The sequence below is a fragment of the Ranitomeya imitator genome, chromosome 3 (genome assembly GCF_032444005.1).
Source record: "Ranitomeya imitator isolate aRanImi1 chromosome 3, aRanImi1.pri, whole genome shotgun sequence".
In the NCBI taxonomy this organism is placed as follows: Eukaryota; Metazoa; Chordata; class Amphibia; order Anura; family Dendrobatidae; genus Ranitomeya; species Ranitomeya imitator.
In genome coordinates this window covers 352,150,905-352,222,993 of record NC_091284.1, presented here as the reverse complement: position 1 = coordinate 352,222,993, position 72,089 = coordinate 352,150,905, and the positions used below count along the sequence as shown (strand labels likewise).

Sequence of the window (72,089 nt, the reverse complement as noted above, 5' to 3'; positions counted from 1 at the left end):
ATTCCTTCACATAACTGCGCATAGCGGCGTGTTCGGGCACGGATAAATTAAATAATCGACCTTTAGGGAATTTACTACCAGGAATCAAATTGATAGCACAATCACAATCCCTATGCGGAGGTAGAGCATCGGACTTGGGCTCTTCAAATACATCCTGATAATCAGACAAGAACTCTGGGACCTCAGAAGGGGTGGATGACGAAATCGACAAAAATGGAACATCACCATGTACCCCCTGACAACCCCAGCTGGATACCGACATGGAATTCCAATCCAATACTGGATTATGGGTTTGTAGCCATGGCAACCCCAACACGACCACATCATGCAGATTATGCAACACCAGAAAGCGAATAACTTCCTGATGTGCAGGAGCCATGCACATGGTCAGCTGGGCCCAGAATTGAGGTTTATTCTTGGCCAAAGGTGTAGCATCAATTCCTCTCAATGGAATAGGACACCGCAAAGGCTCCAAGAAAAACCCACAACGTTTAGCATAATCCAAATCCATCAGATTCAGGGCAGCGCCCGAATCCACAAACGCCATGACAGAAAACGACGACAAAGAGCATATCAAGGTAATGGACAGAAGGAATTTGGACTGTACAGTACCAATGACGGCAGACCTAGCGGACCGCCTAGTGCGCTTAGGACAATCAGAAATAGCATGAGTGGAATCACCACAGTAGAAACACAGACCATTCAGACGTCTGTATTCCTGCCGTTCAACTCTAGTCATAGTCCTATCGCACTGCATAGGCTCAGGTTTAACCTCAGGCAGTACCGCCAAATGGTGCACAGATTTACGCTCGCGCAAGCGTCGACCGATCTGAATGGCCAAAGACAAAGACTCATTCAAACCAGCAGGCATAGGAAATCCCACCATGACATCCTTAAGAGCCTCAGAGAGACTCTTTCTGAACAAAGCTGCCAGCGCAGATTCATTCCACTGAGTGAGTACTGACCATTTCCTAAATTTCTGACAATATACTTCTATATCATCCTGACCCTGGCACAAAGCCAGCAAATTTTTCTCAGCCTGATCCACTGAATTAGGCTCATCGTACAGCAATCCGAGCGCCAGGAAAAACGCATCGACACTACTCAATGCAGGGTCTCCTGGCGCAAGAGAAAATGCCCAGTCTTGAGGGTCGCCGCGCAAAAAAGAAATAATAATCAAAACCTGTTGAATAGGATTACCAGAAGAATGAGGTATCAAGGCCAGAAATAACTTACAATTATTTTTGAAACTTAGAAACTTAGTTCTATCTCCAAAAAAAAAATCAGGAATAGGAATTCTTGGTTCTAACATAGATTTCTGATCAATAGTATCTTGAATTTTTTGTACATTTATAACGAGATTATCCATTGAAGAGCACAGACCCTGAATATCCATGTCCACACCTGTGTCCAGAATCACCCAAATGTCTAGGGGAAAAAAAAAAAGTGAACACAGAGCAGAAAAAAAAAAAAAAAAAAAAATGATGTCAGAACTTTTTCTTTCCCTCTATTGAGAATCATTAGTTGGGCTCCTTGTACTGTTATGTTTGCTAATGACAGGTGTTATGAAGGCAATCCAGAAACACAGTGTGCTTAGCGATCAGAGCGCACACAGTGATCTGACAAATACCCAAAAATACAAGAACGAGCTCTGAGACGTGGAAACTCTGTAGACTGCACACCTGATCCTATCCTAAACACAACTAAAAGCGGCTGTGGATTGCGCCTAACAACTACCTAGGCAACTCGGCACAGCCTAAGAAACTAGCTAGCCTGAAGATAGAAAAATAGGCCTGACTTGCCCCAGAGAAATTCCCCAAAGGAAAAGGCAGCCCCCCACATATAATGACTGTGAGTAAGATGAAAAGACAAAACGTAGGGATGAAATAGATTCAGCAAAGTGGGGCCCGATATTCTAGGACAGAGCGAGGACAGTAAAGCGAACTTTGCAGTCTACAAAAAACCCTAAAGCAAAACCACGCAAAGGGGGCAAAAAAAACCCACCGTGCCGAACTAACGGCACGGCGGTACACCCTTTGCGTCTCAGAGCTTCCAGCAAAACAAAAGACAAGCTGGACAGAAAAAAAGCAACAAAAAAGCAAAAAGCACTTAGCTATACAGAGCAGCAGGTCACAGGAACAATCAGGAGAAGCTCAGATCCAACACTGAAACATTGACAAGGAGCAAGGATAGCAGCATCAGGCGGAGTTAAGTAATGAAGCAGTTAACGAGCTCACCAGAACACCTGAGGGAGGAAGCTCAGAAGCTGCAGTACCACTTGTGACCACAGGAGTGAATTCAGCCACAGAATTCACAACAGACCGCCCCCGGAGCAGGTGAGTATGTGACAGCAGGCGCTCCCCCTGCCCCGCCGAGAATGACTCGAGTATAAGCCGAGAGGGTCACTTTCAGCCCAAAAAGTGGACTGAAAAATCTCGGCTTATACTCGAGTATATACGGTATGGACACCACTCTAGAAGGGTGTGTATAAGGGCATATAGGTGCTGATGGTACTATACAGTATATGGGGAAAACCCTGGTGAAAGGTTCCCTTTAAGAAACCTATAGAACTAGGTTAAAATTAACATTTTTTTGGATGGTGAAAAACTTGTTATTTAAATATTGATGATGGCTGAACTGCAGGTGGTCTGTGTCGCTTCATAAATTTAAGGCCGGGGTCACACTAGCGTAGAATACGGACGAGTGCTATGTGAGAAAACATCGCATAGCACTCGGACCAGTGTTAATCTATGGGGCAGATCACATCTGTGATTATTTTTTCATGCCGAATCAGCATACGAGAACAATCGCAGCATATATACCTGACAGGGCCCATACATTCTGATATCATCACTAAAATATACCTGACAGGGGCCCGTACATTCTGATATCACTACTGTAATATATACCTCACAGAGGCCCATACATTCTGATATCATCACTAATATACAGTATATACACCTGACAGAGGCCCGTGCATTCTGATACCATCAATAACATATATACCTGATAGGAGCCCATACATTCTGATATCATCACTACTGTAATATATACCTCACAGAGGCCCATACATTCTGATATCATCACTAATATATACCTGACAGGAGCCCGTACATTCTGTAACTACAATAATATATACCTGACAGGAGCCCATACAGTCTGTATCTACAATAATATATACCTGACAGGAGCCCATACAGTCTATATCTACAATAATATATACCTGACAGGAGCCCGTACAGTCTGTATCTACAATAATATATACCTGACAGGAGGCCGTACAGTCTATATCTACAATAATATATACCTGACAGGAGCCCATACAGTCTATATATACAATAATATATACCTGACAGGAGCCCGTCATGTCTGTATCTACAATAATATATACCTGACCGGCCCATACATTCTATATATACAATAATATATACCTGACAGGAGCCCATACAGTCTATATCTACAATAATATATACCTGACATGAGGCCATACCGTCTATATCTACAATATATAAAACCAAAAACACATGGGCTACTGTTACGGCCGCCGCTACTTACCCTCGTCGCGCCGCTTCTGGCCGCCGGCGCGCTGTTCCTGCTTGCTTCGGCCGCTCCTCGTTCGGGTCCCGGCGTGTCGTTCCTCCTGCCTCTTCTGCGGCGCCGACTCCTTCCGCCGCTGTTCGTCCCCGCTGCACTGCTTCCGGGGGATGGCGCGCTCATCTTCGGCAGGCTCTGCCTCCTTCACATCCTGCTGAGGTTCGGCATCTGCGCCGGCGCGCAGGGTCCTATGGAGGGCGCCTGCGCTCCAGTCTGGCCTCTCCTGCTTCCGGAGTCCGGTAGTTTCAACCAATCCCGGTAAGACCCTCAGTATTTCAGGCCACCTCCCCTGCTAGGAGGTGCCTGAGTGTCATTAGCTTTTTGCCTTTGCCTCTGGCCCCTTCTGGTCTTGTGCCCGTGCTAGTCCGGTATCTCTCGCCTGCCTTTCGCCTGTGTTCCTTTACTTTTCCCGTCATCTCTCCTGTTTCTCTTTTCAGTTTCGCCTCCGTCTCCTGCTTCTCCGCAGTACAGCTTGTCTTCCAGTCTCCGTGTCTTCCATTGTGCTCCAGTCTCCCTGCCTCCGTGTATCCCGCTCCTGTGTTCCGTTTTTTGTTTTTCTTTCCTGTTTTTTCCCTGAGCTGTCCCTTTTGGTATCTGCTACCGTGGTTGGGTCTTCTTCGGGCCTGCCCCAGCCAGTCCCTGAATAGGGGTTAACACCTGGTCAGCTCGCCCGGAGGTAGTACCTTGCCACGGCCCAGAGGGTCCACTCTCTCTTTCTGCTCAGATAGCATAACAGAACACTCAGGCCATGGACCCCGCAGGTGCCGCGTTTTCTGCCCAAAAGGAATTGGGACATTTGCGCGACAATCAACAGCGCATCATGTCTTTCTTGAAAAATATGGAGTCCCGTTTGACCTCATTACAGGCTGCCGATCCAGTCAGTGCTTCTCATCTAGCGAGCCTTCAGCAAGAGCTCTCCCAGCAGCGTGATACGCAGGCACGCATGCTGACTTATATGGCCTCCATTGACGACCGCTTATTCAACCTGCAGTCTGCCCCTACGCCCCCCATTCAGGTGGTGTCACAGGACTCAAGTTCTTCCTCCATACCTCACCCACCACCTCGTCTCGGCAAACCTCCCAGGTATAGCGGTGATCCCAAACTCTGTAGGGGGTTCTTAAACCAGTGCTGTCTCCACTTCAAACTTCTTCCCCAGCAATACCCGACTGATCGGGCCAAAGTGGCTTTTATCTTGTCCCATTTAGAGGGAGAGGCCTTAGCTTGGATCAATCCCCTCTGGGAGCGGGACGACCCCATAGTCTCTCAGTTAGCTTTTTTCCTGGAGACCTTTCGCAAAGTTTTTGATGAGCCTGGGCGATTAGCTTCCACTACGGAGTCTCTTTTTAGTCTTCAGCAGGGTTCCCTAACGGTAGGCCAATATGCTATTCGCTTCCGTACTTTAGCCTCTGAGCTGGGGTGGAACAACGAGGCATTAGTTGGGGCTTTCTGGCGTGGTCTGTCCAGTCGGATAAAAGATGAATTGGCTGGACGAGATACTCCTACCTCGTTGGACGACCTCATAGCTCTCTCTACGCGCATAGATCTACGCTTCCAAGAGCGAACCCGTGAGACCGCCAAGGAGAGGAGGCCTGTTCGCTCCCTACCACCAGTCCGTAGGCCGGGGAGTCCGCGCCCTGTGACGCCCTCTGCTGCATCTGTACCTGAGCCCATGCAAGTAGATCGTGTCAAGATGGCAGAGCAATGTCGTCGGGAGAGACGTTCCCAAGGGCTCTGCTTTTATTGTGGTAGCGCTTCTCACTTGTTGCGATCCTGCCCCGATCGTCCGGAAAACTCCTCCGCCTAGGACAGGTAAGAGAGGCCTCCCTAGGTGTTTCTAATTCCTCTCTACCCCTGTTTTTGTCTGTCTTACTTGTTCTTAACCTTAAACGTTTTTCCGAGGTCGCGTATGTGGATTCGGGTGCGGCGGGCAACTTTATCAGCCTTGAGGCAGTTCGGAGACTTCGCATTCCAGTTATCTCTCTGGACACTCCTCGTCTGATCGCTTCCGTGGATGGGAGACCCTTGCAAGACGCCATTACCCTAATTACGGAGGAGGTCGAACTACAGATCGGGGCTCTACATCGGGAGAAGATCACCTTTTACGTCTTGCCTCACCTTGCCCATGCTTTGTTACTTGGGTTGCCGTGGCTCCGTACTCATGAATCAACTCTGGACTGGCGTTCGGGGGATGTTCTCCGTTGGGGATCTACTTGTCAAAAGCAATGCCTACTGTCCGTTAGTCCTGTAATTCCTCCTCAGGCAGTTTCCATTCCCTCCAGATTACCCTCTCCATACTGGACATTTGCGGATGTTTTTGATAAAAAGGAGGCTGAGACTCTTCCGCCACATCGTTCCTATGATTGCCCGATCGAACTTCTTCCCGGTTCCGTCCCGCCTAGAGGGAGAATTTACCCACTTTCCTCAACGGAGACCAGAGCGATGTCTGAATACATTCAAGAGAACTTGACTAAAGGATTCATTCGTAAATCTTCTTCTCCTGCAGGTGCGGGATTTTTCTTTGTCAAGAAGAAGGACGGTTCGCTTCGACCCTGCATCGACTATAGAGGTTTAAACAACATCACGGTCAAGAACAAGTACCCTCTACCTCTCATTCCTGAGCTCTTTGATCGACTTAGAGGGGCGCGAATTTTTACTAAGTTAGATCTCCGGGGAGCGTACAACCTAGTTCGTATTCGTGCCGGCGATGAATGGAAGACCGCTTTTAACACCCGAGACGGCCATTATGAATACCTGGTCATGCCGTTCGGCCTCTGCAACGCTCCAGCAGTCTTCCAGGAGTTCGTTAACGATATTTTCCGTGACCTTCTCTACTCCTGTGTTGTGGTGTATTTGGACGACATCCTGGTTTTTTCAGTGGATTTGCCTTCCCACAGAAGAAGTGTTCGTTTGGTTCTGCAACGTTTGAGAGAGAATCGTCTTTATGCGAAGTATGAGAAGTGTCTCTTTGAACAAACCTCGTTGCCCTTTCTTGGTTACATTATCTCAGATTCCGGTCTCAAGATGGACCCTGAGAAAGTGAATGCTATTCTCAATTGGCCACGTCCCTATGGAATAAAGGCTATCCAACGGTTCCTGGGATTCGCTAATTACTATAGGCAGTTCATTGTTGTGAATTCTGTGGCTGAATTCACTCCTGTGGTCACAAGTGGTACTGCAGCTTCTGAGTTTCCTCCCTCAGGTGTTTTGGTGAGCTCGTTGGCTGCTTTGTTATTTAACTCCACCTGATTCTGTCTTCCTTGCTCCTTGTCAATGTTCCAGTGTTGGATCTGAGCTTCTGGATCTTTCCTGTGGCCTGCTGCTCTGCTTAGATAAGTGCTTCTTTGCTTTTGTTGCTGCTTTTTCTGTCCAGCTTGTCTATTCGTTTTTCTGGAAGCTCTGAGACGCAAAGGGTGTACCGCCGTGCCGTTAGTTCGGCACGGTGGGTCTTTTTGCCCCCTTTGCGTGGTTTTTTGCTTTAGGGTTTTTTGTAGACTGCAAAGTTCTCTTTGCTATCCTCGCTCTATCTAGAATACCGGGCCTCACTTTGCTGAATCTATTTCATTCCTACGTTTGTCTTTTCATCTTGCTAACAGTCATTATATGTGGGGGGCTGCCTTTTCCTTTGGGGTATTTCTCTGAGGCAAGTCAGGCTTGTTTTTCTATCTTCAGGCTAGTCAGCTCCTCAGGCTGTGCCGAGTTGCATAGGTAGTGTCAGGCACAATCCACAGCTGCCTTTAGTTGTGTTTAGGATAGGTTCAGGTATTGCGGTCTACAGAGATTCCACGTCTCAGAGCTCGTTCTATTGTTTTTGGGTTATTGTCAGATCACTGTATGTGCTCTGATTGCTGGCACACTGTGTCACTGGATTGCCTTCATAACAGTACAAGGAGCCTGCCTAATGATTCTCAATAGAGGGAAAAAAGAAGTTCTGACATCATTTTTTTTTCTCAGCTCTGTGTTCAGTCTTTTTTTTCCCCTAGACATTTGGGTGTTTCAGGACACAGGTGTGGACATGGATATTCAGGGTCTGTGCTCTTCAATGGATAATCTCGTTACAAATGTACAAAGGATTCAAGATACTATTGATCAGAAAACTATGTTAGAACCAAGAATTCCTATTCCTGATTTGTTTGTTGGTGATAGAACTAAGTTTCTTAATTTCAAAAATAATTGTAAGCTATTTCTGGCCTTGAAACCTCATTCTTCTGGTAATCCTATTCAACAGGTTTTGATTATTATTTCTTTTTTGCGCGGCGACCCTCAGGACTGGGCATTTTCTCTTGCGCCAGGAGACCCTGCATTGAGTAATGTCAATGCGTTTTTCCTGGCGCTCGGATTGCTTTACGATGAGCCTAATTCAGTGGATCAGGCTGAGAAAAATTTGCTGGCTTTGTGCCAGGGTCAGGATGATATAGAAGTATATTGTCAGAAATTTTGGAAGTGGTCAGTACTCACTCTGTGGAATGAATCTGCGCTGGCAGCTTTGTTCAGAAAGGGTCTCTCTGAGGCTCTTAAGGATGTCATGGTGGGTTTTCCTATGCCTGCTGGTTTGAATGAGTCTATGTCTTTGGCCATTCAGATCGGTCGACGCTTGCGCGAGCGTAAATCTGTGCACCATTTGGCGGTATTGTCTAAGATTAAACCTGAGCCTATGCAGTGCGATAGGACTATGACCAGAGTTGAACGGCAAGAACACAGACGTCTGAATGGTCTGTGTTTCTACTGTGGTGATTCCACTCATGCTATCTCTGATTGTCCTAAGCGCACTAAGCGGTTCGATAGGTCTGCCGTCATTGGTACTGTACAATCCAAATTCCTTCTGTCCATTACCTTGATATGCTCTTTGTCATCGTATTCTGTCATGGCGTTTGTGGATTCAGGCGCTGCCCTGAATCTGATGGATTTGGATTATGCTAAACGTTGTGGGTTTTTCTTGGAGCCTTTGCGGTGTCCTATTCCGTTGAGAGGAATTGATGCTACACCTTTGGCCAAGAATAAACCTCAGTACTGGACCCAGCTGACCATGTGCATGGCTCCTGCACATCAGGAAGTTATTCGCTTTCTGGTGCTACATAATCTGCATGATGTGGTCGTGTTGGGGTTGCCATGGCTGCAAACCCATAATCCAGTATTGGATTGGAACTCTATTGTTATGTTTGCTAATGACAGGTGTTATGAAGGCAATCCAGAAACACAGTGTGCTTAGCGATCAGAGCGCACACAGTGATCTGACAAATACCCAAAAATACAAGAATGAGCTCTGAGACGTGGAAACTCTGTAGACTGCACACCTGATCCTATCCTAAACACAACTAAAAGCGGCTGTGGATTGCACCTAACAACTACCTAGGCAACTCGGCACAGCCTAAGAAACTAGCTAGCCTGAAGATAGAAAAATAGGCCTGACTTGCCCCAGAGAAATTCCCCAAAGGAAAAGGCAGCCCCCCACATATAATGACTGTGAGTAAGATGAAAAGACAAAACGTAGGGATGAAATAGATTCAGCAAAGTGGGGCCCGATATTCTAGGACAGAGCGAGGATAGTAAAGCGAACTTTGCAGTCTACAAAAAACCCTAAAGCAAAACCACGCAAAGGGGGCAAAAAAAAACCACCGTGCCGAACTAACGGCACGGCGGTACACCCTTTGCGTCTCAGAGCTTCCAGCAAAACAAAAGACAAGCTGGACAGAAAAAAAGCAACAAAAAAGCAAAAAGCACTTAGCTATACAGAGCAGCAGGTCACAGGAACAATCAGGAGAAGCTCAGATCCAACACTGAAACATTGACAAGGAGCAAGGATAGCAGCATCAGGCGGAGTTAAGTAATGAAGCAGTTAACGAGCTCACCAGAACACCTGAGGGAGGAAGCTCAGAATCTGCAGTACCACTTGTGACCACAGGAGTGAATTCAGCCACAGAATTCACAACACTCTATGTCGGTATCCAGCTGGGGTTGTCAGGGGGTACATGGTGATGTTCCATTTTTGTCTATTTCGTCATCCACTCCTTCTGAGGTCCCAGAGTTCTTGTCTGATTATCAGGATGTATTTGAAGAGCCCAAGTCCGATGCCCTACCTCCGCATAGGGATTGTGATTGTGCTATCAATTTGATTCCTGGTAGTAAATTCCCTAAAGGTCGATTATTTAATTTATCCGTGCCTGAACACGCCGCTATGCGCAGTTATGTGAAGGAATCCCTGGAGAAGGGACATATTCGCCCATCGTCATCACCACTGGGAGCAGGGTTCTTTTTTGTAGCCAAGAAGGATGGTTCGCTGAGACCGTGTATTGATTACCGCCTTCTTAATAAGATCACTGTTAAATTTCAGTATCCCTTGCCATTGTTATCTGACTTGTTTGCTCGGATTAAGGGGGCTAGTTGGTTCACTAAGATAGATCTTCGTGGTGCGTATAATCTGGTGAGAATCAGGCAAGGAGATGAATGGAAAACTGCATTTAATACGCCCGAGGGTCATTTTGAGTATCTAGTGATGCCGTTCGGACTTGCCAATGCTCCATCTGTGTTTCAGTCTTTTATGCATGACATCTTCCGTGAGTATCTGGATAAATTCCTGATTGTTTACTTGGATGACATTTTGATCTTCTCAGATGATTGGGACTCTCATGTGAAGCAGGTCAGAATGGTTTTCCAGGTCCTGCGTGCTAATTCTTTGTTTGTGAAGGGATCAAAGTGTCTCTTCGGTGTGCAGAAAGTTTCATTTTTGGGGTTCATCTTTTCCCCTTCTACTATCGAGATGGATCCGGTTAAGGTCCAAGCCATCCAGGATTGGACTCAGCCGACATCTCTGAAAAGTCTGCAAAAATTCCTGGGCTTTGCTAATTTTTATCGTCGCTTCATCTGTAATTTTTCTAGCATTGCCAAACCATTGACCGATTTGACCAAGAAGGGTGCTGATTTGGTTAATTGGTCTTCTGCTGCTGTGGAAGCTTTTCAGGAGTTGAAGCATCGTTTTTGTTCTGCCCCTGTGTTGTGTCAACCAGATGTTTCTCTTCCGTTCCAGGTCGAGGTTGATGCTTCTGAGATTGGAGCAGGGGCGGTTTTGTCACAGAGAAGTTCTGGTTGCTCAGTGTTGAAACCATGTGCTTTCTTTTCCAGGAAGTTTTCGGCTGCTGAGCGTAATTATGATGTGGGCAACCGAGAGTTGCTGGCCATGAAGTGGGCATTCGAGGAATGGCGTCATTGGCTTGAAGGAGCTAAGCATCGCGTGGTGGTATTGACTGATCATAAGAACCTTACTTATCTCGAGTCTGCCAAGCGCTTGAATCCTAGACAGGCCCGTTGGTCGTTATTTTTTGCCCGCTTCGATTTTGTGATTTCGTACCTTCCGGGCTCTAAAAATGTGAAGGCGGATGCTCTGTCTAGGAGTTTTGTGCCCGACTCTCCGGGTTCATCTGAGCCGGCGAGTATCCTCAAGGAAGGAGTCATTGTTTCTGCCATCTCCCCTGATTTGCGGCGAGTGTTGCAAAAATTTCAGGCGAATAAACCTGATCGTTGTCCGGCGGAGAAACTGTTCGTCCCTGATAGGTGGACTAGTAAAGTTATCTCTGAACTTCATTGTTCGGTGTTGGCTGGTCATCCTGGAATCTTTGGTACCAGAGAGTTAGTGGCTAGATCCTTCTGGTGGCCATCTCTGTCACGGGATGTACGTACTTTTGTGCAGTCCTGTGGGATTTGTGCTAGGGCTAAGCCCTGCTGTTCACGTGCCAGTGGGTTGCTTTTGCCCTTGCCGGTCCAAAAGAGGCCTTGGACACATATTTCGATGGATTTAATTTCTGACCTTCCCGTTTCTCAAAAGATGTCAGTCATTTGGGTGGTCTGTGATCGCTTTTCTAAAATGGTCCATCTGGTGCCCTTGGTTAAATTGCCTTCCTCCTTTGCCTTTGTTCTTCCAGCATGTGGTTCGTTTGCATGGCTGTTGTGAATTCTGTGGTCACAAGTGGTATTGCAGTCTCTGGGCGTCCTCCCTCAGGTGTTTTGGTGAGCTCGTTGGCTGCCTTGCTATTTAGCTCCACCTGAGTCTGTCTTCCTTGCTCCTTGTCAATGTTCCAGTGTTGGATCTGAGCTACTGCATCTTTCCTTGGGCCTGCTGCTCTGCTAGATAAGTGCTTCTAGTTTGTTTTCTGTTTTTTCTGTCCAGCTTGTTATTATCTTTTGCTGGAAGCTCTGAGAAGCAAAGGGGTGCACCGCCGTGCTGTTAGTTCGGCACGGTGGGTCTTTTTTGCCCCTTTGCGTGGTTTTCGTTTTAGGGTTTTTTGTAGACTGCATAGTTCTCTTTGCTATCCTCGCTCTGTCTAGAATATCGGGCCTCACTTTGCTGAATCTATTTCATTCCTACGTTTGTCTTTTCATCTTGCTAACAGTCATTATATGTGGGGGCTGCCTATTCCTTTGGGGTATTTCTCTGAGGTAAGTCAGGCTTGTATTTCTATCTTCAGGCTAGTCAGCTCCTCAGGCAGTGCCGAGTTGCATAGGTAGTGATAGGCGCAATCCACTGCTGCTTCCAGTTGTGTGAGGACAGTTCAGGTACTGCAGTCTACAGAGATTCCACGTCTCAGAGCTCGTCCTATTGTTTTGGGTTTTTGCCAGATCTCTGTATGTGCGCTGATTACTGCACGCTGTGTTGCCTGATTGCCAGCCATAACAGTACAAGGAGCCCATTCAATGATTTCCAATAGAGGGAAAAAAGAAATCCTGACATCATTTTTTTTTTCTTAGCTCTGTCTTCAGTCTTTTTTTTCCCCTAGACATTAGAGTGCTTCAGGACACAGCTGTGGACATGGATATTCAGGCTCTGTGCTCCTCAATGGATAATCTCGTTGTAAATGTACAAAAGATTCAAGATACTATTGATCAGAAATCGATGCTAGAACCAAGAATTCCGATTCCTGATTTGTTTTTTGGTGACAGAACTAAGTTCCTGAGCTTCAGAAATAATTGTAAGCTATTTTTGGCCTTGAAACCTCATTCTTCTGGTAATCCTATTCAACAGGTTTTGATTATTATTTCTTTTTTGCGCGGCGACCCACAGGACTGGGCGTTTTCTCTTGCACCAGGAGATTCTGCATTGAGTAATATTGATGCATTTTTCCAGGCGCTGGGATTGCTTTACGATGAGCCTAATTCAGTGGATCAAGCTGAGAAAAATCTGCTGGCTTTATGCCAGGGTCAGGATGATGTAGAACTATATTGTCAGAAATTTAGAAAATGGTCAGTACTCACTCTGTGGAATGAATCTGCACTAGCGGCTTTGTTCAGAAAGGGTCTCTCTGAAGCTCTTAAGGATGTAATGGTGGGATTTCCTATGCCTGCTGGTTTGAATGAGTCTATGTCCTTGGCCATTCAGATCGGTCGTCGCTTGCGCGAGCGTAAATCTGTGCACCATCTGGCGGTATTGTCTGAGAGTAAGCCTGAGCCTATGCAGTGCAACAGGACTATGACTAAAGTAGAACGGCACGAACACAGACGTCTGAACAGACTGTGTTTCTATTGTGGTGATTCTACTCATGCTATTTCTAATTGTCCTAAACGCACTAGGCGGTTCGATAGCTCTGCCGTTATTGGTACTGTACAGTCCAAATTCCTTTTGTCCATTACCTTAATGTGCTCTTTGTCATCATATTCTGTCATGGCGTTTGTGGATTCAGGCGCTGCCCTGAATCTGATGGATTTGGATTATGCTAAACGTTGTGGATTTTTCTTGGAGCCTTTGCGGTGTCCTATTCCGTTGAGAGGAATTGATGCTACACCTCTGGCCAAGAATAAGCCTCAGTACTGGGCCCAGCTGACCATGTGCATGGCTCCTGCACATCAGGAAGTTATTCGCTTTTTGGTACTGCATAATTTGCATGATGTGGTCGTGTTGGGGTTGCCATGGCTACAAACCCATAATCCAGTATTGGATTGGAACTCTATGTCGGTAACCAGCTGGGGTTGTCAGGGAGTACATGGTGATGTTCCATTTTTGTCTATTTCGTCATCCATTCCTTCTGACATCCCAGAGTTCTTGTCGGACTTTCAGGATGTATTTGAAGAGTCCAAGTCTGATGCCCTTCCTCCGCATAGGAATTGTGATTGTGCTATCGATTTGATTCCTGGTAGTAAATTCCCTAAGGGTCGTTTATTTAATTTGTCCGTACCTGAACACACCGCTATGCGCAGTTATGTGAAGGAGTCCCTGGAGAAGGGACATATTCGCCCATCGTCGTCACCATTGGGAGCAGGGTTCTTTTTTGTAGCCAAGAAGGATGGTTCGCTAAGACCGTGTATTGATTACCGCCTTCTTAATAAGATCACTGTTAAGTTTCAGTATCCCTTGCCATTGATTTCTGACTTGTTTGCTCGGATTAAGGGGGCTAGTTGGTTTACTAAGATTGATCTTCGTGGTGCGTATAATCTGGTGAGAATCAGGCAGGGAGATGAATGGAAAACGGCATTTAATACGCCCGAGGGTCATTTTGAGTATCTGGTGATGCCGTTCGGACTTGCCAATGCTCCATCTGTTTTTCAGTCTTTTATGCATGACATTTTTCGTGAGTATCTGGATAAATTCTTGATTGTTTACTTGGATGACATTTTGATCTTCTCAGATGATTGGGAGTCTCATGTAAAGCAAGTCAGAATGGTTTTCCAGGTACTGCGTGCTAATTCCTTGTTTGTGAAGGGATCAAAGTGTCTCTTCGGTGTGCAGAAAGTTTCATTTTTGGGGTTCATCTTTTCCCCTTCTACTATCGAGATGGATCCGGTTAAGGTTCAGGCCATCCAGGATTGGACTCAGCCGACATCTCTAAAAAGTTTGCAGAAATTCCTGGGCTTTGCTAATTTTTATCGTCGCTTCATCTGTAATTTTTCTAGCATTGCCAGACCATTGACCGATTTGACCAAGAAGGGTGCTGATTTGGTTAATTGGTCTTCTGCTGCCGTGGAAGCTTTTCAGGAGTTGAAGCGTCGTTTTTGCTGTGCCCCTGTGTTGTGTCAACCTGATGTTTCTCTTCCGTTCCAGGTCGAGGTTGATGCTTCTGAGATTGGTGCAGGGGCGGTTTTGTCACAGAGAGGTTCTGGTTGCTCAGTGTTCAAACCATGTGCTTTCTTTTCCAGGAAATTTTCTGCTGCTGAGCGTAATTATGATGTGGGCAACCGAGAGTTGCTGGCCATGAAGTGGGCATTCGAGGAGTGGCGTCATTGGCTTGAGGGTGCTAAGCATCGCGTGGTGGTTTTGACTGATCATAAGAACCTTACTTATCTTGAGTCTGCCAAGCGCTTGAATCCTAGACAGGCCCGTTGGTCGTTATTTTTTGCTCGTTTTGATTTTGTGATTTCATACCTTCCGGGCTCTAAAAATGTGAAGGTGGATGCTCTGTCTAGGAGTTTTGTGCCCGACTCTCCGGGGTTATCTGAGCCGGCGAGTATCCTCAAGGAAGGAGTCATTGTGTCTGCCATCTCCCCTGATTTGCGGAGAGTGTTGCAGAAATTTCAGGCTAATAAACCTGATCGTTGTCCGGCCGAGAAACTGTTCGTCCCTGATAGGTGGACTAGTAAAGTTATCTCTGAACTTCATTGTTCGGTGCTGGCCGGTCATCCAGGAATCTTTGGTACCAGGGAGTTGGTTGCTAGATCCTTTTGGTGGCCGTCTCTGTCGCGGGATGTGCGTGCTTTTGTGCAGTCCTGTGGAATTTGTGCTAGGGCTAAGCCCTGCTGTTCACGTGCCAGTGGGTTGCTTTTGCCCTTGCCGGTCCCGAAGAGGCCTTGGACACATATTTCGATGGATTTCATTTCTGACCTTCCCGTTTCTCAAAAGATGTCTGTCATTTGGGTGGTCTGTGATCGCTTTTCTAAAATGGTCCATCTGGTGCCCTTGGTTAAATTGCCTTCCTCCTCTGATTTGGTGCCTTTGTTCTTCCAGCATGTGGTTCGTTTACATGGCATTCCTGAGAATATTGTTTCTGACAGAGGTTCCCAGTTTGTCTCAAGGTTCTGGCGAGCCTTTTGTGGTAGGATGGGCATTGACCTATCTTTTTCCTCGGCCTTCCATCCTCAGACTAATGGCCAGACCGAACGAACCAATCAGACCTTGGAAACATATCTGAGATGTTTTGTTTCCGCTGACCAGGATGATTGGGTGTCATTTTTGCCGTTGGCTGAGTTCGCCCTTAATAATCGGGCCAGCTCGGCTACCTTGGTCTCTCCATTTTTCTGCAATTCTGGGTTCCATCCTCGTTTCTCTTCAGGACAGGTTGAGTCTTCGGACTGTCCTGGTGTGGATTATGTGGTGGACAGGTTGCAGCAGATCTGGACTCAGGTAGTGGACAATTTGACCTTGTCCCAGGAGAAGGCTCAGCTTTTCGCTAATCGCAGACGCCGTGTGGGACCCCGACTTCGTGTTGGGGATCTGGTTTGGTTATCTTCTCGTCATATACCTATGAAGGTTTCCTCTCCTAAATTTAAACCTCGTTTTATTGGTCCATATAGGATTTCTGAGATTCTCAATCCGGTGTCTTTTCGTCTGACCCTCCCAGACTCCTTTTCCATACATAATGTATTCCATAGGTCGTTGTTGAGGAGATACGTGGCACCTATGGTTCCATCTGTGGAGCCTCCTGCCCCTGTTTTGGTGGAGGGGGAATTGGAGTATATTGTGGAGAAGATTTTGGATTCTCGTGTCTCTAGACGGAAACTCCAGTATCTGGTCAAATGGAAGGGTTATGCTCAGGAAGATAATTCCTGGGTTTTTGCCTCTGATGTCCATGCCCCAGATCTTGTTCGTGCCTTTCATGTGGCTCATCCTGGTCGGCCTGGGGGTTCTGGTGAGGGTTCGGTGACCCCTCCTCAAGGGGGGGGTACTGTTGTGAATTCTGTGGTCACAAGTGGTATTGCAGTCTCTGGGCGTCCTCCCTCAGGTGTTTTGGTGAGCTCGTTGGCTGCCTTGCTATTTAGCTCCACCTGAGTCTGTCTTCCTTGCTCCTTGTCAATGTTCCAGTGTTGGATCTGAGCTACTGCATCTTTCCTTGGGCCTGCTGCTCTGCTAGATAAGTGCTTCTAGTTTGTTTTCTGTTTTTTCTGTCCAGCTTGTTATTATCTTTTGCTGGAAGCTCTGAGAAGCAAAGGGGTGCACCGCCGTGCTGTTAGTTCGGCACGGTGGGTCTTTTTTGCCCCTTTGCGTGGTTTTCGTTTTAGGGTTTTTTGTAGACTGCATAGTTCTCTTTGCTATCCTCGCTCTGTCTAGAATATCGGGCCTCACTTTGCTGAATCTATTTCATTCCTACGTTTGTCTTTTCATCTTGCTAACAGTCATTATATGTGGGGGCTGCCTATTCCTTTGGGGTATTTCTCTGAGGTAAGTCAGGCTTGTATTTCTATCTTCAGGCTAGTCAGCTCCTCAGGCAGTGCCGAGTTGCATAGGTAGTGATAGGCGCAATCCACTGCTGCTTCCAGTTGTGTGAGGACAGTTCAGGTACTGCAGTCTACAGAGATTCCACGTCTCAGAGCTCGTCCTATTGTTTTGGGTTTTTGCCAGATCTCTGTATGTGCGCTGATTACTGCACGCTGTGTTGCCTGATTGCCAGCCATAACACATGGCATTCCTGAGAATATTGTTTCTGACAGAGGTTCCCAGTTTGTTTCAAGGCTTTGGCGAGCCTTTTGTGGTAGGATGGGCATTGACCTATCTTTTTCCTCGGCTTTCCATCCTCAGACTAATGGCCAGACCGAACGAACCAATCAGACCTTGGAAACATATCTGAGATGTTTTGTTTCCGCAGACCAGGATGATTGGGTGTCCTTTTTGCCGTTGGCTGAGTTCGCCCTTAATAATCGGGCCTGCTCGGCTACCTTGATCTCTCCATTTTTCTGCAATTCTGGGTTCCATCCTCGTTTTTCTTCAGGACAGGTTGAGTCTTCGGACTGTCCTGGTGTGGATTCTGTGGTGGACAGGTTGCAGCAGATCTGGACTCAGGTAGTGGACAATTTGACCTTGTCCCAGGAGAAGGCTCAACTTTTCGCTAATCGCAGACGCCGTGTGGGTCCCCGACTTCGTGTTGGGGATCTGGTTTGGTTATCTTCTCGTCATATTCCTATGAAGGTTTCCTCTCCTAAATTTAAACCTCGTTTTATTGGTCCGTATAGGATTTCTGAGATTCTCAATCCTGTGTCTTTTCGTCTGACCCTCCCAGACTCCTTTTCCATACATAATGTATTCCATAGGTCGTTGTTGCGGAGATACGTGGCACCTATGGTTCCATCTGTTGAGCCTCCTGCCCGGTTTTGGTGGAGGGGGAATTGGAGTATATTGTGGAGAAAATTTTGGATTCTCGTGTTCCTAGACGGAAACTCCAGTATCTGGTTAAATGGAAGGGTTATGCTCAGGAAGATAATTCCTGGGTTTTTGCCTCTGATGTCCATGCTCCAGATCTTGTTCGTGCCTTTCATGTGGCTCATCCTGGTCGGCCTGGGGGCTCTGGTGAGGGTTCGGTGACCCCTCCTCAAGGGGGGGGTACTGTTGTGAATTCTGTGGCTGAATTCACTCCTGTGGTCACAAGTGGTACTGCAGCTTCTGAGTTTCCTCCCTCAGGTGTTCTGGTGAGCTCGTTGGCTGCTTTGTTATTTAACTCCACCTGATTCTGTCTTCCTTGCTCCTTGTCAATGTTCCAGTGTTGGATCTGAGCTTCTGGATCTTTCCTGTGGCCTGCTGCTCTGCTTAGATAAGTGCTTCTTTGCTTTTGTTGCTGCTTTTTCTGTCCAGCTTGTCTATTCGTTTTTCTGGAAGCTGTGAGACGCAAAGGGTGTACCGCCGTGCCGTTAGTTCGGCACGGTGGGTCTTTTTATATGTGGGGGGCTGCCTTTTCCTTTGGGGTATTTCTCTGAGGCAAGTCAGGCTTGTTTTTCTATCTTCAGGCTAGTCAGCTCCTCAGGCTGTGCCGAGTTGCATAGGTAGTGTCAGGCGCAATCCACAGCTGCCTTTAGTTGTGTTTAGGATAGGTTCAGGTATTGCGGTCTACAGAGATTCCACGTCTCAGAGCTCGTTCTATTGTTTTTGGGTTATTGTCAGATCACTGTATGTGCTCTGATTGCTGGCACACTGTGTCACTGGATTGCCTTCATAACAGTTCATATCCCATTTCTCTTCTGTGATTCAGCCTCTTTCTGCTCTCACCCACAAGGGTTCCAACCCAAAGATTTGGACCCCGGAGGCCGAGAATGCCTTTGTTCTCCTGAAGCAGTCTTTTTCGTCCGCTCCAGTATTGCACCATCCTGAGGTTAACAAGCCATTCGTTCTCGAGGTGGATGCCTCCTCCACGGGAGCTGGAGCGGTGCTCTCCCAAAGATCCTCTACGGGTCGACTGGTTCCTTGCGGATTCTTCTCTAAAACGTTTTCTGCCTCTGAACGCAATTATATCATCGGACACCGTGAACTTTTGGCCATCAAGTTGGCTCTGGAGGAGTGGAGGCACCTTCTTGAAGGAGCAGTTCATCCTTTTGTAATTTTCTCTGACCACAAGAATTTGGCCTATCTTCAAACTGCACAAAGACTTAATCCACGACAAGCTCGATGGTCTTTGTTCTTTGGTCGCTTCGATTTCGAGCTTCGCTTCCGGCCAGGTGACAAAAATATCAAGGCTGACGCACTTTCTAGGCTTTCATAGCCTGAGGAGGTCGACGAAGAACCAGCTCATATTCTGGATCCCTGCAATGTCGTCACGGTGGCTCCTGTTAGCATGCTCCATCCTCCTCCGGGTAAGACCTTTGTGGCCGAGGGGGACAGAGAGAAGGTGCTTCACTGGGGACATTCCTCGAAGTTAGCAGGCCATGCTGGGATAAAGAAGACCTACCTTCTCATTACCCGCTACTACTGGTGGCCTGCGTTACGTCAAGATATTGAGGAGTTTGTTGCCTCTTGTTCTTCCTGTGCAAAAAATAAAGTGCCTAGACGATCTCCTCGCGGAGGACTGCTTCCTCTTCCCGTCCCTTCTAGTCCGTGGCAGCATATAGCCATGGACTTCATCACCGATTTACCGAATTCCTCAGGTTGTACAGTTATCCTTACGGTGGTGGATCGGTTTTCCAAGATGGCTCATTTTGTTCCTCTGCCTGGTCTACCTTCGGCTCCAGAGTTGGCGAAGATCTTTATTTCGAAAATCTTCAAACTTCACGGTTTTCCTCAAAACATCGTGTCCGACAGAGGAGTACAATTTACATCTCATTTTTGGAGGGCATTATGCAAACTTTTAAAGGTGACTTTAGACTTTTCTTCGGCCTACCATCCTCAAACTAATGGACAAGCAGAGCGAATGAATCAAATTGTGGCTGCCTACCTACGTCACTTTTCTAACGTCCACCAAGATGATTGGGTCAGTCTTCTGCCCTAGGCTGAGTTTGCGTATAATAATCACTCCCATGAATCATCTGCAAAGTCTCCTTTCTTCATCGTGTTTGGTCAACACTCGAATATGCCTCTCCCAGTTTCCTCAACGTCTGCAGTACCAGCTGCGGATGCTGTAATTTCGGACTTTTCTTCTATATGGGGAGAGGTTAAAGAAGCACTTGATATGGCATCTCTGAGGATGAAGAGACATGCGGACAAGAGACGTTTAGATCCTTCCCCGTTTTCACCCGGTGACAAGGTCTGGCTTTCTTCACGGTACATTAGACTTAAGATTCCTTCCTGTAAACTTGGTCCTCGCTTCATCGGTCCTTTTGAGATTCTGAGTCGAGTCAACGATGTCGCCTACAAGCTGAAGCTGCCCGCCTCGCTCCGTATTCCCAATACCTTTCACGTGTCTTTGCTCAAACCTGTTGTTTTTAACCGCTTCCATCCATCTTCCTGTATCTCTCCTCAACCTGCTCGTGCCGACAACGTTTTTGAAGTGAGGGATATTTTGGCTATGAAGAGGGTTCGAGGAAAAAAATTTTTTTTGGTGGATTGGAGGGGTTTCGGTCCCGAGGAGAGATCTTGGGAGCCACTGGAGAATATTAATGCACCCCGTCTTCTAAACAAATTTCTATCTAGTTTTGGGAGAGGGGATTTTAAAGAGGGGGGTACTGTTACGGCGCCGCTACTTACCCTCGTCGCGCCGCTTCTGGCCGCCGGCGCGCTGTTCCTGCTTGCTTCGGCCGCTCCTCGTTCGGGTCCCGGCGTGTCGTTCCTCCTGCCTCTTCTGCGGCGCCGACTCCTTCCGCCGCTGTTCGTCCCCGCTGCACTGCTTCCGGGGGACGGCGCGCTCATCTTCGGCAGGCTTCGCCTCCTTCACATCCTGCTGAGGAGGTTCGGCATCTGCGCCGGCGCGCAGGGTCCTATGGAGGGCGCCTGCGCTCCAGTCTGGCCTCTCCTGCTTCCGGGGTCCGGTAGTTTCAACCAATCCCGGTAAGACCCTCAGTATTTCAGGCCACCTCCCCTGCTAGGAGGTGCCTGAGTGTCATTAGCTTTTTGCCTTTGCCTCTGGCCCCTTCTGGTCTTGTGCCCGTGCTAGTCCGGTATCTCTCGCCTGCCTTTCGCCTGTGTTCCTTTACTTTTCCCGTCATCTCTCCCGTTTCTCTTTTCAGTTTCGCCTCCGTCTCCTGCTTCTCCGCAGTACAGCTTGTCTTCCAGTGCTTCACAGGAACTGAAACAATATGGAAGGAAAAAATGAACATTTAACTTTTTTTTGCAAACATTTTAATTCAGAACCATTTTTTTTTATTTTCACATGTGTAAAAACAGAAATGTAACCATAAATTTTGTTATGCAATTTCTCCTGAACACGCCAATACCCCATATGTGGGGGTAAACCACTTTTTGGGCGCACCGCAGAGCTTGGAAGTGAAGGAGAACCGTTTGACTTTTTCAATGCAGAATTGGCTGGAATTAAGATCGGACGCCATGTCACGTTTAGAGAGCCCCTGATGTGTCTAAACAGTGGAAACCCCCCACAAGTGACACCATTTTGGAAACTAGACCCCTTAAGGAACTTATCTAGATGTGTGGTGAGCACTTTGAACCCCCAAGTGCCTCACAGAAGTTTATAACGTAGAGCCGTGAAAATAAAAAAATCGCATTTGTTTACACAAAAATGATCTTTTCGCCCACAAATTCTTATTTTCACAAGGGTAACAGGAGAAATTAGACCACAAAAGTTGTTGTGCAATTTCTCCTGAATACGTCGATACCCTATATGTGGGGGTAAACCACTTTTTGGGCGCACCACAGAGCTTGGAAGTGAAGGAGCGCCTTTTGACTTTTTCAATGCAGAATTGGCTGGAATTGAGATCGGACGCCATGTCGCGTTTGGAGAGCCCCTGATGTGCCTAAACAGTGGAAACCCCTCCCACAAATGACCCCATTTTGGAAACTAGACCCCTTAAGGAACTTATCTAGATGTGTGGTGAGCACTTTGAACCCCCAAGTGCTTCACAGAAGTTTATAACGTAGAGCCGTAAAAATAAAAAATCACATTTTTTCTACAAAAATGATCTTTTTGCCCCCAAATTTTTATTTTCACAAGGGTAACAGGAGAAATTAGACCACAAAAGTTGTTGTGCAATTTCTCCTGAGTACACTGATGTCCCATATGTGGGGGTAAACCACTGTTTGGGCGCACGGCAGAGCTGGGAAAGGAAGGAGCGCCGTTTTGGAATGCAGACTTAGATAGAATGGTCTGTGGGCGTTATGTTGCGTTTGCAGAGCCCCTGATATACCTAAACAGTAGTAACCCCCCACAAGTGACCCCATTTTGGAAACTAGATCTCCCAAGGAACTTATATAGATGTGTGGTGAGAACTTTGAATGCCCAAGTGCTTCACAGAAGTTTAGAATGCAGAGTCGTGAAAATAAAAAAAAAAAATTTTTTCCACAAAAAAGATTTTGTAGCCCCCAAGTTTTTGTTTTTACAAGGGTAACAGGAGAAATTGGACCCCAAAAGTTTTTGTTCAATTTATCCTGAGTACGCTGATGCCCCATATGTGGGGGTAGACCACTGTTTGGGCGCACGGCAGAGCTCAGAAGGGAGGGAGCACCATTTGACTTTTTGAGCGCAAAATTGTCTGTCGTGTTTGGAGACCCCCTGATGTACCTAAACAGTGGAAAACCCCAATTCTAACTCCAACCCTAACCCAAACACACCCCTAACCCTAATCCCAACCCGATCCATAATCCTAATCACAACCCTAATGATAATCACAACCCTTACCCCAAAGCAACCCTAATGTCAACCCTAACCATAACCCTAATCAAAACCCTAAATCCAACACACCCCTAATCCTAATCTCAACCCTAACCTCAAACCTAACCCTAATCCCAATACACCCCTAATCCCAACCCTAACCTTAACCCTAATCCCAAACCTATCCCTAATCCCAAGCGTAACCCTAATGCCAACCCTAATCCAAACCCTAACCCTAATCCCAACTCTAACCCTAACTTTAGCCCCAACCCTAGCCCTAACCCTAAATTTAGCCCCAACCCTAACCCTAACTTTAGCCCCAACCTTAACCCTAGCCCTAAGGCTACTTTCACACTTGCGTCATTTGGCATCCGTCGCAATCCGTCGTTTTCGACAACAAACGGATCCTGCAAATGTGCCCGCAGGATGCGTTTTTTGCCCATAGACTTGTATTGCCGACGGATCGCGACGTGCACTGGAACAGTTGTGTTTTGGCGGACCGTCGGCACAAAAAATTGTTCAATGTAACGTTTTTTTGTACGTCGCGTCCGCCATTTCCGACCGCGCATGCGTGGCCGTAACTCCGCCCCCTCCTCCCCAGGACATAGATTGGGCAGCGGATGCATTGAAAAACTGCATCCGCTGCCCACATTGTGCACAATTTTCACAACGTGCGTCGGTATGTCGGGCTGACGCATTGCGACGGCCCCATACCGACGCAAGTGTGAAAGAAGCCTAACCCTATATTTAGCTCCAACCCTAACCCTAAATTTAGCCCTAACCCTAACCCTAGCCCTAACCCTAATTTTAGCCCCAACTGCTTTCTCCTGCCGGCCAGCAGATGGCGACAGATGGCGGGCGCACTGCGCATGCGCCCGCCATTTTGTTTCCCAAAGAAGACGCCGGCGGGCACGAGAGGAAGCAGGAGGACCCAGGCAGGGCCGGCGTCAGCACCCGGCGTACCGGGGCAAATGCCGGGGCCCTGAACAAATGGGGGGGGGGGGGGGGCCCACTCGTGGCCAGGATACCAGGGAGCCCGGGCTGCTCCCTCAGCAGCTTCGCCACTACTTGAGCTGAGCCGTCACTTAAATAAACATGGCCGCGCACAGTGCACTCTTCAGCGATGTCTCTGCTTCTGCTAGTAATGACGCGGCCGGGCGGACACACAAGCAAAGTTAAAGGCACAGTGTCTGCCTGACCGCATCATTAGTAACAGACACAGCTGCAGCGTGCACTGTGGGTGGCCATGTATGTTTAAGTGACGGCCATCGATCAAGCAGCGCTCCCTCCACAGCCACATGCCAGAGGAGGGGTGAGTCTAGAGAGATACGGGAGCAGTCTGCTGAACGATCATTTTCCTGGTGTGTCTGGATGGATAAAACACTGACTGGAGATTTGGCCCATAATCAATAAATTAAACTAGAGAACTGTGAATGTTCCCAGATAAGAAACGCTTCCATAGCAAAAGTCAAAAATGGAGCAAGAGGGTCGACCATCCCACAAGCTTTGGCAATATGTGTATGTCTGCGTATTGTGTGTGTGTGCATGTCTGCGTATTGTGTGTGTGCATGTCTGAGTGCTGCGTGTGTGTGTGCATGTCTGAGTACTGTATGTGTGTGCAGCATGTCTGCGTACTGTATGTGTATGTCTGCGTATTGTGTGTGTATGTCTGCGTATTGTCTGTGTGTGTGCGCGCATGTCTGCGTATTGTGTGTGTGCATGTCTGAGTGCTGCGTGTGTGTGTGCATGTCTGAGTACTGTATGTGTGTGCAGCATGCCTGCGTACTGTATGTGTATGTCTGCGTATTGTGTGTGTGTGTATGTCTACGTATTGTGTGTGTGCATGTCTGCGTATTGTGTGTGTGTGTGCATGTCTGCGTATTTGTGTGTGTGCGTGTGTGTGTGTGAGTGCGCATGTCTGCGTACTGTAGATGTGTGTGTGTGTGTGTATGTCTGCGTATTGTGTGTGTGCATATCTGCCTATGTGAAGGATGAGGGGGAAGGCTAGGCCCTATGTAGTATATCTATATTTCTCCTCCGTATCTGTGCATCATGAATCGTGGTATGTGGGCCCACTGAGACTCTTTTGCCCGGGGCCCACAAAATCCTGGAGCCGGCCCTGGACCCAGGGACACCGGTAAGTATAATAGGGTCCCCGAATCCCCCTATTTCTCTGTCCTCTGATGTGCGATCACATCAGAGGACAGAGAATTACACATTTTTTTTTTTTTTACCCCCGGCAGCCGAGACCCCAAAGATCCTCCCGGTGCCGGCCCGCCATTTTTTTTGCCGGAAAAAGATGGCGGCGCCCATCGGGAGCCACGAGGAGCACCGGGGGAGACAGGTGAGTATTGGGGGGCTATCTGGGACCCCATTTCTCTGTCCTCTGATGTGCGATCACATCGGAGGACAGAGAAATTAAAAGGAAAATCGCGTTTTTTTTTTTTGCGATCGCCGGTAAACGGTTAATTACCGGCGATCGCAAAAGCGGAGTCGGTAAAAAATCCCCCGAATCATGTTCTCTGGGGTCTCGGCTACCCCCGGCAGCTGGGACCCCGGAGGAAATCGGACTCTGGGGGGCGCTATTTACTTTTTCCACAGCGCCGTTAATTAACGGCGCTGTGGTTTAAGTACCCTTAACTGCCGCCGTTAAAAGGTGTATCGGCGGTCGTTAAGGGGTTAAGCTGCTCCACCAATCGCCAAGGTATACCCATAATAGAGCAGTCCTGTCTAATGTATATAATCCCTATCTGATGTATTTAAAAACCTGATCATCTGTATAGTACCTGTATGAACAGGGCTCAGAGAGAAAATATCCACGTTGAACATGCGAGATGGAACAGCTACAATGCAAATGACCCACAGAGGAGTGGTGAACTCCCCAGTCTTGTAGAAACAAGAGAACAATTATAAAACCAAAAACACATGGGCCACCTGCACAGTGAACAACCCACAGTGAACAAGCCTCTACAATAATATATAACTGACAGGAGCCCGTACAGTCTGTATCTACAATAATATATACCTGACAGGAGCCCGTACTGTCTGTATCTACAATACTATATACCTGACAGGAGCCCATACAGTCTATATCTACAATAATATATACCTGGAAGGAGCCCATACAGTCTATATCTACAATAATATATACCTGACAGGAGCCCATACAGTCTTTATCTACAATAATATATACCTGACAGGAGCCCATACAGTCTGTATCTACAATAATATATACCTGACAGGAGCCCGTACAGTCTATATCTACAATAATATATACCTGACAGGAGCCCGTACAGTCTATATCTACAATAATATATACCTGACAGGAGCCCGTACAGTCTATATCTACAATAATATATACCTGACAGGAGCCCGTACAGTCTATATCTACAATAATATATACCTGACAGGAGCCCATACAGTCTGTATCTACAATACTATATACCTGACAGGAGCCCGTACAGTCTATATCTACAATAATATATACCTGACAGGAGCCCATACAGTCTATATCTACAATAATATATACCTGACAGGAGCCCGTACAGTCTATATCTACAATAATATATACCTGACAGGAGCCCATACAGTCTATATCTACAATAATATATACCTGACAGGAGCCCGTACAGTCTGTATCTACAATAATATATACCTGACAGGAGCCCGTACAGTCTATATCTACAATAATATATACCTGACAGGAGCCCGTACAGTCTATATCTACAATAATATATACCTGACAGGAGCCCATACAGTCTATATCTACAATAATATATACCTGACAGGAGCCCGTACAGTCTGTATCTACAATAATATATACCTGACAGGAGCCCGTACAGTCTGTATCTACAATAATATATACCTGACAGGAGCCCGTACAGTCTATATCTACAATAATATATACCTGACAGGAGCCCATACAGTCTGTAGCTACAATAATATACACCTGACAGGAGCCCGTACAGTCTTTATCTACAATAATATATACCTGACAGGAGCCCATACAGTCTGTATCTACAATAATATATACCTGACAGGAGCCCGTACAGTCTATATCTACAGTAATATATACCTGACAGGAGCCTGTACAGTCTGTATCTACAATACTATATACCTGACAGGAGCCCATACAGTCTATATATACAATAATATATACCTGACAGGAGCCCGTACAGTCTATATCTACAATAATATATACCTGACAGGAGCCCATACAGTCTATATCTACAATAATATATACCTGACAGGAGCCCATACAGTCTATATATACAATAATATATACCTGACAGGAGCCCATACAGTCTGTATCTACAATACTATATACCTGACAGGAGCCCATACAGTCTATATCTACAATAATATATACCTGACAGGAGCCCGTACAGTCTATATCTACAGTAATATATACCTGACAGGAGCCTGTACAGTCTGTATCTACAATACTATATACCTGACAGGAGCCCGTACAGTCTAGTGTCTTCACCAGTGAGCTGACTAGACTGTATGGGCTGCAGTCAGGACCTGGCAGGAGCCCATATATTCTAATGGCTTTAATAATTTATACCTTGAAGGAGCACATGCATTCTAGTGTCATGCATGGGCTGCAGTCAGGGCCAGGCAGCAGCCCACAAAGTCTGCTATTTTCAACAATATATACCTAGAAGGAGCCCATACAGTCTAGCATCTTCAGTAGTGAGCAGGCTAGACTGTATGAGCTGCAGTCAGGACCTGGAAGGAGCCCATACAGTCTAGCATCTTCAGTAAGGAGCCAGCTACACTGTATGGGCTACAGTCAGGAAACCAGGATGGAGCCCATACAGTCTAGGCTCAACCTATCTATATAATTGTATAAGGGTCACTTCCGTCTTTCTGTCTGTCCTTCTGTCTGTCACGGATATTCATTGGTCGCGGCCTCTGTCTGTCATGGAATCCAAGTCACTGATTGGTCTCGCCAGCTGCCTGTCATGGCCACAGTCCGATTATTCCCTCCCTACTCCCCTGCAGTCAGCGCCCGCTCCATTCTCCCCGCAGTCACCGCTCACACAGGGTTAAAGCCAGCGGTAACGGACCACGTTATGCCGCGGATAACTCACTCCGTTACCGCCGCTATTAACCCTGTGTGACCAAGTTTTTACTATTGATGCTGCCTATGCAGCGTCAAAAGTAAAAACATCTAATGTTAAAAAAAAAAAAAAAATCATTATATACTCACCTTTTGCGACGCTCCGGTGACCGCTCCATGCAAGCGGCAGGTTTCAGTGGCAAGGATGGTATGGGAGAAGGACCTGCCATGACGTCACGGTCATGTGACCGAACTACAAGGGGCCCTCGGAAGGTGAGTATATGTTTATGTTTTAACCTGTGACATACGTGGCTGGGCAATATACTACGTAGCTGGGCAATATACTACATGACTGGCCAATATACTACGTGGCTCTGTGCTGTATACTATGTCACTGGGCAATAAACTGCGTAACTGGGCAATATACTACGTCACTGGGCAATATACTACGTGGGTGGACAATATACTACGTGGCTGGGCAATATACTACGTAGCTGGGCAATATACTACGTAGCTGGGCAATATACTACGTGGCTGGGCAATATACTACGTGGCTGGGCAATATACTACGCTGCTGGGCAATATACTACGTGGCTGGGCAATATACTACGTGACTGGGCAATATACTACGTGGCTGGGCAATATACTACGTGACTGGGCAATATACTACGTGGCTGGGCAATATACTACGTGGCTGGGCAATATACTACGTGGCTGGGCAATATACTACGTGGCTGGGCAATATACTACGTGGCTGGGCAATATACTACGTGGCTGGGCAATATACTACGTGGCTGGGCAATATACTACGTGGTTGGGCAATATACTACGTGGCTGGGCAATATACTACGTGGCTGGGCAATATACTACGTGGCTGGGCAATATACTACGTGGCTGGGCAATATACTACGTGACTGGGCAATATACTACGTGACTGGGCAATATACTACGTGGCTGGGCAATATACTACGTGGCTGGGCAATATACTACGTGGCTGGGCAATATACTACGTGACTGGGCAATATACTACGTGGCTGGGCAATATACTACGTAGCTGGGCAATATACTACGTGGCTGGGCAATATACTACGTGACTGGGCAATATACTACGTGACTGGGCAATATACTACGTAGCTGGGCAATATACTACGTGACTGGGCAATATACTACGTAGCTGGGCAATATACTACGTGGCTGGGCAATATACTACGTGGCTGGGCAATATACTACGTGGCTGGGCAATATACTACGTGGCTGGGCAATATACTACGTGGCTGGGCAATATACTACGTGGCTGGGCAATATACTACGTGGCTGGGCAATATACTACGTGGCTGGGCAATATACTACGTGACTGGGCAATATACTACGTGACTGGGCAATATACTACGTGGCTGGGCAATATACTACGTGGCTGGGCAATATACTACGTGACTGGGCAATATACTACGTGACTGGGCAATATACTACGTGGTTGGGCAATATACTACGTGGCTGGGCAATATACTACGTGGCTGGGCAATATACTACGTGGCTGGGCAATATACTACGTGGCTGGGCAATATACTACGTGACTGGGCAATATACTACGTGACTGGGCAATATACTACGTGGCTGGGCAATATACTACGTAGCTGGGCAATATACTACGTGGCTGGGCAATATACTACGTGACTGGGCAATATACTACGTGGCTGGGCAATATACTACGTAGCTGGGCAATATACTACGTGGCTGGGCAATATACTACGTGACTGGGCAATATACTACGTGACTGGGCAATATACTACGTAGCTGGGCAATATACTACGTAGCTGGGCAATATACTACGTGACTGGGCAATATACTACGTAGCTGGGCAATATACTACGTGGCTGGGCAATATACTACGTGGCTGGGCAATATACTACGTGGCTGGGCAATATCCTATGTGGCTGGGCAATATACTACGTGGCTGGGCAATATACTACGTGGCTGGGCAATATACTACGTGGCTGGGCAATATACTACGTGACTGGGCAATATACTACGTGACTGGGCAATATACTACGTGGCTGGGCAATATACTACGTGGCTGGGCAATATACTACGTGGCTGGGCAATATACTACGTGGCTGGGCAATATACTACGTGACTGGGCAATATACTACGTGACTGGGCAATATACTACGTGACTGGGCAATATACTACGTGACTGGGCAATATACTACGTGACTGGGCAATATACTACGTGGCTGGGCAATATACTACGTAGCTGGGCAATATACTACGTGGCTGGGCAATATACTACGTGACTGGGCAATATACTACGTGGCTGGGCAATATACTACGTGGCTGGGCAATATACTACGTGGCTGGGCAATATACTACGTGACTGGGCAATATACTACGTGACTGGGCAATATACTACGTAGCTGGGCAATATACTACGTGACTGGGCAATATACTACGTAGCTGGGCAATATACTACGTGGCTGGGCATTATACTACGTGGCTGGGCAATATACTACGTGGCTGGGCAATATACTACGTGGCTGGGCAATATACTACGTGGCTGGGCAATATACTACGTGGCTGGGCAATATACTACGTGGCTGGGCAATATACTACGTGGCTGGGCAATATACTACGTGACTGGGCAATATACTACGTGACTGGGCAATATACTACGTGGCTGGGCAATATACTACGTAGCTGGGCAATATACTACGTGACTGGGCAATATACTACGTGGCTGGGCAATATACTACGTAGCTGGGCAATATACTACGTGGCTGGGCAATATACTACGTGACTGGGCAATATACTACGTGACTGGGCAATATACTACGTAGCTGGGCAATATACTACGTGACTGGGCAATATACTACGTAGCTGGGCAATATACTACGTGGACATGCATATTCTAGAAATCTAGAATACCCGATGCGTTAGAATCGGGCCACCATCTAGTAATAAAATATGCAAGAAATATGCGACACTGCTTCCCCCGTCGATTCACAATCAAAGCGAGTCTATAGCACAATCTTTATTGGTTGTTAGTTCTGTCAATCATCTCAGCGCCCAATCATTGTTGGAATTATTATAGAGCAGTCACGTTTCCGATTCCGGTTAGCTAAACCACCAACCAATAGGCTTCTGGAGTCAGTCGGTAGGAGCCGTCTTATTGGTTAGTATTCAAGGGGGCGTACTCAAAGACTAACTACATAAGGAAAGGACAAAGCCACCTCGCGTTCTTCGCCTGCGACGCCATTTTAGAGTGACGAACGTTGCAACGAATCTTCGACAACGATGTCTCGTGATAGATTCAGAAGCCGCGGTGGAATGGGCGGCGGAGGAGGAATGGGAATGAACATTTACCGTCGTGGTAATGACGGCCGTGGAGGCCTGGGAGGCATAGGCGGCATGTCTAACTACCGCGGACAAAGCTACATGGACTCAAACCGCGGCCCGTCGGCTTATCAGAACCAGAATAAACCGCAGCAACAAGCGCAGAAGCCAGCGCCGCCTCCGCAGCAGCAGCAGAAGCCGGCCCAGCAGAACAGCCAGGAGCAGAAATCTGCAGTCCAGGAGCCCCCCAAGGCGCCCCAGACCGCGCAGACCCCCGCAGCCAAGCCCCCTGCAGCGCCTCAGACTCCAGCTGCCAAGCCCCCTGCCGCCTCCCCGCAGACCAAACCAACCCCGTCCCCTCAGCAGAAGCCCGGCAGCACGCCACAGCAGCCAGCGCCCTCTGCCGCGCCGAAACCGGCCACCCCGAACCAGGCCCAGAAGCCTCCGCCGCCTAAAGCCACCCCTCCCCCCAGCCAAAGCCCCGTTCAGCAGCAGGCCCAGCAGCAGAAGCCTGCCCCGCTCCTGCAACAGCAACAGCAGAAGCCTGCCCCGCTCCTGCAGCAACAGCAGAAGCCTGCCCCACCTCAGCAGCAGCAGAAACCTGCCCCGCTCCAGCAACAACAGCAGCAGCAGCAGAAACCTGCCCCGCTCCAGCAACAGCAGCAGAAACCTGCCCCGCAACAGCAGCAGCAACAGCAGAAGCCTGCCCCACCTCAGCAGCAACAGCAGCAGAGGCCTGCCCCGCCTCAGCAGCAGCAGCAGAGGCCTGCTCCACCTCAGCAACAGCAGCAGCAGAGACAGCGGTCCGGGCCCAACCCTCAGCCCGGCCAGAAGAGGCCTCACCAGTCCAGATTCCAGTCACACCCGCCGCAGCCTGAGGTGAAAGTAGATGAAGAAGGCAGCGGCTGGAATGACGTAAGTGACAGTACGGTTTTATACACGAGTTACTGTTTAGCATTCATCTTGTGTGGTGCAGGAAGTGTACAAAATGGCGGCTGGGGCTGCGTCGTCTTTCGTCGCCTCCATTTTGTGTAAGCCCCGCCCACCGACGTGTAGCGCCAGAAGGCGGGAGGCTGCTGTGGAATCCAGGGGTGGGGTGTGTAGCCGTGTGCACCCGGACGCGTCCGGTATCGCTTCCCGAGCGGCCTGTGCTGGATTCTGTTTCCTCTCATTTCAGGGCGTCCGGGCCACGCTGTCCCTCCTGAAGCGGCCGGGAGAGAAGACGTACACGCAGCGCTGCAGGCTGTTCGTGGGCAATCTCCCTACTGATATCTCGGATGACGAGTTCAAGAAGCTGTTTGCGAAATATGGAGAACCTGGAGAAGTGTTCATCAACAAAAGCAAGGGATTTGGCTTCATCAAGCTGGTGAGGTTTCTCTTCTCACACTTATCCTTAAAGGGCTATCCCCATATCCTGACATGTAGGATCTGTTATGGCAAATACCGCTCTGGAAATGTCTAGTCCTTCTGATTCACAATGTGGCTTGCTCCATGTGCAGGCATTGCAGTAGGATAGGTACCCATGCCTGTGACCATGGGGTAAGCAACCTAGCAAATCGGAAGAACTACAGTTCTAACTGCATGACAAAATTCGTAGTATACAGCACAGAGCCACGTAGTATATCGCCCGGCGACGTAGTATATCGCCCGGCGACGTAGTATATCGCCCGGCGACGTAGTATATCGCCCGGCGACGTAGTATATCGCCCGGCGACGTAGTATATCGCCCGGCGACGTAGTATATCGCCCGGCGACGTAGTATATCGCCCGGCGACGTAGTATATCGCCCGGCGACGTAGTATATCGCCCGGCGACGTAGTATATCGCCCGGCGACGTAGTATATCGCCCGGCGACGTAGTATATCGCCCGGCGACGTAGTATATCGCCCGGCGACGTAGTATATCGCCCGGCGACGTAGTATATCGCCCGGCGACGTAGTATATCGCCCGGCGACGTAGTATATCGCCCGGCGACGTAGTATATCGCCCGGCGACGTAGTATATCGCCCGGCGACGTAGTATATCGCCCGGCGACGTAGTATATCGCCCGGCGACGTAGTATATCGCCCGGCGACGTAGTATATCGCCCGGCGACGTAGTATATCGCCCGGCGACGTAGTATATCGCCCGGCGACGTAGTATATCGCCCGGCGACGTAGTATATCGCCCGGCGACGTAGTATATCGCCCGGCGACGTAGTATATCGCCCGGCGACGTAGTATATCGCCCGGCGACGTAGTATATCGCCCGGCGACGTAGTATATCGCCCGGCGACGTAGTATATCGCCCGGCGACGTAGTATATCGCCCGGCGACGTAGTATATCGCCCGGCGACGTAGTATATCGCCCGGCGACGTAGTATATCGCCCGGCGACGTAGTATATCGCCCGGCGACGTAGTATATCGCCCGGCGACGTAGTATATCGCCCGGCGACGTAGTATATCGCCCGGCGACGTAGTATATCGCCCGGCGACGTAGTATATCGCCCGGCGACGTAGTATATCGCCCGGCGACGTAGTATATCGCCCGGCGACGTAGTATATCGCCCGGCGACGTAGTATATCGCCCGGCGACGTAGTATATCGCCCGGCGACGTAGTATATCGCCCGGCGACGTAGTATATCGCCCGGCGACGTAGTATATCGCCCGGCGACGTAGTATATCGCCCGGCGACGTAGTATATCGCCCGGCGACGTAGTATATCGCCCGGCGACGTAGTATATCGCCCGGCGACGTAGTATATCGCCCGGCGACGTAGTATATCGCCCGGCGACGTAGTATATCGCCCGGCGACGTAGTATATCGCCCGGCGACGTAGTATATCGCCCGGCGACGTAGTATATCGCCCGGCGACGTAGTATATCGCCCGGCGACGTAGTATATCGCCCGGCGACGTAGTATATCGCCCGGCGACGTAGTATATCGCCCGGCGACGTAGTATATCGCCCGGCGACGTAGTATATCGCCCGGCGACGTAGTATATCGCCCGGCGACGTAGTATATCGCCCGGCGACGTAGTATATCGCCCGGCGACGTAGTATATCGCCCGGCGACGTAGTATATCGCCCGGCGACGTAGTATATCGCCCGGCGACGTAGTATATCGCCCGGCGACGTAGTATATCGCCCGGCGACGTAGTATATCGCCCGGCGACGTAGTATATCGCCCGGCGACGTAGTATATCGCCCGGCGACGTAGTATATCGCCCGGCGACGTAGTATATCGCCCGGCGACGTAGTATATCGCCCGGCGACGTAGTATATCGCCCGGCGACGTAGTATATCGCCCGGCGACGTAGTATATCGCCCGGCGACGTAGTATATCGCCCGGCGACGTAGTATATCGCCCGGCGACGTAGTATATCGCCCGGCGACGTAGTATATCGCCCGGCGACGTAGTATATCGCCCGGCGACGTAGTATATCGCCCGGCGACGTAGTATATCGCCCGGCGACGTAGTATATCGCCCGGCGACGTAGTATATCGCCCGGCGACGTAGTATATCGCCCGGCGACGTAGTATATCGCCCGGCGACGTAGTATATCGCCCGGCGACGTAGTATATCGCCCGGCGACGTAGTATATCGCCCGGCGACGTAGGTCACAGGTTAAAAATTAACATACTCGCCTTCCGATCCGAGGGCCCCTTTTAGCGCGCGGCTGCCGCCATCTTGCGTTCCCAATATGCATTGTGAAATTACCCAGATGACTTAGCGGTATCGAGGGGGCGGGGGTTGGGAGTGTGGGCGGAGACTGCGTGTATGTGTGGGGCCTGCGGGGCTCTCGGGGGGGGGGGGGTGGGATCGTCTGTGTGGACAGAGCGTACAACATAGAGCGTACTCACCATCACCTTGAAGCCAGTGTCACCTGTAAAAAGTATTAACCTAATAAACACTATACTCCCTGATCTGCAGATATCCAATTAATACAAGTGTACCACGACGGCTGGCTGCGGCTTTATTTTTTTTTTTAACTTTCACTGCTATTGGATTAATAATGGATAGCTGTCTTAATTGACGTTTCTCCATTATTAACCGGGCTTAATGTCACCTTAACACTAGCATTAACCCTTATTAACAGTACCTTATTAACCCCAGTAAAGGCTATGCAGACTGCTACGGGCGGATATTCATAGCCTGGGAGGGGCCATGGGTATTAACCCCTTCCCAGGCTACAAATATTGGCCATCGGCTTTTCCCCTCTGGTGCAGAAAATTGTGTGGGAGCGAGCGCCATGTTTTTCCATTTTTTTTTTTAAACTAAACGTTCTTTAAGAAATTCGCTGTATCCTGCCTGATGGATAGATGTGGATAGATATATGGATAGTTAGGCTACTTTCACACATCAGTTTGTCAGGCAGGATCGGGTGAATTTTTGAAAAATCGGATCCATTGCAATTATTGAAAAACTGATGCAACTGATCCGTTTTTCTTTTTTAGAGAGAACGGAAAATGTGCTTGATCTCAATGGAAAAAATGCATGAAAAACTGGATTTGGAGGCCAGATTCATCATTTCACATCTGTTTTATACATTTTTTGCGGGATCTGTCGCTGTTTTTTTTGCCTGACAGAAAAAACTTTCCTCTGTACATTATCTCCGTACACTGTAAACAGTTTTTTTTTTTTACGGATCCAGCAAAAAACGGATGAAACGTGTGGCCATCAGTTGCAATCCAGCGCTAATACAACTCTGAGAAAAAAAAAACGGATCCAGCAATGAGATCCTTTTTTTCCAAAACTCACCGGATTATGCCTGACTGCAAAAAACTGATGTGAAAGTAGCCTAACTATTCATATATCTACATCAATCCATAGATATCTATCTACATCTATCCATCTGTCTTAACAGTAATGGAGTGTGGGTTGGACAAAGGTAAGAGGAGGTTGGACAAGACATGACATCACAAATCTTTTTTTTTTTTGTTCAATACATCTTTATTTACTCTCAAAAACGCATCAAAAAACGCACCAAAACCGCACAGAAAACGCATAAAAAAATGCACCTGCGTTTTCTGCCAAGAGCTGCTGATTTAATGCAGGAAAATCTGCAGGCAAATCTGCAACGTGTGCACATAGCCTAAAACTGACCTGGCAATTTTATTTTTCGTGTCCATATGCTTACGTATATACCAAACATTTTATATCACAACTGACATTTGTCATATATAGCATCCTCTAGAGTCTGCATCTTTCCAGCACATAACTGCTGTAAACCCATTAAATCCTGCTGTTAATCAGCAGAATTTAACAAGCACCAGTTGGAAGCGCTTCACAAATCCCACCCATCAGCTTCCCTGTCATGTATTCAGGGGGTGTGGATATGGGGTTGTCATGAAAGCCAGGGTCTGCCGAAGACACCTGTACCTGTCGTAACGATCCTCCTGTGAATGACAATTTGTGACCAATGTTCGTAGGAGATTTTTTTTTTCTTACACTGTTGTGAATGGCACCTGCATTCAACAGTTAATGGATGCTGGTGGAACTCCACTACTCTGGTAGGTGTTGGAGTCAGTTTATGGCTGATAAATGTCTGTTGGGAAAGATGCAGGCTTAGGTCTTGTAGAGGTATGGTACTAATTAAAGGGAATCTGTCACCTAACTTTGGCCCTATAAACTGCTGCCACAGCCATCAGGGGCTTACCTACAGCATTTTGTAATGCTGTAGATAAGTCCCCCCATGTAACCTGCAAGATAAAATTATACTCACCCAGGGGCGGTCCTGGTCCCGTCTGATGGGTGTTACAGGTCTGGTTCTGGCGCCTCCCATCTTCATGCAATGTTGAACTCTTCTTTGCTTCCTGTCGCGGCTCCTCAATAGGGCAGATAAAGTATGCCTGCGCAGGAGCCTCAACAGGAAGCTAAGAGGACGACATCGTATGAAGATGGGAGGTGTTGGACCCGACCTGCGACGCCCATTGGGTGAATATAATATAACTTGTTCTTCTTACCTTTCAGGTTACATGGGGGGGGGATGGGGTTCGCTTATCTACAGCATTCTGTAATGCTGTAGATAAGCCCTTGAAGCCGGTGGCCGCATCTTATAGGGCCAAAATTAGGTGACAGATTCCCTTTAAGGCCCTGGTCAATAGAAAGGAATAAACCCAACAGTTTAGCTAGGTTCACATTTGTGGTTGTTTGCAGCATTTCGTACTCAAACGCAATGGCAAAATGCATGATAACGCTGCGTTTATCCGCATCAACTTACACATGACTGATAAAAACGTTTGCATCAGTTTTTGCATGCGTTCGTGTTTTTGCACATGCGTTTTTTATGAAAACATTTTTTCAAGAATTTCCTTGACACAAGGGCTCATGGGATTTCTGTATGTAGACCCTTGTGCAAGCGCAAGCGAACGCATGTCCTTGCGTTCCTATAGACTGTAATGTGGTGTTTTGACGCATTCCTTCCACAAGCATCCGCATGCGTATGGTGGTGGAAATTTGACACCCAAAAAATTCTAACATGGTGCATCAGTCGCACACCGCAAAAAAAGCATGCGTAAGCAAACGCATGCACCTGCGTCTACAATGTTAAAGATAGGAAATCAAGACCATGCAGACGTATGCATCAAACGCTGCGGACACAACCACAAATGTCAAACCAGCCTTAGCTTCTTCAGTTAAGATGCAGCTATCGAAGTGCAGAGAAGTTTCTGTAAGGTTTAGCCACAGACTAACTGTATGAAGCTAGTACTTAACACCTGGTCCCATGATTGGCACAAAGTCTAACACCGTTTATCAGTGGCATTTTCAATCATGTGAATGGCTGAATTGGAACTGCACTTCTATATGCCATCTAAAAGTAGTTGTATAATTGCTGTGAGGTTTAAAGTGCCATTCTATGCTTATTTCTACAGGAAACTAGAGCACTGGCTGAGATTGCTAAAGCTGAGCTTGATGATTTCCCGATGAGGGGCCGTCAGCTCAGAGTACGGTTTGCCACCCATTCTGCAGCCCTTTCTGTGCGAAACCTGTCTCCATATGTATCAAATGAGCTCTTAGAAGAAGCCTTCAGTCAATTTGGACCAGTTGAAAGGGCAGTAGTTATCGTGGATGACAGAGGCCGATCCACTGGAAAGGGAATAGTTGAATTTGCAGCCAAACCAGCTGCCAGAAAGGCTTTTGACAGGTGTGCAGATGGAGTGTTTCTTTTAACCACGTAAGTATTTTGCTTGTCAGCAGTCTTCTAATCTGTTCAGTATTTTTGGTATATATCGTTTTTTAAACCTGTTAATGTAACTGTTATTGCGTCTACAACACACCTTAAAGGACTCCCATGCCTGTTATTGTGGAGCCCCTGGAGCAGTTTGATGATGAGGATGGGCTGCCAGAGAAACTTGCTCAGAAGAACCACATGTATCAAAAGTGAGTCTGAAATCTTAACAATTGACCATGCTCTCGAAAGTGTGGTCCACAATTATAAACGTAAAGGCAGTAAATGTCTACACAGTATAACCGTATCAAACAATCTTCAACAGGGAGAGGGAGGTACCGCCTCGATTTGCACAACATGGCTCCTTTGAGTTTGAATATTCCCAAAGGTGGAAGTCCTTGGATGATATGGAGAAACAGCAAAGACAACAAGTGGACAAAAACATGAAAGAAGCTAAAGAGAAGCTTGAAAGTGAAATGGAAGATGCTTTCCATGAACACCAAGCCAACCTGCTTCGACAAGGTTGGTTTGTTTTGGACATGCTGGTAGTAATAGTTATTGGGCTCCTTCCAAAATAGTACTTGTCTAAACAATGCAGTTTGTGCTATTCACCTAAGTAACATCACTTAACAGTAATTTTGTTAGCTTTTAAAATCTTCCTAATACCAGTAGTCCTTTTAAGTAAAGCTGCACTGAAAAAGGTAGAAACGTTTGCCAGATTGCTAGATCTTTCATGTAAATGGTAGGCTAGTCTTAGGTCTGCTGCCTTGTGTAGTAAAATATACACTTTGCTTCATTTACTTTGTAATACAGATCTCATGAGACGTCAAGAAGAGCTTAGACGGATGGAAGAAATTCACAATCAAGAAATGCAAAAGCGCAAGGAAATGCAGTTAAGGTAAACATTTTAACCTGATTTCATCAAATCTTTTATGGCAGAATTGCTGCGCAAAACTTTGCAACTTTTTAAAACTGCAAACTGTGCAAACTTTCTGACTTTTCTTTGTTTTTCATTCTTTTTGCCTAGCTATGACATGGTGGCACTGGGTTGTGATGATACTTACTCATCAAATTCATAAAGTATACAATTTGTCCCATCTTACTATTTACTGACTAAAGACTTGTGGTGACAACACCACTCTGTCTTTGGAGCATGTTTCTATATTCCGACAGTCATTGACAGCAACTTTGTTGGCACATGCACAGACAAGCAGGACAACTCATTTGTCAATTTTTTATTTTTTTCCCACAAAAGCCTAGGCATAACTGCACAAGAGTTCTGTTGACCTGTAATCCAGAATTGCAGTTCTCCATAAAATGAGTACAGTTTAAACACAAGTATAAAAATTTGAAACGTTCTTTTTAGATTTGTCTTTTGGTCCACGTGCAGTATAAAAAAATGCAGCTCAAGAAATGTTCTTCTTAAACAGACAAGAAGAGGAAAGACGCAGACGTGAAGAAGAAATGATTATTCGTCAGCGTGAAATGGAAGAGCAGATGAGACGCCAAAGAGAAGAGGGCTATCGTATGGGATACATGGACCCAGTAAGTGTTTGGGTGACCTTTATCTGAGACATTCGTTCCTAATTAAAAGCACTCTGTAATATGCACCAAATTTTGCTCCTTAATCTTGGATGGCTTGTGTGCCACAATCAAGGTTTCACTGTATCGGAGATGGTGTAACTTTCTGCTATCGTACTTCTGTGGCAAAATATGAAAAAGCGGTGGCGGGTTTTTGCTCAGTAATTGTTTTGATAATGCCCAGAACACTCCATCTTCAGTTGCATGTACAATTTTCAGTTATGGAAGGGTGGAGATTGGCTTATCTTTCAATGATCTTTAGAATTGGAGGGATGGAGGAGAGGGACTAATTATTGACATTGCCTGTGGGTCTCCTCTGTCACATAATGGCTTTTCTGATTTGCTTGTACATTGGGTTCTGTGGGACATGTAAGTACAAGTCTATGGAGCGTTGGAATGAGGCACCAAGCTTACATTGTAAAAGCGACTTCCAGCTCATGCATAAAGCCAAGTGGCATTTGGCAATCTGAAATGACTTTCATGTGACCAGAGGGGTGCTGGAAACTAGGGAAAAGGGATGATTGGTAATTATATTAACATTTAACTACCCACACCTTTACACAGGTGTAGTCAAAATATATTACGGTGTGCTTTTTTAAAAATTTAACTTCCTTCACAGAGGGAGCGAGATATGCGCATGGGAGCAAACTCTATGTCCATGGCAGGTGAGAAACCACTCATTTGCTTTGTAGAAAGCACATTAAAAGTGAACTGCTTTGCATTTGCCATTCATTGATTGTCTTATTTATTTAAAAGATCCATATGGTGCTGCAGCACAGAAGTACCCACCTCTTGGGACACCTGGCATGAGCTATGATGGCAGCCCAGGTGTTACCCAGGCTGCAATTGCTTCATCACTTATGGCAGGAGAAATGGTAATGTATCCAACTGTGTTCTAATAGTGATAGTAGTAGTCTATATAACTAGAATGCCCATCTATCCAGGCTAATGCTGCTCAATTGACACCGCAGTGTTGTAGTTGTACTAGTGCCAAAACAAGCAAGTCTGAACTAAAAATTCAGTTTGAGATATAATTTGTCAAATTCAAAAGCGTCAATTTTAGTGTTCTGACAGTAGGTAAGCATTTCAGTGCAGGTGGCTTGCATCTTGCAGCTTTTCTATTCAATCGTTATCTTGGATTTACCCTCTTTGTGAAATCAGTCTTGCATTATACAGTATTTGTCTGGAGTACTAGGTTATGTTAGGCAGGTGTTTGACTGCACTATCCTGTAATGTGAATCTATGCCAAGTCTGCTTGAAAAGGACAGACCTTCAGTATACAGGGAGTAATGAGCAAGATTTCTTCTGTGTGACCACTCTTTTCTAGAAGTTCAGTTTAATGTGCTGTTATCCATTCTCTGTTCTCAGCCCATGGTCTTCACTTGCTAAGGTTCAATGCATCCTTTGCACAGGCTGACCATTATGGCTGAACATTGACTTTAAGTTTTGAACACTGCTCATGAGGGCATATAAATTGGAATAGCATTTTTCTGCTGAAGCTATTGTGGATGCCTAGTCTGGTGTCGTGCAGCCTGCATGCAACCCACAACACAACTTTTTCTTTATTTTTGTAAGAAAAAAAAAACTTTGCCTAACAGTGGTTTAGTTATGTTTCCTATATACTTACAGGAAGCCAGTTATGCAGATTCACTCATATTTGGGCAATATTAGAGGTTTCCAAATGTAAAGCCTGATTCGGTAAGAAAAGTTGCCACTTAACCTAGTGACCATTATTATACATCTAATATATAAAATGTGTTTTAAAACTCTGTACAACAATGTTATTTTTTGATTGTTAAACAAGATGTAGACCTCGACCTGTGTCCCTGGATTTTTTCCTATCTTTTTGTAATGGATAATGTAACTGCTAAAAGCTTATCCCTTTCAGTAATGTTCCCTGCACTCTCTCTCAAATCTTAAATCAGCTGCTGTAAAATGCAGGTGGTCCACTCCCAGCTGTGCTATATTATAGCCATGTTAGATGGTCTGCTTCATTTCTGCAGACTTGGTTTAGATGAGGGATTGGGGGCTGTTCTGTACAATGACTTAGAATTTGTTACTATTCTATAAAACACGTGTTTAGAGCTACTGCAATAAGTAGCGTAAACCAGATGATTAGATGGCTGATTGTACATTTCTTGCGACCGCAGGGGAGTGCCATATCTTGTTGCTAAACTCGAGGGAAGAATGATGAATTGACCACAGCAGTCCTAAAACAGCATTTGAAATGTCACTGACACCAGAGATACATTGCTCACGCATTTGGCCTTGGTTTGTTGTATGTAACAGCTTCCACGTTGGATGTCATTAGGTTCATATGACTAAACTCTAGATCAGGGCTTCTCAAAATCTCTACTGGGGCCTCACTAGTTGTCAAAGGCAAGGCAAAACTACTGCTCAGGTTTCACTATCCATACTTATTTTTCTAAATGGTCACCAGCTGAATTTATGAATTTTAAAAAAAAATTTTTCCGGTAGAGATCTTCCAGAAATCTCATTACAGGCAGGATTACAATTAAAAGATCACTTAAATGGCTGGTCTACTGCTGGACATCACCCTACCCCCTTCATGACTTGGTGTATTTCTGTGATTTTTTTTTTTTTTTCCTTCTACCGGTTTTGCATACAGTTTTATGAGGGCAGCTTTTATTTGCGGGACAAGTTGACTTTTCATTGACGAATTAATTTTATCACTTAATGCACTGGAAAGTGGGAAAACTATTCCAAATGTTGAAAGTGCAATTCAACAAATTCTTTGCGTTCACTACAGAAACCTGATTCTCCAGCTCAATATGATTATGTAGAATCTGAACATGTTTTTTTTTTTTTTTTTTAAGGTGAAAAATTCAGAAGCTCTTGCTTGCTGCAAAAACCCTGTTTCCAAGACGTAAAATGTTTTTTTTTTTTTTTTTTTCCAGAATATGGGTTTGTGGTTTTTTGCCATGGGCGGACATTTTTGGATACCATTTTGGGGTAGTGGTTTTGTTCGTCTCAATGTTGTTGCTGCCAAAAAAGCTTAATTCTAACTTTTACTTTTTTTGTTACCCTGGTTAGCGATTAGCTTAATCTATATTTTGATCAGGGTTTTACAGCAATACCAAATGAGGGTTTTTAAAATGTATTTTAAATGGTTCAAAAAGTTATTTGAACTTTCAAATTTTTAAGTGTTAAGCTATTTACTAGTCCACCTAAAAGTACTTGAAACCACAATCGTTTGATCGCTTGTACTATACATAGCAGTTTACCATTGTATAGCTAAAATCACAAACTCCTATGAACACCAGCTAAATGCTGACTTTCACAGGATTGACCTGACAAGCATGGTCTTCAACAGACCCTGGTAGTCATGGCAACACAGTGGTACCCCGTTATCACGACCTTATAAATCAGAATGCTATCAGAACACAGTGCTTGGACTGGCTGGTGGCTCTCCTGACCTGAGCGGTACAGCATGTATTCCTTTGCTGTTTTGCTTGGGTCAGGAGAGCAGCCAGTGCACTGTGTTCCGATCTGTCCAATTTTCATGGCAGTCTGACTGCCCTTATGTAGCGCTATTAATTTCCACAATGCTTTAGATATCATTGTCCATATTGCAACCACACATCAAGTGGTGCACACATAAACAGGAGGGGGTTAGGACTTCCTACTGCATCTCTCCTATGAACATTCTAGGAACAGTTTATCACTGTAACAATATAATGGTCATTTTAATTCTATAAAAGTACCTTAAAAGTGTGTTTTTTTTTTCTCACCAGCAAATCAACTATTTTTTATATATTCCTGGTGAATTCCCTTAAATACAAGTTAAGGACAGTTTTTTTTTTAACCCATTCCATTGCTTCCAGAGCCTTTTCACATCAAGGTTTTAAATGATGTGAACAAGCTGTTCATCTTCCCCAATGGTTCTTTATCCTGACACTAGCTAATAATGCTCAATATACTCCGCTTACACACCAGTGAAGAGTGCAATCTGCACTGTGGAGTCTCTCAATTTCTCAATAACTGGTATAATAATAATAATAATTTTATTTATATAGCGCCATGGTATGTAAAGGGTTGGTAGAGGGATAGTTCTCCCTCTGTCACCTTATTGGGTTGCTCTGGCAAACCAGAGGCCTAGAAAAATAGATCATCCTATCAATAGATTCCAGCTCCTTGTGGCATCAGAAAAATATTGCTAGTTAAAAATAGCTGTATATTAAATTGTCTAGATTTTTTTTTGCTATTTTAAGAACCAATACCATAATGCACAATTGCATATAAAATTAATTTTAAACATACTGGTTGCCAACACAGAAATTCTTTTTTTTTTTTTGTGGCAGCAAGCACAATAAGATCAAGCTTTGCTGCTCCACTTCCTATTATTGCAGCAGGAGTGATCAGCTTATGACCGCTCCTGTGATGTAACTGCCTTAACAACTAGGGGCATCTCAGTTTGAGAAGCGCTGTTCTAGAGGCAACTTCAGGAACATGTTCGGTAAGCAATTTTGGTTGCTTTTGAGTAAGGTAGCAGTGTTCTCACATTGGTATTATGAAATGCTGACTGACCCTCTGAAATGATTTGGTACAATCTATATGAATAGTGTGATTCTGTTAGGGCCATGTACTAGTGCTGTTTTTACCAGTGAGCATATAAGGCCATGCAGTGATGGGTCTCACTTTTGTTCCATTGACAAAAGGTATGTGAATGCCTCTTGACTGTAGCATCATAACATTCCAGTTGCTCATATGTGCTTTTTCAAGCACAGCTATAAGTCTTATTTGAAACGGCTTACCTTTATCAATTGTGGGCGCGTATCTCGTGGTATGTGTGATACTTAACTAATTTGCAAATTACCCTTTTTTCCTTTCTATGTTCCTCGTGCCTGTGGATCGGCTCACTGGTGATTGTATCGACGAACCTTGACTACGGGACTCTTCTGTAAAAAAAAAACAAAAAACATATTATACACATGGACTTCTTCTGTAACGAACTGTACTTGTCTTTTCAATAGCGTAACGATCGATTTGGCCAAGGCAATGCAGGGACTCCCAATGCACAGGCTTCCAGAGGAATTGGAGCTGTAGCTCCTGCAGCAACTGCTGGAGGTTATAGCAGCAGGGGGAGAGAGGATTATGAAGCACCAAACAAAAAGCCTAGGTTCTAAACAGATTCCCAGAAACATAATGTAACCTTTTGTTTTATATAATTTTTTTTTTTAAACTTGCATTTTTAGCGAGATAATTACATTTTATGGATGCCTTTGCTTGACCCAGTATTTGTAAAACCATTCAATATATGCAGATTTAATTTGTGACATGGTCTCATTTTGTTTTGACAGTTTGTGAATGCCCTTCCCTCTACTTGCCCTTTTTTAGTTTCTATATTTTAAAAAAACAAAACACTGCTTCAGCTATACTGGATGCTAAACAACGATTTGACACTTGCCATTCAAAACATTTTCATCTGTTTTCTTAGATAACGTGTCATCAGCTACAAAAACCTTGATTGTGGCCTGGTAAGACCACTGCATGACTTGGCTTCTCTCTAAAGCCACCCACATCCAGTAACAGGCTGTAAAGCCAAATAGGCAGCTCCACACATGCATTAACCAATGTGTGCAGCACAAATACCGCTCGCTTTGGTATTGTCATGATGATTCAGTTTAGTGTGGTTTATCTGCCCAACAATTTAGGTAAAATCTAGTAACTCCCTCCTTTTTATGTATTTGAGTATTGTGCTTTGAGTAGAAGCTCCATGGAAATTGTCCTTGTAATTCATTGTATTAAAAAAACAAACTTGTAAATAAAAATGTGGAATGCTTTTTGTGTTGGGTAACATAATATATTTACTAAAATGGGACTAGCCAGTCCCAAGGCAGGGAATTGTCTGAAGTGATGTAATCCGAATTCATAACTTTAGACTCTTGTAAGGGTGTCCACTGAAGTAACACTTGATTGTGGCTGGGTCAGCATCCCATGCCTTAAAATTTGGCAGCACGTGAGAATTCCATCCATATAAAGAAGCCAATGTGGCCAGGAAGATGTGCAATTAACATTTTTTTGCATTAATTTTTTTCTTCTACATTGAAGGCCAGTTTGTAGAACTACATCTGTAGTGAACTGTGTTGTGGTAATGTCAGGCAAATCAACCTATCCATAAAGAAAACTTAAATGTAAATATTTCTTTGGTTTCAAGAACACCAAGCTTGCAGATGACTTACCGGTTTTAGGTCTTGCGCATTGTGGCAGATTCAATGTTTTACAGATATCCTACACATGGTCTGTAGCTTTATGGTAAATTATACAAGCTTATATATTCTAATCACAAAAAATTAAATATTTGAAACCCTTATTGGTGGGTTCAAATGAAATTTTTGTTTAGTAAATTGAGTGTTAACTGATCAAGTAATTCTAAAACTTGCCCTTACTCATCCTTCCTGGGTTAAGTCCTGTTCCCGTTATGTTATTGCCTGCAGCGCTGATGACGCTTTGGCGTTGCAGCCAACTACTGAGCTAAGTTGCTGTGCCAGAGTTTACAGCACTGGCTGCAGACAAGAACGCTGGGAGCAGTATCACTGCACTGGACCCACAGGGAGGGGGAGTAAAGTAGTCTTGTTTTTTTTTTTTTGTTTAAAAAAGAGCACATTGGGTGGGTGGAGGGGGAAGCCTGAAAGCATTTTATGCTTGTAACCTTATTTGCTTAAGGCTATGTGCACACGTAGGAAATGTGGTGCAGAATTTTCTGCACTAAATCTGCATCTCCTGGCAGAATCCGCAGGTGCAGATTTTGTGCAGTTTTTGTGCAGATTTTACCACTGCAGATTTTTATCATGGAGGGCGCTGCAGAACTGCACAAAAGTGACATGCACTTCTTTGAAATCTGCAGCGTTTCTGCGCAGATTTTTCTGCACCATGTGCACAGCTTTTTTTTTTCACATTGATTTACATTGTACTGTAAAACAGTGCTGATCTGCAGCGTTTCTGCTGCAGAAAAAACCGCTGCAGATCTGCACTAAATCTGCATCGTGTGCACATACCCTTAGGTCACTGTAGACGAAGGTTGCCATGTGAATTCTAGATGGATATGTACACTGTAGTATCTCTTGTAAATCGCAACACATTTTCTGGCTGTAAAACTTTAGTGACCTCTTAAAGGGAATCTGTCAACAAGATTTCACAATGCAAGCTTCATGTTAAAAGTACAAGGTAGCAATACCATTACATGGCTAGTCTGTTCCTGTTTTTCAGCCTCATTTGTAACTTGAATTCAGACTGCGCAATGTGTAGATTTGAATGCTGTCACTTCAGGTCCATTCTCCACCCAGTGCAGTCTCTTGCTTGATTAAAGGCTACTCTTGCCTGAAGTCACACACCATAGTGGCTGAAATTCAAGCAGTAGAACACTGGAGAGACACTGACCACTGCAGCTCTGAAGACTAATCTGCATATGGCTTCAAATGCTGCTTTCAGTAATGGACTGGCCAAGGGAAATGTGCGTAATTTTTTTCAGGTGGGGATTAGAATCCTGCTGACAGATTACCTTTAATACAGATAATCATTGATTAAAGTTGGGGTCATCGTGTCTATAATTTGTAGAACATGGGACAAGGCCACAATGACTGACTGGTTTTTCTGTAAAGTTAATTCTGTCTCTTTAAATTACAGTGTCTTGGGAAAAAATGTAAAGCTTCAACAATCTCAGAAGTAGGCAATTTCTCATAGCCTTAATATTTGCAGCGTGGAATGAAGTTACCAGTCTCAAGTCCTTCTCCTTAAAACTGTTAACTAGTTTTAGTTGTTGAGATGCAGATATATAATTCAAAGGCAGACATCCTTAAGATAAATTGGTGACATTAAGGCAGGGCCATGCTCAAATATCTGTTATTTGAGATTACGATCTTTTTGCTTACTTGCAAAGAAAATGTACAAAAACAGGTGCCACACTAATTTCAAAACCTAGTTGTGGCGTCTAGTTGTCATTCTGTAACGTCGTAGCTTGGCAACTCGCTATTTTGAGACAAGATTCTCCAGCTTTATGAAACTAAAGGGATCTGAAAAAAAGGTAAATGGGGGCATTTGGTCTACTTGCGCTTCTCACTTTACTTTTTAAAACGATATACCCAGAATAAATAGAATTTATCAATCAAAAGGCAGATGGCATATTAAGTCTCAAGAAGAATGATCCTTTCCATATACCATACTCTTGGGCCTCTGATCTCTATTACATGGAACAGAGAGCCTGCATTGTGGGGACTTCTCTAAAAGTTAGTCTGGTAGGATTCTAGTTTAGTGATGCTACCAGAGCTAGTCTAAAACTGGACCTGTCAGTTGCTGTCAAATTTTTTTCACCCCCTCTTGTTTTTTATGTAAATCTGAGCACTTAAATTGAACTGTACTTTTAACCAACTTTTGTATAAGCACAGGCAACGATAATCTTTAGGGAATGAAGCAGATTTCTCTGATAAATGTAGGAGACACAAGTATACTGCCATATGATCTGCTTTAGAGAAATGTATTCCAAAATTTGACTCCCAGCTCACTGGTTTCTGGTTAGAGCCAGTTTCCATCTAGGAGTGAGGTGCAGAGTAGGAGAAAGTTCAGAATGATCTTTGATTCTCAAGTCTTTTAACTTTCCTCAGGGCTTGTGCATTCAGAGTACAGCCCTATAGTCTCCATTTTGCTTCTATGCACTAATATAAGGAATGAAGAGTGGGAATCACTCTCCCTGTGAGGTGTATGACCTACACCATAGCAGCTAATCTCCCGTCAGCTCAGTTGACTGCAAATGAAGAGGATGGTTCTTCAGAGAAACTGATTAATACGCAGTTGACAAATTATAAAAGTCAAATGGTGTTAATTCTCATGGACATAAAGGACCGCATATTCTGAAGTTACTTGAGTATGGTTGATCTTTAAATGGCCAGGGTTGCTTAAATGGAATCTGATTCATGCTGCCTGAACCTGGCTGTATTATAGCAGTTCATGTTTCTACTCTGAAACACTAGCATTTCGGAGGAGAAATAACTTAAGACTAGTCCGCTTAGACGTGGGGCCTAATTCATTGACTGGCATTGTAGGCCTTGGGCTACAAATCTGGAGTTGCACTGCTTGTGCTCGGAGTGTTTTCTGGTGCCAGGATCTGCTGGTACATGTCTGCAAGTATGTTCCTTGCATATATGGTCACGTGACTAATAGATGTCAATGCAATTGTATTGCACGAGGTTGAATACAGTCTAGTCGGAATGTGGCCAGAAGTATGCAAATGACAGGCTTTTGGTCACTTTCCCAGCACCAGAGAATCCCCCCCCAGTCCCGGTGCGTATTCTCAACTTTGAGTTGTGCAAAAACTAAGCAACTTCTCAGTGTTTTTTTTTTTATATATATATCCAGATGACTCCTTGAAAAGCCAGCCAGGGACTAAAGCCTCCAATCAGACAAGACTATGGCAGCTGCTTCCCACCTGAATCCCCCTTTCTGACAGGCCTTTCCCAGTCAGTCAAGTGGGCCAGGGAGAAGCTATTGTAAACCTGCCTCAGGCTAGTCAGTTGACACAGAACCTGTGCCAGCTTCTGATTTCTAAAATTCTGCAGCATTTTTGCGTAAAGACGCTATAATACTGCATCTGATCTGTTCTTCCAATGGTTCAAGCAGCCTGACTCAGATGACATGCTTCCTTTTAAGAACTTACAGTGCTCATCAAAAATGGTTGGAACCAAAGCGCTTTAATTGTCATTTCTATGGGTATGGTGATAGCAGATTTGCCAATGGCATTTGCTTCACGTGCCAACTGGCAAAATTAACGTCCTATTGGAGTTCATATGTACTGTACTTGCTATAAATGCAAGTTTCAGAAGGAGATACTATTCCAGTTGACTAACCGTTCCTGTTAAAGTCTTCACTTATTCCTGGCAAAGATGCGTACATCTGTTGTGATCTTGGCAGCCAGAGGCATGGGAATGCATTTACAGGTTTTATCTGGCAATTTAGCCACTTCAATCTTTGTGGCCGTCTGTAGCAAGCAGTTCTCCAGTGCATAACTTTGAGGAACATAGTGCTACCAAAGGACTGTAGGATCCCGGATGTAGTAGTGCCTCTTCAAGATGTTCAATGCTGGCCGTGATCAGGTAGGTACATAAGAAATCCTCTACCTTGGTAAAATACTGTGTAGAAATGCCATTCTGACATAACTCTTCTGTTTAATGAAATACAGTGCAGCACTTGTTTATTTTTCACATGAAATAATATCTCGAGGCACAACTATAATGCTAAATGTCAGTGGGCATTTACTTGCCTACAGGATTTCATGGCTTTTGTACTGTACCTAGCAGGAGTCATTATTGGGGTGGGCATGGAGTTCCTGTAACAGACTAGGTTTCTGATTAGTACTTGAAATATTCACTTTGCTTTGGAAAGGTCTACTTTGGAAGACCACATGCTTGCAGTTTGGTTTAAATTTGTAAAGCCGTCATCTTCGGAGATAAGCTGATAAATTTAGGTTGTGATTTGTCACTTGACAAAGTACTGGGGATGTTTTTGCATCTAGCTCTAGCTGGAGTTCTTTTTGGCTTTCTAATGGGATGAAACTTTGCAATGACCACTATTATCTTTAAGTTAATAAAAGTGTGTGTTCCAGTTATGGCTACTATCTGAATATTTATATATTCAATCCTTTTTAGGCCAACCTGGGCAGACTCTTCCTGGGTTTGGTCTTTCAATGACGACAATCCATTTTTGCCTGCTATATTTTTGATCTGCATGAGCTTAACAGCTGCCAGCCAACCGAATGTAAGGAGTTGCGCCATGCAAACATTAAATTCTGCCTAGATAGATGTGCATTATATAATTTACTCCTAAAGGTTCATTCAAATTGAGAGCACAATGTTGCCATTTACTAAGCCACAGTTAAATATACTCTGCAGTCCTTAGAACTGGGTCAATGCAAGTCTAGGTTCACTTACCTGCCTTATGCTGGATATATGCCTTTATGGCAGCATATTCCTTGACTAAAATGGGCAAGACATAGTTTAAAATGTTCTTTTGAGTGTCAGACTTGTCATGATGCAGTTTTGTATTTTTTTCTTTTTTAAATGGAAAAGTATGACGCATACAGCCCCCTGTATTTTGATAGGTCTTACAACGTGTAGTACTGTATTCTAGTTTCCTAGTTCAAATTATGAATACATTTAATTGGAGATGGTTATTGCAATGATTTATAAACTTAAAAAAAGTAACTGTTAGGGTTGTGTTTATCCTGATGGGAAGTTATAAAAGCATAAAATTAAGAGGCCGTCCAAGCTAGGGCTTTGCAGAATGATTGACTGCAATCATACCATGGTGATTAAAATGAAACATTGCATGCATTTTTTGCATAGTAAAAACATGCTTTTGACTGTTTAACATGGTCTTTACCACAGGTGTTCGTTACTGTATAAACGGACCATATTAAATTTACCCCTTCATGACCTATGAGTACATCATGGGTCACATCCTTGCATTTGATGTGAGCTCCAGTGCTGAACCCGCATCTTTCCTGGCACATGACTGCTGATTTGATCAGTTGCCATGTGCCTGTAGATACTGTTGGTGGAATCCACCTGCAGCTGTTAACATGTTAAATGTCACTGTCAATCTTTTGACAGCAGTATTTAACTTGCACAAACTAATGTCATAAGACTGCCCCTACCACGGGGTGCCGATGGATTGCCATGACAGTTGGGGATCTGCAGAAGGTTTTTTTATATATAAAGTTCAAATCACCCCCTTTTGCCCCTTTCAAAATAAAACCATAAAAAAACCTTTGCCTTCACTGATTTCAGAAATACCTGTTTTACCAAAATATAAACTACTCTGGTAAGCTGCGTAAAGAGAATAAAAAGCCCCAAATTCCGTTCTTGGATTGCTGCAACATTGCAAAACCTATCTGCCCCAAAATGCTATCAATAAAAACGTTGGCTCTGTGCGCAAAAAATAAGCCCTCAACCAGCCCCAGATCCCTAAAAATGGAGAAGCTATGGTCTCGGAAAATGGCATTAGTTTTTCTTATTTTAAACTTTGGACTTTTCATCTTGCATAAAAAAAAAACTATACCTGTTTTGTATCTGCAAACTCATAGTGATCTGAGGAATCGTAATGGCAGGTCAGTTTTAGCATTTAGGCCATGTTCACACAGTGCGTTTTTTACTGCGGAGCCGCAGCGGTATTGCCGCTGCGGTTCCGCAGCAGTTTTCCATGCAGGGTACATAACAATGTAACCCTATGGAAAACAGTCACTGCTGTGCACATGGTCCGTAATTTCGTTTAAAAAGCCGAGCAGAATAGCTGCGGCAAAAAAGGAGCATGTCACTTCTTTTTCCTGAACCGCAGCGGTTCTGCACCCATAGACCTCCATTGTGAGGTCAAAATCGCAGTAAAACCCGCAGATCAAAAATATATCTGCGGGTTTTACTGCGATTTGATGTGCAGAACCGCTGCAGCAGGAAGTGCGGGCGGAAGTGCGTGGGCGGAGTGTGGCTGCCCCCCCGTGCTCCGATCCTGCCCCCCCGTGCTCCGATGCCCCCCCCGTGCGCCGATGCCCTCCCCCCCAGTGCTCCGATGCCCCCCCCCCCCCCGTGCCCTAATCTCCCCCCCCCCCTTATACTTACCCGGTGTCCGTCCGGCCGTCTTCTCCCTGGGCGCCGCCATCTTGCAAAATGGCGGGCGCATGCGCAGTGCGCCCGCCGAATCTGCCGGCCGGCAGATTCGCTCCAAAGTGCATTTTGATCACTGAGATAGGTTATATCTCAGTGATCAAAATAAAAAAATAGTAAATGACACCCCCCCCACTTTGTCACCCCCATTGGTAGGGACAATAAAAAAATTAAGAATTTTTATTTTTTTTTTCACTAAGGTTAGAATAGGGGTAGGGTTAGGGTATTTTCAGCCATTTTAGCCCTAAAAAGCTTCCTAGGAAACAGTCTCTGCATAGAAAACTGCATAAAAATGCATCAAAAAACGCATCAAAAAAGGACCAAAAAAAGGACCTGCGTTTTCTGCCAAGAGCTGCAGTTTTTAAAAAAAAAAACTGTCCTGAAAAAAAAAAAAGGATGGAAATCCTGAACGTGTGAACATACCCTCAGTGAACATGGCAATTTCACTGCACTTGGGTTTTTTTTTTCCCCAGTACACTATATGGTAAAATCAATGATGTTGTTCAAAAGTACAGCAGTCTGTAAAAAAAAGCTGACACTGCCATATTGAAAGAAATAAGTTATGGCTTTGGGGGAAAAAGGGAGCAAAATAGTGAAAATAATTGTAAAGAGGTTAAGGTCTTGTTAAAAACTAAACTAAAAAAGCATGTTTCTTTGTGTGTGGCCAACCAAGCTCGCGTCAATGATCATAACCACGCCATGGCTTTACCCTCAGGATGCCTTTTATGAGCACACTGCTTCTAAGAAGCTTTGCTGCACTTGTGCGATTCATGAATAAGGAAATGATTAGCAGACTCAAATCTGTTGATCTGATCCCAAGTCCCCTGCTTACAGCTGTCAGCTGATAGCCACATAAATGTTCAGATAAATGGGGCTGTTCCTGAGACGATTGTGACCAAGAGAAGAAAAAAATGGCCTTGCCAAAAACAGAGGTTGTGCACAAGCATTATTCTGTATGTTAGAGGTCAAATGTCAATAATCCTAATCAAGAAGAGTCCTTGTTGAAAGTATCTTAAGGTACCTTCACACTGAGCGACTTTAGAACGATAGCGATTCGTGACGTTGCAGCACCCTGGATAGCGATATCGTTGTGTTTGACACGCAGCAGTGATCAGGATGCTGCTGTGATATCGCTGGTCGGAGCTAGAAGGCCAGCACCTTATTTCGTCGCTGGATCACCCGCTGACATCGCTGAATCGGCGTGTGACGCCGATCCAGCGATATCTTCACTTGTAACCAGGGTAAACATCGGGTTACTAAGTGCAGGGCTGCGCTTAGTAACCCGATATTTATCCTGGTTACCATTGTAAATGTAAAAAAACCCAAAAACACTACATACTTACATTCCGGTGTCTGTCGCGTCCCCCGGCGTCAGCTTCCCTGCACGGTGTCAGCACCGCTCTGCTTTACAGCCGGCGCTGACACAGTGCAGGGAAGCTGAAGGCGGGGGACGCGACAGACACCGGAATGTAAGTATGTAGTGTTTATTTTTATTTTTTTTACATTTACAATGGTAACCAGGGTAAACATCGGGTTACTAAGCGTGGCCCTGCGCCTAGTAACCTGATGTTTACCCTGGTTACCAGGGGACTTCTGCATCGTTGGTCACTGGAGAGCTGTCTGTGACAGCTCTCCAGCGACCACACAACGATTAAACAGCGACGCTGCAGCGATCGGCATCGTTGTCTGTATCTCTGCAGCGTCGCTAAATGTGACGGTACCTTTAGGTTTCGTTTCAAAGCAGGTAACACTTGGCAGGCTGTTTTTAAAAGGTGGAGATTATTAAAGCCTGTAAAATTTCTTGTTAATTGATGCCTATTCAGAGGGGCTGTGGACTGACTTCAGTATGTCAATGATGGCTTTTGATATCGTTTCAAGCTTTCCAACAAATGCAATACTCTAAAGGCAGATTTCAACTAAACCATAAATGGGTTCTCGGCACCTCACCTCTGTATCAGAGCAGTAGTTTTGTCAACTGCCTTCTCCCATGAGCCTTACTGGTTGTGTAGGCTTCTGATGCATGAGGTGCTGGACGCCCTTTAATGCATTGCCTCACTACTAAGCATGTACATAAAGTGCAGCACAGATTCATCTTGACAAAGTCAAGATCATGGAACAGATGTATAGGAAATTTCAGAACTTTCACAAATTCTTATGAAAAAATTTACAGCATCCTGCACTAACCTACTGTATCCAATATCTTAGAAGTCAGTACATTTTATGCCAACTCAGACTGCACTTAAAGGGAACCTGTCACCCTCAAAATGGAAGTTGAGCTAAGCCCCCGATGTACCCTGAAAGAGGTGAGATTACTCTCACGCGGGCGTTTCGATCTGATGGGCGGGGCCTCCCATCTTACGATCACGTGCTCTTGTCTTCATGCCGTATCTCCGGCGCAGGCGTACTGTCTGCCCTTGAGGGCAGAGCAAAGTACTGCAGTGCGCAGGCGCCGGGCCTCTGACCTTTCTCGGTGCCTGCCCACTGCAGTACTTTGCTCTGCCCTCAACAGGATAAAGTACGCCTGTGCCGGAGTGTGAATACAAGACGTCATCTTATGAAAATGGGAGGCCCAGACTGGACCGCTATCCTTTCTCATCTTTCAGGATACATTGGGGGCTTATCTACAGCATTCCAGAATGCTGTAGATAAGCCCCTGATGCCGATGGGCTTAGCTCACCTTCGATTTTGGGGGTGACAGGTTCCCTTTAAGGGCTGGACACAGATCCCCCAGAGAATCAGTAGCCAGAGCTTATCACTGCATGTCTTCCTGGCAATGCCTGACTGCTCTCCTGGACCCTCTACTGTGCTAGTTCTCACACAGCTCTGCAGAGCGGAGTCTTGTCTCAATACAAACACATCTGCAGTTTTAGCTCAAACTGCTGTCCGCTTGACTGTGCTGCCCCTTCTGTCACACTGGCTGCCTGTAAGATGGAAGCTAAAGCTAGTTGTAATTGGCTACAGCCTTGTAGTGAGATCATCAGCACAGACTTTCCTGTGTGAAACATGAAATGACTATCTTTACTAATTTATCTATCTTACTATAAACTCAATCAGCTCTTCCCAGTGCTGTCAGCTGTCTAGTGACTCCTGGTATTTCTACATTCTAGTCGTCTTGCAGAGCTGTGTGCAATTGGTCATTATCCAAAAAGTACAAGTCTTTCACTGGCAATACCCCATTTATTTTAAAATTGGATATGGGCGAGACATAGATCTGTGTAATAATCTGCCTTGAGATCTTAAAGGGGTTTACCCACAAATAGAACTTCTATTTAATCAATAGGTCTTGGAATAATAACTTCCACACTTAAATGTATTTTGGTGTTTCTGTGCTGAGATAATCTTATAAATGTGCCCCTGCCGTGTTCTGTGTAATGGCCGTGTCTGACCGTACAGGGACATGGACTGATCATATCACTGTTCCCGCGCAGGGGAGGATGCGAAGGAGTATACAGAGATTACAGCATGGGATCACAGCTGATTGTTTTTGTGAGATAAAACCTTTCACTGCCTGTTTTTAAACAATGTATTACTTCAGAGAAAAATCAGCTGTGATCCCATGCTGTAATGTCTGTATACTCTTTTGTCCTCAACTGACCAAGAGTTGCGGTATGATCAGACCATGTTCTGGTAAGACACCGCAGGTGCACATTTAAAAGGTGATCTTGGCACAAACCTTTTATTTAAACTCATCCAACTATGGAAATTATAATTCCAAAACTTATTTATTAAAATTGACCTTTGTTAGTGGGAAAGACCCTTTAAATGCTCCCATATTTTCCAGATAATTTTTTTCCAACTAAATAAAATACCTCTGTATGCCCACATACAGCTTGTGTTGATCCTACTTTCAGATTACCTTTTAAGACAGATGGCTTTGCCTAGATCCATTTGTACAGAGCCTAGTGTAATTAACTCCTCTCAGACCAACAGTAAAATGGTGATTCTTCTGAAATATTATAGACCAATTCAGAATAGAAATGATAACACTGGCCACTTTTAGTTAAAGAACTTCACAATAATTGCAATAATCTTGAACATTCAGGGTGTAAACAGGGGTTTTCCTGATAAAACATACAAAAGATGTGCATTGCATATCCTGAGATCAGATGTTCCATATGAACAATTCCAGTGATTTTTTTTTTTTTTTTATAAACGTGGCTCTAGCCAGACTGTCTTGCTGAACAGGGCTTCAACTGAATTTGGACAGAATCTTCAAAGGTTGAACATTGCATCGGTTAAACCTGGATTTATTAAAGGTGTTTTTTAGGACTTGCAATGACCAGTGTTCTCAGCCGGTGGAAGGCTTGATGTGCTTGTGTATGTGAACTAATTTTGTAATGAACTAGCTGTATATACGACTTTTTTCTTTAGTTTGTCGTCAGATGAAGTTTTGTTAAATGGTATGATTTTGAATTGAGGATTTGTTTTTAATTAGTCCATATAGAAGCCTCTAATTTGAGATTATGCTTCAACTTCAGTGGTCTAAAGAGCAGTATTTGTAAGGCTGCTTGTATATTTATGGGTACATAATTGTATGGGCGTGATGCTTCACTTTATAAGCAGTAATAAATTCAGCAGTGGGGATCTATATCTTGATAAAGTGCTGCACTGTGTTTTAAAAGTATTAGTAATGTCACATTTGAAAACAAATCAGAAGCGATATGTCAGAATCCAGATGCTGCTTAAAGGTGCAGACATGCTGACTGGAATTAAAATTCAGTAAATATTTAAGTAAACTGTACCTTTAAACTGCAAAAAACAAAAACCTGGGAATGTAATGGGGTTTTTGGGTGCTGTCTCAAAGTAAATTGGTTTAGGCAGGAAGTTTTGTGGACTAATGGGGAATAGTGGCTTATTTTCTGTAGCCCATAATCTAGCATTCGAATACTAGATGCATTAGTTGCCCTACTTCGGGGGTGGGCAATAAACTTGAACCAATGGGCTTAAATTAATTCTGCTGAATATTAATATTACAATATTGCCATTAAATGATGTGTTGAAATTAATATTGAGCAGTCTTAAGAATTCACGCAGCCTGCCCATGTACAGCATGGAGATCCCCCCCCCCACAGCCTGCCCATGTACAGCATAGGGGTTCCCCCCCCCCACAGCCTGCCCATGTACAGCATGGGGGTTCCCCCCACCACACAGCCTGCCCATGTACAGCATGGGGGTTCCCCCCACCACACAGCCTGCCCATGTATAGCATGGGGGTTCCCCCCACCACACAGCCTGCCCATGTACAGCATGGGGGTTCCCCCCACCACACAGCCTGCCCATGTACAGCATGGAGGTCTCCATAACCCCCCCCACCACCACACAGCCTGCCCATGTACACCATGGGGGTTCCACCACCACACAGCCTGCCCATGTACAGCATGGGGGTTCCCCCCACCACACAGCCTGTCCATGTACAGCATGGGGGTTCCCCCTACCACACAGCCTGCCCATGTACAGCATGAGGGTTCCCCCACACAACCTGCCCATGTACAGCATGGGGGTTCCCCCCCACCACACAGCCTGCCCATGTATAGCATGGGGGTTCCCCCCACCACACAGCCTGCCCATGTACAGCATGGGGGTTCCCCCCACCACACAGCCTGCCCATGTACAGCATGGAGGTCTCCATAACCCCCCCCACCACCACACAGCCTGCCCATGTACACCATGGGGGTTCCACCACCACACAGCCTGCCCATGTACAGCATGGGGGTTCCACCACCACACAGCCTGCCCATGTACAGCATGGGGGTTCCCCGCCCCCACAGCCTGCCCATGTACAGCATGGGGGTTCCCCCCACCACACAGCCTGCCCATGTACAGCATGGGGGTTCCCCCCACCACACAGCCTGCCCATGTATAGCATGGGGGTTCCCCCCACCACACAGCCTGCCCATGTACAGCATGGGGGTTCCCCCCACCACACAGCCTGCCCATGTACAGCATGGAGGTCTCCATAACCCCCCCCACCACCACACAGCCTGCCCATGTACACCATGGGGGTTCCACCACCACACAGCCTGCCCATGTACAGCATGGGGGTTCCCCCCACCACACAGCCTGTCCATGTACAGCATGGGGGTTCCCCCTACCACACAGCCTGCCCATGTACAGCATGAGGGTTCCCCCACACAACCTGCCCATGTACAGCATGGGGGTTCCCCCCCACCACACAGCCTGCCCATGTATAGCATGGGGGTTCCCCCCACCACACAGCCTGCCCATGTACAGCATGGGGGTTCCCCCCACCACACAGCCTGCCCATGTACAGCATGGAGGTCTCCATAACCCCCCCCACCACCACACAGCCTGCCCATGTACACCATGGGGGTTCCACCACCACACAGCCTGCCCATGTACAGCATGGGGGTTCCACCACCACACAGCCTGCCCATGTACAGCATGGGGGTTCCCCCCACCACACAGCCTGTCCATGTACAGCATGGGGGTTCCCCCTACCACACAGCCTGCCCATGTACAGCATGAGGGTTCCCCCACACAACCTGCCCATGTACAGCATGGGGGTTCCCCCCCACCACACAGCCTGTCCATGTACAGCATGGAGGTCCCACCACACAGCCTGCCCATGTACACCATGGGGGTTCCCCCACCACACAGCCTGCCCATGTACACCATGGGGGTTCCACCACCACACAGCCTGCCCATGTACAGCATGGGGGTTCCCCCCACCACACAGCCTGCCCATGTACAGCATGAGGGTTCCCCCACACAACCTGCCCATGTACAGCATGGGGGTTCCCCCCACCACACAGCCTGTCCATGTACAGCATGGAGGTCCCACCACCACACAGCCTGCCCATGTACAGCATGGAGGTCTCCATAACCCCCCCACCACACAGCCTGCCCATGTACACCATGGGGGTTCCACCACCACACAGCCTGCCCATGTACACCATGGGGGTTCCACCACCACACAGCCTGCCCATGTACAGCATGGAGGTCCCCCCCCACCACACAGCCTGCCCGTGTACACCATGGGGGTTCCCCCCACCACACAGCCTGCCCATGTACAGCATGGGGGTTCCCCCCACCACACAGCCTGTCCATGTACAGCATGGGGGTTCCCCCTACCACACAGCCTGCCCATGTACAGCATGAGGGTTCCCCCACACAACCTGCCCATGTACAGCATGGGGGTTCCCCCCCACCACACAGCCTGTCCATGTACAGCATGGAGGTCCCACCACACAGCCTGCCCATGTACACCATGGGGGTTCCCCCACCACACAGCCTGCCCATGTACACCATGGGGGTTCCACCACCACACAGCCTGCCCATGTACAGCATGGGGGTTCCCCCCACCACACAGCCTGCCCATGTACAGCATGGGGGTTCCCCCTACCACACAGCCTGCCCATGTACAGCATGAGGGTTCCCCCACACAACCTGCCCATGTACAGCATGGGGGTTCCCCCCACCACACAGCCTGTCCATGTACAGCATGGAGGTCCCACCACCACACAGCCTGCCCATGTACAGCATGGAGGTCTCCATAACCCCCCCACCACACAGCCTGCCCATGTACACCATGGGGGTTCCACCACCACACAGCCTGCCCATGTACACCATGGGGGTTCCACCACCACACAGCCTGCCCATGTACAGCATGGAGGTCCCCCCCCACCACACAGCCTGCCCGTGTACACCATGGGGGTTCCCCCCACCACACAGCCTGTCCATGTACAGCATGGGGGTTCCTCCACCACACAGCCTGCCCATGTACAGCATGGAGGTTCCCCCCACCACACAGCCTGCCCATGTACAGCATGGAGGTTCCCCCACCACACAGCCTGTCCATGTACAGCATGGAGGTCCCTCCCACCACACAGCCTTCCCATGTACAGCATGGAGGTCCCTCCCACCACACAGCCTTCCCATGTACAGCATGGAGGTCCCTCCCACCACACAGCCTTCCCATGTACAGCATGGAGGTCCCCCCCACCACAGACTGCCCATGTACAGCATGGAGGTTCCCCCACCACACAGCCTGTCCATGTACAGCATGGAGGTCCCTCCCACCACACAGCCTTCCCATGTACAGCATGGAGGTCCCTCCCACCACACAGCCTTCCCATGTACAGCATGGAGGTCCCTCCCACCACACAGCCTTCCCATGTACACCATGGAGGTCCCCCCCACCACAGACTGCCCATGTACAGCATGCAGGGGCTTCCCCCACACTGTGCCTTGCTCCTGTTCCCTCGGCGCTCTTTGCTATGTGCACTGACACTCCGCACAGCAGACGCGATGTAGTGACTTCATTGCGTGTGCAATATCACTCATATGCTGTGGTGGAAGGAGCCTGCGGCTCCCTCTATTGTTCACCACTACCTGTATCCTAAGGATTCAGGTACCTGTGAATTTGAAACGCTGAGTGGTATGGCAGCAGCATCGTGCGACCCGTGGGCCACTGTTCAGCCCTTTTGGCTTGGTTGCTACATAGCCCAGACTGGAACAGCCAGAGGTCTGGATGTGACCCGCAGGCCACACTTTGCCCAGGTCGGCCCTATATAATTGTAAACTGTACACAATTTAACAGGCTTAAACTGCAGCACCAGCTCAGTCTGTATTGCTGATATATAATTGAATTTCTAAAAACTTGACTAAATGCAGCACATTTCGTGCTTAGTAATAATTCTTAATCAGTCCTGTTCAGTCACTAAATCAGTATTAGTTCATCTGCCTGTTTAAATCCAGTCATCTGGTAGATTATCCACCTATTGCCCCCAAGATTCACTTGACACTTCAGATTGCTTTTTCAGGATTTTTCCTTTTACTTCACTGTTACTTATTCAATGCTTACTCTTATCTGTAGGTATGGAATCTAGACACTGGCTGACATAAACTACTGTCCTGCTAAAGGTATGTTGGGTTTTCTGGGAGAGAGCAGCTGACTATATAAACTTAGGACCTTCTTGCTCTTGTCGATTGTAGAATGCAAATTCATAAAATGTGTAACTTTGTTTAGGACTCCAATATCCTTAATGTTTGTATACACAAAACAAAATGCACATTGTAAAGGCAGATGTAAATTTTGTGCATTCAAAATTCAGGACCGTGTTCTGTCATACCAAAGATTTGTATGACTTTTTAAAGCCTTTTAAAGGGAATCTGTCAGCAGGTTTTTGCCATGTAATTTAAATACACCTGGAGATGGAAGGTCAAACACAGAATTTAGCAGTTTGAGTGGTGGTAACTAACTGAAGCATTTATCACGAAGATTAACATTGGTGGACTAGTTTGGCAGCTAAGCACCTCACTATGAACTTTATACATGGAGAGCCTGATGTGAGCAGGGTTAGCTTTCTCAGCTCTGCTTCATTCTAAATCTAAGCTGTCATAAAGCTGCACCCAGTAATCTGTGATACATCACTGGATTCAGCTTCTTCCCCCACATCAGATGAGGTAGCAAAAACCTGCTGATTCTCTTAAACACTGGCCTGCTTGTCCATAGCAATTTAATCATAAAGCTAACATGTCAAAATTGGTGACTGGTCTGTTGTAAAACTGAAGTCATGGAATAGTGGCAGCAGAGTTGAATAAAGAAACTGGTGAAAATTGGCTTCTAAAATATGCTGAAACCAAGGGGGATACATTATGTTCATGTGGGGTAATTTACTTTGTATGGGTGAAAGCTGCAGCAAGAATGCTGAAAGAATTGACATGCTGCAGATAGAAATCTGTCAGGATTCTCATAGCTGCTGGCATCAGGAAACCCTTAAGGTACCGTCACACTAAACGATATCGCTAGCGATCCGTGACGTTGCAGCGATCAGAATCCTGCTGTGATGTCGTTGGTCGCTGCAGAAAGTCCAGCACTTTATTTCGTCGCTGGACTTCCTGCTGACATCGCTGAATCGGCGTGTGTGACGCCGATTCAGCGATGTCTTCGCTGGTAACCAGGGTAAACATCGGGTTACTAAGCGCAGGGCCGCGCTTAGTAACCCGATGTTTACCCTGGTTACCAGCGTAAAAGTAAAAAAAAAAAACACTACATACTTACATTCCGCTGTCTGTCCCTCAGCGCTCTGCTTCTCTGCCCTGTGTAAGCCCAGCGGCCGGAAAGCAGAGCGGTGACGTCACCGCTGTGCTTTCCGGCCGCTGGGCTTACACAGGGCAGAGAAGCAGAGCGCTGAGGGACACAGCGGAAGGTAAGTATGTAGTGTTTTTTTTTTTTTTTACTTTCACGCTGGTAACCAGGGTAAACATCGGGCTACTAAGCGCGGCCCTGCGCTTAGTAACCCGATGTTTACCCTGGTTACCGGCATAGTTGGTCGCCGGAGAGCTGTCTGTGTGACAGCTCTCCAGCGACGCTGCAGCGATCCGGATCGTTGTCGGTATCGCTGCAGCGTCGCTTAGTGTGACGGTACCTTTAAGGTTTTGGGACAACCACAGAAAAAAAACAAAATACTGCACGCAACCTTACACTGGGCAGTGTAAGGCCATTGCATTTCCGCAGCTGCGGGTCTGCAGCGGTTTCCCATGTGTTTACAGTACAGTGTAAACCTATGGGAAACGCAATCCGCAGTGCACATGCTGCAGAAGAAAAACGTGCGGAAACGCAGCGGTTTATTTTCTGCAGCATGTCAATTCTTTGTGCAGAATCCGCAGCGGTTTTACACCTGCTCCATAGTAGAAAACCGCAGGTGTGAAACCGCACAAATACCACGGTAAATCCGCAGGAAAAACGCATTTTTTTGCCCTGCGGATTTATCAAAACCGCTGCGGAAAAATCTGCAGTGGACCTTTCTATGTGTGTACTAGTCTGAACTACTCCCCTTCCCCTCTTGCATTTTGCCGCCTTATGATTGGTCAGGTCCACATCACAAAGAAACTATATTGCCCCCAGGAAAGAATTTCTGATAATGCCAATAGTCTTGGCATACATTATATTTGCACTAAAATCTTTGCAACAGAGATCAGGAATTAAAATCTGTTTTATTCAGCTTTGCAGCCACTCGGTTTTAACATGCTAGAAATGGTGAAAGTTCCCATTTTAATAGCTCAAAGGGCATTTGATCTGTTGCTAGGGTCAGCATTGTTTTGATGAATGAGCCTTTTACCTAAGTTTTGGATATATGTAGTGTCAGTTTTGTTGCATGATTTGCTGAATCAAGGTTTAAAGAGAACCTGTCACCAGGTTTAGCCGATAAGAGATACAGCCATCACCTTTCCGGACTGATATACAGCATTCTGTAATGCTGTATATCTTCCCCAATCTGACCTGTAAGGGAAGAAAAATATCTTATTATACTTGCCTGCTGTCTGATTAGCGTTGCCAGTCTTGGTCTGTCGCCTCCCATCTTACGATCCACGTCCTGTTTGCTTTGTGTGGATGGTGTCCCTTTGTCATCGTCTCCTCAGCACAGCGCACCTGTGCAGGTGTACCTCTATGCACTGTCAAGGGCAGAGCAAAGTACTGCAGTGTGGCATCTTCACAGTGCAGTACTTTGCCCTCAACAGGTCAGAGAAGTGTACCTGTGCAGGAGTGCGGTGCCAAGAAGACACATTATCCACACGAAGCAAAGCAGGAGGGCTGCATTACAAGAAGATGGAGGTGCCAGACCAAGACCAGCGATGCCCATCAGACCGACCGTTCTTCTCTTGCAGGTTGGGTTTGGGGCAGACATACACTATTATAGAATGCTGTAAATCAACCCTGAAAAAGTGGTGGCTCTTTATCGGCCAGACCTGGTGACAGGTTCACTTAGTTGCGTTCCCACAATCATGATGTGGCATGGCTTTGGATGCAGTTTATTTTCACTGTTCAAAGCCCTGCTTTCTAATCACGCAGGTAAATCCACATGTGTTCACTGAACCATGCGGATTTACATTTGGTGAGTTTATGCTGCGTCAACTAGAAGCAGTGGGAATGGGATTTCTATAAATCCCATCCACTGCTTGAACTGTACAATGCAGCGCACCTGGCCAAAACGCTGCTATTGATAGTTGGCACGTACCCTAAGACACCCCTTATGAAACTATTTGATTTTGGATTATAAAAACTTGTCCATGCTCCTTAAAAATCCAGTGACTAAATTGGTATTCTACAATTTAGTTTCCAAGTTCACTGTATGCTATTGCATGTAAGATATTTATTGAAAATATAATTTCTGCACTTACATTTTACAGGCAATCTGGAAGTGTCTAACCCTGCACTGTATCCATGAAGTTGACTTAAAGGGGAGAAAGGTAGTGTTCAGTCTATATTGCAAGTTATCACAACGTGTGATATGTTTAACCACCATTTGCAATGCTTTTTTTAATGTCTTGTTTTTCATTTGCAGGACTGCTATTGACTTTGAAATGGATTATTTTTGTTGTTGTAAATAAACTTGCTTTGTCTTATTCTCTGTAACGACTCTTCTTTCAAAAATTACAACTCTAAAATGGTTGATCAGATGTAACATAAATGGCTATTCAACCTTATTATCACAAAAAATAATGTAAATTAGTCCTAAATGGTCCTGGAGCGTTGCAGAAGGTGTTCATCTGCTCATGAACTAGGATGTTGTCCTGGGGAAAGATTAAGTGACAACATATTAAAAGCCTTGGGTGCCTTCTAAGTGTACAAGAGCAGTGATGGAAGAAAAAATCCAGCTATGGGTTCTGTATCAAAAATATATTGATCTTTGAGATTGATATGAAAAACCCAGTATAGTGTGCTTGGAAAAGGCATTAACATGTAGCATAGCTTTGATTATTCGTTATCTGCTAGCACCTGCCAGACTTCAAAGAAACTGAATTACCAGTCACTTGGCTTTAATAGTATCTAGCCACACATTATGTCTGCCTCTTTTACATGGCCTTGAAAAAGTATTCATAGCCCATGAACTTTCCCAACCTCTTCCTTTGTTTCACATTACACACGTTTTTAATTGGAGTTTTGTGATATACCAACAAAGTTGCTAGGAAAGAACTTTCATGATTTTCTAATTTAAAAAAAATCTGATAAGTGACATCAATTTGTATTGGGCCCCCTGTAGTCGAATACCCCTAAATAAAATTGACCAATTGCCTCCAGAACATAATTAGTAGTTTTTAAAGTCCAGCCGTGTCATTTATTCTCAGTATACCTACCTCTGTTATCTGAAGGCCTCAAAGGTTTGTTTGAGAACATTAACCCCTTAATGACAGCCAATACGTCTTTTAACTGACCTGAGATGTAAGGCTATGTGCACACGTAGGAAAAGAGGTGCAGAATTTTCTGCACAAAATCCGCATCTCCTGGCAGAAGCCACAGCTGTGGATTTGCTGTGGGTTTTATGCATTTTTTGTGCGGTTTTTGCCACTGCGGATTTTTATCATGGAGGGGTGCAGAAACACTGCAGATCCGCACAAAGTGACATGCACTTCTTTGAAATCCGCAGCAATTCCACACTGATTTTTTCCGCACCATCTGAACAGCTTTTTTTTTATCCCATTGAATAACATTGTACATCACAGTGCAGATCTGCAGTGTTTCTATGTGGAAATCCGCATCGTGTGCACATAGCCTTAGAGCAGTGTTCCCCAACTCTGGTCTTCAAGAGCCACAAACAGGTCATGTTTTCTGGATTTCCTTAGTATTGCACAGGGGATTGAATGCTTGCCTGTCCAGGTGATGCAATTATCACCAACGCAATACTAAGGAAAAAAAAGACCTAAATACATATCCTAATAAAACCCATTGAAATATATAAATAAATACACCTATACAAAGGCTCCACACAAGAGCAAATCCGAATAAAATATATTTTTATTTTCAAATCACAAACCTAAAAAAACAAAAAGTATTAAGAATTAGTATAATTCAAGGATGAGAACCACACATACAGGAAGAAAAAAGTGGACACCTGGACGTAACTCACATATATGCAATCATAAATATATGTATAAATAGGGTAATGAATATTAGGATTTTCAATGTCATGTGTTATGTTAAAAAAACAATCTCATAAAGACAATACACCCCTATATGTACTGGGCCAAAGTATGTATGAACATTGTCTAAACATACAAGAGAAAATACTCTCAAATAGGACCAAGAAAGGGGGTTCAGTGTAGTCTACTCAATCACATTGACATGTACTGTATTTTTCGGACTATAAGACGCACCGGACTATAAGGCGCACCCAGGTTTTAGAGGTAAAAAATAGGGGGAAAAAATATTTGAAGCAAAAAATGTGGTAAAATATTTAATAACATAAATAACATACTAATATATGTGGTGTTATTATATATAATAGTATGTTATTATGTTGGAAGCTGTGGGACCAGTGTGGTCTGTACAGTACTATATGAAGATGCTGGAGGGTGAGTATAAGAATGGGGGCACAGGGCTTATATTGAAAGCACCACTCCAGGAGGAGTGGCAGAGTGCTGTATTGTGTTTTGTAAAGACTAACCTCTTAAATGTACGTAACAAAACCTGGCACTCAACTTTGATGTCTGAGGAGATATTTATTAATCAGCAACGAAACGTTTCGGTCCTTTACAAACTGGACCTTCCCAGTATAGCGCCTGGACTAGCGGTGGACACCGCGTCGTGACGGCTACCATTTCATGGATTCTGCCCTTAAAGCTACATGATCTGCTTCCTGCCAGCTACTCCTATATCTTGCCTACTCATAGGAGCACATTGCTTATAACTACACGCTTAATAGCACGTGACTGATGAAGGTCCAGTTTGTAAAGGGCCGAAACGTTTCGTTGCTGATTAATAAATATCTCCTCAGACATAAAAGTTGAGTGCCAGGTTTTGTTACGTATGGTATGGTGTTGGAACCTACCTGAGCACCTCTTGTCTTTAGGCTGTGCACCAGGTTATATACTTAAGTAACCTCTTAAATGTGGCAGCCAGCCACACTGTGGTGAGGTAAAAGCATCCCATGACTGCACACAGAGCCTTCCCTCGTTTCCTTTCCACAGCACAGGTTGAGGAAGCTGCAGATTCTAGTGGGGAGCCTGAAGGACCTGTGGTGATGTCAAGAAGAGGGAGGGCTCTGAGCTGCCATGTGATGCTCCAGCCCGCCCACTCCTGACATCAAACAGGTCCTGTTTGTGCACAGCACTTGACCTCCAGCCCAGGCATGGCAGGCAGGTATGCAGCAATCTCCTCTCTCCTCTGTCCCCTGCTGCTGCCTCCTCTTCCCTGGACACAGACCTCCCCAGCTACTGCAGGAATCAGCGCTGGAGAAGCCATGTGTGTCCCTGCTTAAGTGCAGTATTCATTTGCTGCTCTGGCTCACTGCTCAGCTGATAGGTGGGTGGGTAGCCGCTAATGAATATTCACTGCACTTAATCATCCGGACCACATGGTTTCCTCAGGCAGTGGGGACATCCTGAAGTGGGATAACATTGCGATCCCACTCACTGCTGCCCCCCTCCCCACATGCTACATCCGTACCATAAGACGCACCCACACTTTCCTCCCAAATTTGGAGGAAAAAAAGTGCGTCTTATATACCGTATTTTTCCGACCATAAGATATTAACGTATATAAACATTATCAATACCAGAGGTGGCAGAGAATCCAGGCGTCTACCACACACATGAAATAAGTCAGCTCAGCAAGAGATACAAAAAACACATTAAAACCATGTTAAAAATACATAAAATTAAATATTTAATTCTCAGAGTACAAAGAGGAATTGATTAAGGAAAAGGAGTATACTACTAAAATGGCTGCAAAGGATCCCAGTTATAAAAAAGGTTGGAAGCTGTTGTGCTCATTCAATCCACTAGGGGAGATAGTATTTAGTTTAAAAATCCACCTAGTTTCCTTTTGTGCTAGGAGACGCTTCCAGTTTCCACCGCGTGGTCCAATAAATACTCGATCAATGCCTTTAAAGTACAAGTTAGTGGGATCACAGTTATGTACTTCCTTGAAGTGTCGTGGGATAGGTTTCAACAGAGTAGTGTCATCGGTGTCCTTTGCACCTTCTATATCCAAAACATGCTCTCGAACACGTCTTCTGAATTCCCGAGTAGTCATACCAATGTAAATAAGGCCGCATGGGCACGTGGCATGATAGATGACAGCTCTAGTAGTACAATTAATATTGTACGTAATGATGTATTTCTTGCTATAATCCGCATTAACGAATTCTTTGGCCCTCACAACATTCTTACACGCCATGCACTTTCCACATGGAGAGCAACCCCACGCAGGGCCCTTGGATCCAAACAAATTTTGCTGTCCCCCTTATGGCTGTGTACTAAAAGATCACGCAAATTTCGTGCTCTTCTGTACGGGACCGCAGGAGTATCACCCACAAAAGCAGACAGTCTTATCAAGAGATAAGACAGACCAATGTTTTTGCAGTATTCTGTACATTTCGTCGCTACGGGAGTTAAAATCCAAAATACACTGTACCTTAGAATCAAACATCCCTTCACTCTTGATTTTATTCTTTAAGAGATCACTGCGATTGCTCATATGGGCTCTTGTATAGGCTTGACATAAAGTTATTCTACCATAGCCTTGTTCCTTGAATCTTGTGTATAAGTCATTGGCCCGTTTTTCAAAAATAGAATCGTTAGAACAAGTCCTCCTGGCCCTAAGGAATTGTCCAGTTGGAATATTTCTTAAGTGCCTTGGATGTTGGGAAGTGGCATGTAGTAAGGTATTTGCTGGAGTCTCTTTTCGAAAAAGATCAGTTTGGATGTTTCCCATATGGTCAACCTGGATGGAGACATCCAGAAATTCAATATGTTGACTACTGCTTTGGTAAGTAAGCCTGATGTTGCGCTCACTATCATTTAAAAAGTAAAAAAAGGAATGCAGATCTTCTTGTGTGCCCTGCCAGATGAGGAGCACGTCATCAATATAACGCCACCATGCAACTACACCAGAGCATAACGTCACTGGATGAGACTGGAAGATGTCCCTCTCCCACAGCCCCAGGAAGAGATCCGGTGCCATTTTAGTAGTATACTCCTTTTCCTCAATCAATTCCTCTTTGTACTCCTGAAAATCACCTGAAGGGTTAATAAACTACCTGACAGCAGTTTTCAATGTCAGGGAGAGGCTGTTTTTAAAATTGTATAACTTTTAGGGGGGGTTCCCAATATATTGGACCCATAAAGGCACTTCAAATATGGATAAGTCCTAAAAAAAAATTGTATATATATTTCCTTGGAAAAAATGAAAAAATTACTGCTACATTTTTAAACCTAAAATGCTAACGAAATAAAATAACATTTTACAAATGGTGCTGATGTAAAGCAGGCATGAGTGAAATGTTTATTTTGCTGTTGTATGACTATCTGGATTAAAGGGATTCAAAGTTTGAAAATTGCTAATTTAACATTTTTCTCAAATTTCGGATTTTTTTTTTATAAATAAACACAACATATCGACCTAAATTTACCATTATCATAAAGTAATGTGTCTCGAACAAACAAACTCACAATCACTGGAATTTGTTGAAGCGTTCCAGGGTTATTACTACATAAAGTGACACTGGTCAGATTTAAAAAATTTGGCTCCGTCACGAAGGGGTTAAAGATTATTTTTAATAGCACCATTCATTCCATGGTGCTCTACATGACAAGGGGTTACATACAAAATAAAGTTGCAGTAAACAAACAATGACTGACCGGTACAGAGGAAGATGACCCTTCCCTTTCAAGCTTATTTTCTACAGGCATCATGAAAACGAAGGACCATACACAGGTATCAAGTTGTGGAGAAGAATAAATCAAGAATTGGTTAATTAAAAAATCCTTTTGAAGTTTTGAACATCTCACAGAGCAGATCGCATCCATAAAGGAGTATGTCAAAAATGCAAACCTACCATGATTTAACTAAACTGATATCCCAAGCAAAAGGAGAGCTCTAAGGAAGCAACAAGAGGCCCATGGTCACTCTGGAGGAGCTGCAGTGATCCACAGCTCAGGTGGGAGAAGTTGTCTATAGGCCAACTAGTGTCATACTCCACAAATCTCTACTTTCATGAAAGAGTGGTAAGAAAACAATTTTTTTTTTTTAAATCAAGCCACAAAAAGGCCGGATTAGTTGGCAAAAGTCATGTATGGGACACAGCTAGTATGTGGAAGGTGCTCTGGTCAGATGAGACCAAAGTAGAACTTTATGGGCTAAATGCAAGACCGTGTGCTGCAAAAAAAAAACCTTAACTAAACCCCATCCCCACAGTCAAACATAGTGGTGTCGGCATCATACTTTGGGGATGCTTTTCTTAAGCCAGGACAGGGAAGATGAACAGTTGACACGAAAATGCATGAATCTAAATACCAGGCAAAATCCTGGAGGAAAACCTGTTAGATGCTGCAAAAGACTTGAGATGGGTGTGTACGTTTTATTTTCCAGCAGGGACCCTAAATATACTACCAGATATACAATGGAATTCTTAAGATTAAAGCCTATTCAGGTGTGTGAATGGCCCAGTTACAGTCCAGACCTAAATCCCATTGAGAATCTGTAGCTAGACTAAAATGGCTGTTCAGACACTCCACCCAATCTTGCTGAGCTACTTTGCAAAGAATTGACAGTCTCCTGGTGAGCAAAGCTGGTAGACATGCCACCCAATACTTGTAACAGTAGAAAAACACAATGGAGCAACCATCAGCACACTGGGTTGAGAAATTATTAGAATAAGGGTGCGGCGCACTGAGACTTGGCCCCTTAATGACTGGTAATGCGTCTTTTTACTGACCTAACCCCAGACAGGTGCCAGCTGCAGCTCTCATAGGGATATGGACGGCAGCACTGCAGGTGTTTAAGTGGTGCGGACTCTTTTGGTTCTGTCATGATAACCTTTAATATAGGCTACTTTCACACTGGCGTTTTTTTTTGATACGTCGCAATGAGTCGTTTAGGGGAAAAAACGCATCCTGCAAAGTTGTTTGCAGGATGCGTTTTTGCCCCATAGAGTAGCATTACTGACGCATTGCGACGTATTGACACGTTGCAACCGTCGTGCGACAGTTGTGGCGGACCGCCGGGAGCAAAAAACGTTAAATAACGTTTTTTGCTGCTGACGGACCGCTTTTTCCGACCGCGCATGTGCGGCCGGAACTCCGCCCCCACCTCCCCGCACCTCACAATGGGGCAGCGGATGCATCCGCTGCACCCGTTGTGCGGCGCATCAAACGCTAGCGTCGGAATCTTGGCCCGACGCACTGCGATGGGCCGAATCCGACGCTAGTGTGAAAGTAGCCTAAGCAAGGATCCTCCAACTATACTTTTCCTGAAATACCAAAGTATTTAAGATAGACACCTGACCGCAATTGTGTGGGCCATGCTCTGATTGATGCTGATGTATTTCCTTAGGCTTACGCCACATTCACACTCTCAGTATTTGGTCAGTATTTTACCTCAGTATGTGTAAGCCAAAAGCAGAAGTGAGTCAAAAATGCAGAAGTGGTGACGTGTTTTTATTATACTTTTCCACCTAACTCTGACTTACAACTACTGATGCAAAATACTGACCAAATACTGAATGTGTAAGGCTGTGTGTACACGTTGCGGGTTTTTTTGCGGTTTTTCCCGATAAAAACGCTATAAAACCGCAAAAAAATGCATACA

At 45.6% G+C, this 72,089-nt stretch overlaps 1 protein-coding gene across 6 annotated transcripts; it reads left to right on the top strand.

Moving 5' to 3' along the window:
• The first annotated feature begins 31,098 nt into the window (after positions 1 to 31,098).
• On the top strand, positions 31,099 to 64,911 carry SFPQ (splicing factor proline and glutamine rich). Of its 6 annotated transcripts, none has more exons than XM_069756819.1 (14): positions 31,099 to 31,648; positions 31,682 to 32,052; positions 32,315 to 32,503; positions 37,993 to 38,294; positions 38,405 to 38,500; positions 38,614 to 38,810; positions 39,102 to 39,186; positions 39,719 to 39,833; positions 40,489 to 40,534; positions 40,626 to 40,744; positions 44,864 to 49,975; positions 61,374 to 61,420; positions 64,691 to 64,750; positions 64,846 to 64,911. In XM_069756819.1, exons 1-11 carry the CDS (start codon positions 31,099 to 31,101, stop codon positions 45,014 to 45,016), a joined length of 2,223 nt encoding a protein of 740 aa, XP_069612920.1. In that variant the 3' UTR covers positions 45,017 to 49,975; positions 61,374 to 61,420; positions 64,691 to 64,750; positions 64,846 to 64,911. The 6 variants fall into 6 exon arrangements, with proteins under 6 accessions (XP_069612920.1, XP_069612921.1, XP_069612918.1 ...); XM_069756820.1 differs by adding an exon at positions 41,499 to 41,567 and having other exon boundaries at positions 31,099 to 32,052; XM_069756817.1 differs by having other exon boundaries at positions 31,099 to 32,052.
• The last annotated feature ends 7,178 nt before the right edge of the window (positions 64,912 to 72,089 follow it).

What these genes read in the sequence shown, in the direction of transcription:
- SFPQ (XM_069756817.1), top strand. Translation starts at nt 31,099, where the DNA reads ATGTCTCGTGATAGATTCAGAAGCCGCGGTGGAATGGGCGGCGGAGGA. An exon ending in GATTTGGCTTCATCAAGCTG is followed by an intron (nt 32,504 to 37,992) that starts GTGAGGTTTCTC and finishes TTATTTCTACAG; the next exon opens with GAAACTAGAGCACTGGCTGA. An exon ending in CGCAAGGAAATGCAGTTAAG is followed by an intron (nt 39,187 to 39,718) that starts GTAAACATTTTA and finishes CTTCTTAAACAG; the next exon opens with ACAAGAAGAGGAAAGACGCA.